Source organism: Oncorhynchus mykiss, chromosome 7 (assembly GCF_057628025.1).
Source record: "Oncorhynchus mykiss isolate SJ-2025 chromosome 7, ASM5762802v1, whole genome shotgun sequence".
In the NCBI taxonomy this organism is placed as follows: Eukaryota; Metazoa; Chordata; class Actinopteri; order Salmoniformes; family Salmonidae; genus Oncorhynchus; species Oncorhynchus mykiss.
The window spans coordinates 67,181,378-67,253,466 of NC_143028.1; the positions used below are offsets into that span (position 1 = coordinate 67,181,378).

General features: G+C 42.0%; 3 protein-coding genes and 2 pseudogenes across 12 annotated transcripts in view; 2 read left to right on the forward strand and 3 right to left on the reverse strand.

The window, feature by feature from the left end:
* Nucleotides 1-15,264: 15,264 nt before the first annotated feature.
* On the reverse strand, nt 15,265-45,331 carry LOC110528454 (ubiquitin-associated protein 1). Its single transcript, XM_021610527.3, has 7 exons — nt 45,148-45,331; nt 28,871-28,911; nt 28,621-28,745; nt 27,596-28,378; nt 27,279-27,425; nt 26,226-26,327; nt 15,265-18,186 (listed from the first exon to the last, which is right to left on the reverse strand). Exons 2-7 carry the CDS (start codon nt 28,902-28,904, stop codon nt 18,046-18,048), a joined length of 1,332 nt encoding a protein of 443 aa, XP_021466202.2. The 5' UTR covers nt 28,905-28,911; nt 45,148-45,331; the 3' UTR covers nt 15,265-18,045.
* Nucleotides 45,332-50,637: 5,306 nt separating this feature from the next.
* Nucleotides 50,638-64,099, forward strand: LOC110528455 (ubiquitin-conjugating enzyme E2 R2). 3 transcript variants are annotated; one of them, XM_021610531.3, is made up of 6 exons: nt 50,638-51,866; nt 51,955-52,144; nt 53,553-53,639; nt 53,740-53,837; nt 54,735-54,869; nt 60,807-64,099. In XM_021610531.3, the coding sequence occupies exons 2-6, from the start codon at nt 51,968-51,970 to the stop codon at nt 61,096-61,098; spliced, it is 789 nt and encodes a 262-aa protein (XP_021466206.1). In that variant the 5' UTR covers nt 50,638-51,866; nt 51,955-51,967; the 3' UTR covers nt 61,099-64,099. The 3 variants fall into 3 exon arrangements, with proteins under 3 accessions (XP_021466206.1, XP_021466204.1, XP_021466205.1); XM_021610529.3 differs by having other exon boundaries at nt 50,638-51,290; XM_021610530.3 differs by having other exon boundaries at nt 50,638-50,988.
* LOC118965400 (U2 spliceosomal RNA) lies at nt 61,564-61,689 on the forward strand (annotated as a pseudogene).
* Nucleotides 62,601-66,383, reverse strand: LOC149982646 (endonuclease domain-containing 1 protein-like; annotated as a pseudogene). Its single transcript, XR_016497502.1, has 2 exons — nt 66,371-66,383; nt 62,601-65,751 (listed from the first exon to the last, which is right to left on the reverse strand). The product of XR_016497502.1 is annotated as an endonuclease domain-containing 1 protein-like (transcript).
* A 4,155-nt stretch (nt 66,384-70,538) lies between these two features.
* The window catches only part of nudt2 (nudix (nucleoside diphosphate linked moiety X)-type motif 2), a 4,418-nt gene continuing 2,867 nt past the window's right edge, over nt 70,539-72,089 (reverse strand). For 4 of the 7 annotated variants that reach the window (XM_021610534.3, XM_021610532.3, XM_021610536.3 and 1 more), the window contains exons 2-3: nt 71,821-71,953; nt 70,539-71,310 (exon numbers count right to left, since the gene is read on the reverse strand). In XM_021610534.3, the coding sequence (XP_021466209.2) occupies nt 70,988-71,310; nt 71,821-71,953 (456 nt within the window). In that variant the 3' untranslated portion in view covers nt 70,539-70,987. The remainder of the gene's footprint in view (nt 71,311-71,820; nt 71,954-72,089) is intronic. The other 3 variants (XM_021610535.3, XM_021610533.3, XM_021610537.3) reach the window with 1 other exon arrangement.

Below are 72,089 nucleotides of genomic sequence, written 5' to 3' on the forward strand. Positions count from 1 at the left end.
AGCCCTGTGGTTAAAACCTCATTCTGATTGGCTGGACCTGGTTCCAAAGTGTGTGGGCTTATTCCCTTTGAGAATGGATAAGTTATTAATTACACATTTGGAAGGTGTATCAATACACCCAGTCACTACAAAGATACAGGTGTCCTTCCTAACTCAGTTGCTGGAAAGTAAGGAAACCGCTCTGGGATTTCACCATGAGGCCAACAACAACAGTGACTTTAAAACAGTTAGAGTTTAATGGCTGTGATAGGAGAAAACTAAGGATGGATGAAAACATTGTAGTTACTCCACAATCCTAACCTGATTGACAGAGTGAAAAGACGTAAGCCTGTACAGAGTGCAAATATTCCAAAACATGCATCCTGTTTGCAATAAGGCACTAACATTAACCTTCAAAGAATGTGGGATAGAAATTGACTTCATGTCCTGAATACAATGTGTTATGTTTGGGGCAAATCCAACACAACACATCACTGAGTCCCACTCTACATATTTTCAAGCATGGTGGTGGCTGCATCATGTTATGGTTATGCTTGTCATCAACAAAGACTAGGGAATCTTTCAGGATAAAATAATGGGAATAGCACTAAGCACAGGCTAAATCTTAAAAGGAAAACCTGGTTCTGTCTGCTTTCCAACAGACACTGGGAGACAAATTCACCTTTTCAGCAGGACTATAACTTAAAACACAAGGCTAAATATACACTGGAGTTGCGTACCAAAACAGAATGTTCCTGAGTGGCCTTGTTACAGTTTATTTAAATTGGCTTGAAAATCTATAGCAAGACTTGGAAATGGCTGACAAGCAGTGATCAACAACGAACTTGACAGAGCTTGAAGAATTTTTAAAATAATCATTTGCAGACCTACCCAGAAAGACAAAATGTGTTGATTCTAACATGTATTGATTGACTCAGAGAGTTCAATACTTATCTAATGAAGATACACTGAGTGTACAAAACATTAAGAACAACTTCCTAATATTGTGTTGAACCCCCTTTTGCCCTCAGAACAGCCTCAAATCATGGGGGCATGGACTCTACAAGGTGTCAAAAGCATTCCACAGGGATGCTGGCCCATGTTGACTCCCACAGTTGTGTCAAGTTGGCTGGATGTACTTTGGGTGGTGGACCATTCTTGATATACACAGGAAACCGTTAAGAGTAAAAAAAAACAAGCAGCATTGCAGTTCTTGACACAAACTGGTGCATCTGGCACTTCAACATACCCTGTTTAAAGGCACTGTTACGCACACCTCTATGAAGAGGGAACGCAACACCCTGCTACAACTAAACTCTGTGAAGTGAAAGAGGTATGGACCGTAGGTGTGAGTAAGGATAACAGACAGAATGTGGTACCGTTTACAAGGACTTTATTCCTTTACACGGTAATATGGGAAAAAGGGGCTGGACGGAACCAAAGCAAATAAAGTAAATCTCAAAGCCCCCCCCTCTCCTATCTTATCTGCCTACCCACTACTTACCTAATTTAGCACCACCTGGTGCCCTAACCAAAATACAGGGGGTGGTCCGCCCAGGTCTTACCTAGTGTGCCTAGACAGTGAATATACTACGGGTATATGTATGCCCGCGGGCCTCTTGCCTAAACACTCCCAAGGTGCCTTCCCCTTCTCCCCTGGGAACAAATGAAACATGGGAATAACAATTTCACAAACAAACTAAAAAACAAAGGACATCAAATAAGCTCTACCTGAGCAACAAACTCACAGAACATACCAACTTCCCAGCAAATCAACCTCTAGCAAAAATCTCTCTATCACAATCAATCACTCTGCAATGACCTCAGCAAAATCTCTCTCAGCAAGCCCTACCTCCAAAATCTCTCTAGCAAAATCTCTCTCAGCAATCCCTACCTCCAAATCTCTCTCAGCAAGCCCTACCTCCAAATCTCTCTCAGCAAGCCCTACCTCCAAATCTCTCTCAGCAATCCCTACCTCCAAAAATATCTCTCTCCTGAACAGAACACTAGCTTTTATATAGCTTCAGAAGGAATGGGTAATTGGAGACAGCTGCGTCTTGACGAGGGGGCGGGGTCAGCTCTTCAATTAGCCCTGGAGTCGACCAATCAGCTGCTTGAGGGTTTTCAGGAAGCCGTTTCCTGAAATAAACACATGCACAAACACAAACTACAACACAAACTGGGGAACGTAACAGGCACTTACATTTTTTGTCTTGCCCATACCTCCTTTGAATGGCACACACACAATCCATGTCTCAATTGTCTCAAGGCTTAAAAATACATCTTTAGCCTGTCTCCTCCCCTTCATCTACACTGATTGAAGTTGATTTAAAAAGTAACATCAATAAGGGATCGTAGCTTTCACCTGGATTCACTTGTTCAGTATGTCATGGAAAGAGCAGGTGTTCATAATGTTTTGTAAACTTGTTTTTTTAAAGAATTTCTTACAAATGTTAGAATTTTTTTCCATTTTGACAAAGCATTGTGTAGATCGTTGACAAAAAAAATACAAATAAATCTATTTTAACCCCACCTTGTAACACAACATGTGAAAAAAAGTCAAGGGGTGTGAATACTTTCTGAAGGCACTGTTTATGTGCAGCAATGCTTGATTGTGAGTTTGATGTTAACAGGCAGGTCTATTTTCTGGGTGACGTGAACATTGACTGATTAGCTACTATCTGTCCTCTCAAGAGGAAGCTTCTAACTGTGACTAATGCCTGTAATATGATCCAGGTCGCACAACCAACAAGAGTGCATACCAATAGTGTTAGATGTGAAATCCAGTTGTATTGATCATAACTTCACTAATCCTGCTGAGCTTTGCTCCAAAGAAATATCAGTTCCCACTGGCTGTAATGACCATAACATTGTGGCAATAACAAGGGAAAGCCAAAATGCCAAAGGTTGGGCCTAAAGTAATACAGTGGGGAGAACAAGTATTTCATACACTGCCGATTTTGCAGGTTTTCCTACTTACAAAGCATGTAGAGGTCTGTAATTTTTATCATAGGTACACTTCAACTGTGAGAGACAGAATCTAAAACAAAAATCCAGAAAATCACATTGTATGATTTTTAAGTAATTAATTTGCATTTTATTGCATGACATAAGTATTTGATCACCTACCAACCAGTAAGAATTCCGGCTCTAACAGACCTGTTAGTTTTTCTTTAAGAAGCCCTCCTGTTCTCCACTCATTACCTGTATTAACTGCACCTGAACTCGTTACCTGTATAAAAGACACCTGTCCACACACTCAATCAAACAGACTCCAACCTCTCCACAATGGCCAAGAGCAGAGAGCTGTGTAAGGACATCAGGGATAAAATTGTAGACCTGCACAAGGCTGGGATGGGCTATAGGACAATAGGCAAGCAGCTTGGTGAGAAGGCAACAACTGTTGGTGCAATTATTAGAAAATGGAAGAAGCTCAAGATGACGGTCAATCCCCCTCGGTCTGGGGCTCCATGAAAGATCTCACCTCGTGGGGCATCAATGCTCATGAGGAAGGTGAGGGATCAGCCCAGAACTACACGGCAGGACCTGGTCAATGACCTGAAGAGAGCTGGGACCACAGTCTCAAAGAAAACCATTAGTAACACACTACGCCATCATGGATCAAAATCCTGCAGCGCACGCAAGGTCCCCCTGCTCAAGCCAGCGCATGTCCAGGGCCGTCTGAAGTTTGCAAATGACCATCTGGATGATCCAGAGGAGGAATGGGAGAAGGTCATGTGGTCTGATGAGACCAAAATAGAGCTTTTTGGTCTAAACTCCACTCGCCGTGTTTGGAGGAGGAAGAAGGATGAGTATAACCCCAATAACACCATCCCAACCGTGAAGCAATGAGGTGGAAACATCATTCTTTGGGGATGCTTTTCTGCAAAGGGGACAGGACTACTTCATCGTATTTTTCTATATATTTTTTTGAATTTTTACCCCTTTTTCTCCCTAATTTCGTGGCATCCAATTGTTTAGTAGCTACTATCTTGTCTCATCGCTACAACTCCCGTACAGGCTCGGGAGAGATGAAGGTTGAAAGTCATGCATCCTCCGAAACACAACCCAACCAAGCCGCACTGCTTCTTAACACAGCGCGCCTCCAACCCGGAAGCCAGCCGCACCAATGTGTCGGAGGAAACACTGTGCACCTGTTAGCGCGCACTGCGCCCGGCCCGCCACAGGAGTCTCTGGTGCGCGAGGAGACAAGGATATCCCTACCGGCCAAACCCTCCCTAACCCAGACGGCGCTAGGCCAATTGTGCGTTGCCCCACGTACCTCCCGGTCGTGGCCGGTTATGACAGAGCCTGGGCGCAAACCCAGAGTCTCTGGTGGCACAGCTGGCGCTGCAGTATAGCGCCCCTAACCACCGGGAGGCCCGACTTCACCGTATTGAGGGGAGGATGGATGGGGCCATGTATCGTGAGATCTTGGCCAACAACCTCCTTCCCTCAGTAAAAGCATTGAAGATGGGTCGTGGCTGGGTCTTCCAGCATGACAACGACCCGAAACACACAGCCAGGGCAACTAAGGAGTGGCTCCGTAAGAAGCATCTCAAGGTTCTGGAGCGGCCTAGCCAGTATCCCAACCTGAACCTAATAAAAAATCTTTGGAGGGAGCTGAAAGTCCGTATTGCCCAGCGACAGCCCCGAAACCTGAAGGATCTGGAGAAGGTCTGTATATGGAGGAGTGGGCCAAAATCACGGCTGCAGTGTGTGCAAACCTGGTCAAGAACTACAGGAAACGTATGATCTCTGTAATTGCAAACAAAGGTTTCTGTACCAATTATTAAGTTATGCTTTTCTGATGTATCAAATACTTATGTCATGCAATAAAACGCAAAATTAATTACTTAAAAATCATACAATGCGATTTTCTGGATTTTTGTTTTAGATTCCGTCTCTCACAGTTGAAGTGTACCTATGATAAAAATGACAGACCTCTACATGCTTTGTAAGTAGGAAAACCTGCTAAATTGGCAGTGTATCAAATAATTGTTCTCCCCACAGTATATAAGAGATCATACAAAATGTTTTGATGATGTAAAACATGTATGTTGGTCTGATGTGTACGAGGAAGTGATTCCAGATGCAACACTTAAAGTATTTCTAAAATTATTCATGCCAGTTGTTGACAAAGCATGCACCTGTTAAGAAATTAACTGTGGGGCCTCCCGAGTGGCCCAGCGGTCTAAGCCACTGCATTGCAGTGCTTGAGGACATCACAATTGCCATAAAAGTTTGCTTATCGACCTGTCCCCAAATTAATATAGTTGGTTCAGAGTTCGTTTTGATATTTCAACCTGCTTGTCCTGATCACATCTGGTGCGCGAGCGGTCTGGTCAGCATGTTAGGCAGAATATGAGTCATTCTGTCAGTGAAAGGGATATTTGGTCAATAAAATAAACAATCATGGCATCAAAAGCCTGCAGTTTCACATTACCACAGGTATCAACTGATGGAGTGCTCAAAGCGTTCATGTGCTTACCTGAGGAAAAGTCACCTGGGCTCGATCTCATTGACAAAAAACGACTGACTAGCAGCACCCTATATTGCAGCGCTAATTAAGCTTATTTTTAACCTCCCATTACTCAAGGGAAAGTTTCCTAGATGAATGGAAGCATGCAAAATTGTGTCCAATTCCAAAAGACAAAAAAATTACATTTTAGTGTATCAAAAAGTAGCCTACTGCCGTCATTTAGTAAGATTTTGGAAGTAAATGTCAGTAACCATGTATGGGAGTATATAGAACAAATGAAAATGCTCAAAGCCTACCAGCATGCATACCGTACGGATCACTCGACTGCAACAGCTCTGGTTGATTTAACAGATCAATAACTTAGGGCCTGGTTGCATAAAACATCTTCAGTGTATCCCTTAAGGATTTACCTCAAGGAATAATTTCCCCTTACCTAGGGGAATTGTTTAAGGCGGTTGCATAGGGCCGCGCAAACGTTTTCCTTAGGTAATGGCATACTTAAGGGGTTTTACAGTAGTTTGAAGGCATGTATGGCAGAAATTCTCTGGTTACCACGATTCACTGTATGAAGGTGATCTTGTCAAATAAAATCACATTTATTTTAGGAGATCACAAAATAGAACTTCTACATTCAAGACAGGATGTTTCTTGGAGTTACTTTTTTCTCAACTAGTTTCTATTACTTTCTAGCATGTCAGGTGAGCTTACATAGTAGGTAGTTTGCGAGCTAGCCAGGTAGCTATGGATTGTGCACATTCCATTGTTTAGCTAAGTAGCTAGCTAGCTATACACCTAGCTTTCTGGTAGATATTTTCCATTTGCAAACAGGGCAGAGGAAAGCAACATTCAACTCCAAAAATGATATTTAAATTGACACCCATACTGAATGAAGCACTTAAGGGACTTAAGGGACCTCATGGGCACCCTTAACATTTTCCACTTAATTTAAGAGGGAAATTAGCTGTAAAATGTTGTACTTTCTGTATACAAATGTTTTCCCTCTGGTGCTATCCAAATATATGGCAACCATGTTTACTGATGATACCACTGTATGTAACAGGCAATTCTGTAGGGCTGTTGAAAGAGGCTCTTGAAGCTGACATAAGTATTTCAAATTGGATAACCCAGAACAAATGAGTGCTAAATATAAAGGAAACCAAGGCAATGCTAATATGTACGAAGAGGAGAAGGAAGACGCTACCCTCCTTACAGTTGACAGTTGGAGGACACTCATAGAAGAGGATTTAGAGACACGGCTGTTTGTTGTTTAGCAGCACACGGTCTCTCTTGTTCATCACACATTTCACAGCTCTGCAACAAAATCAGAACCTCGTGTATTCACAGCATTGTGAAATATATGCCAGAGCAAATTTTAAAACAAACCTCAAGCTCTCATCCATAGTCAAATTAACTACTGTACTGCTCTATCATCTGGAGTAATGCAAGTGTTGGTGACCTAAACAGACTGCAGATAGCGCAAAATAAGGCAGCCAGAATGGTTCTATAATGTGGTTACAAGAGGTCTTCCAAAGAGTTACATAATGCACTCAAATGGCCGACAGTCAAGGAACTGACAGAAAATACACAAATCCTTTTTCATAAAATTAACCACTGAAAGACCTACCGGTATATAGTACAAATTGAATATGGTGAAAGACAAACGCTGTCGTAACACAGAGCAGAACCTTGGCCTCCTTTAGACCACCAAACCCCAAATTAGAGCTGGGCAAGATAGCTTTTAGTTTCAGGGCAGTAAAGACCTGGAACGTCTTGCCAGAATGTTCCAAAAACTTGCCAAGTAGTTGTTTTAAGAGATTAATTCACAAATGTCTTGAACAACTGAAGTTGGTCTTAGAGGATATTGTAATATGTTATGTTTAAATTCATATATGCACATGAGGTCCTGGGGGGTCGGGGGGGGGGGGGGTGTATTATGTATAACTCGTATTATGTATAGGTAATGGCAATGTGAGATCCTAATAAAATTTTAAAAAACTGTTAGAGCCCTCTGGATTGATGATGAATTGAAAAACTGCATGGTTCAAAGAAATTATGCCTAAAAGGTGGCAAAGAAGTCAGGCTGCTCAGCTGATTGGTTGACATAACTTAAATTGAGAAATGTTGACTAAACTTAACAAAAAAATATATATATATTACAAAACCAAGATAAATGACATAAAACACAATGGAAAAAGACTTGAGTACCTGATATCATGGGCAGAAAGCCAAATTAATCTCCATCGTTCATTGAAGTTGATGGGTCATTTCTAACAAAATCTTTCAATATTACCAATCACCCAAGTGGTGCAGCAGTCTAAGTCACTGCAGTCCCTGGTTCGAATCCAGGCTGCATCACATCCGGCTCTAATTGTCCCAGCGTTGGCCGGGGTAGGCTGTCATTGTAAATAAGAATGTGTTCTTAACTGACTTGCCTAGTTAAATAAAAAAACATTGAAACATTGAAATATAAATATATATATATATATATATTTCAATTACTATTTCACTAGGAAAGTGAAATGACAACATTTTATTTTTGTATAAAATATCTAATAATGAAAGAATTTGGTCAAGTTAATGTGGGAGGTGGAAAAACAATTGTTATCCATAAACTGCCAGGTATAGACAACATTGATGGGATACTATTGAAAATGGTAGCAGACTGAATTTCCAACCATATTTGCTATATCTTTGGCTAAAGCTTAAATGTGTGTGTGTCCACAGGCGTGGAAGGAAGCTAAAGTAATTCCACTGCCTAAAAATAGTAAAGCACAATTTGCTGGCTCTAACAGCTGCCTGCTCTTAGTAAACTGATGGAGAGAATTGTGTTTGCTATTTTTCAGAGAACAAATTAACTGACTTTCAGTATGCATATAGAGAAGGGCACTCAACTTGTACTGTTCTGACTCAGATGACAGATGATTGGTTAAAATACATGGATAATAAGATGATGGTTGGAGCTGTATTGTTAGATTTAAGTGCAGCTTTTGATGTTAATGATCATAAATTGTTATTGAAGAAACTCACTTGCTATGGCTTTACATCACCTACCATCAAATGGTTGGAGAATGATTTATGCAATAGAACCCAGTGTTCTTCAATGGAAGCTTCTCTAACAGCAGATATGTACAGTGCGGTGCCCATTAAGAGTAACAGCCCAAGGCAAATGTCCTATCTATTTTTACAATTGATTTGCCACTGGTCTTACACAAAGCTAGAATGACTATGTATGTGAATGATTCCATTACATTTCATCACTAAAAGTCAGTGAGCTCATTGCCATTCTAAATAAGGAATTATAGCCAGTCACAGAATGGGTGATAATAATAAACGGGTCACAAATACAACTAAAAGCATTGTATTTGGTTTAAAACATTCTAAGACCTACACCTCAACCATTGAGCAAGTTGAGGAAGCTAAACTCCTAGGTATAACATTGGAAGCTATATTAACATGGTCAAGTCATATTGACAAAGTGGTTCTGAAGTTGTTTAAAAAATATATATATATATATATATATGTTCTGTTTTTTGGCACAACAATAACTTGTACTAGCTGTTCAGGCTTTGGTCTTGTCCCATCTTAATTACTGTCCGTTAATATGGTAAAGTGCAGCAAAAGAAAGACCTCGAAAAGCTACTGCTGACTCCTAACAGAGCAGCACACCTTGCCGTTAACTGCACATACAGAACTAACATCAACAACATGCATGCCAGTCTTTCCTGGTTGAGGGTTAATCAGAGATTAAGTGCTTCTCTACTAGTTTTTATGAGATGTAGTAATGTAATGAATATTCCAGATTGTCTGCATAATGAAATAAAATTCAGCTCAGACACCCATACATTCTCCACAAGATATTGACATTCAAGTCATTTAGCAGACACTCTTGTCCAGAAGGATTTACAGCATTCATCTTAAAATAGCTGGGTGAGACAACCACATATCACAGTCATAGTAAGTACACAATGAAGTAGCTATCAGCAAAGTCAGATATAGTAAGGGGGAAAGATTCAAGTGCGTGTTAGTTCACAAAAGGCTTTTGGAAATATAACACTCAACAAAAATATAAAAACGCAACAACTTCAAAGATTTTACTAAGTTACAGTTCATATAAGGAAATCAGTCCATTGAAACAAATTCATTAGGCCCTAATCAATGGATGGGAATACAGATATGCATATAAAAAAGAAAGGAGGACCAAGGCACTCTTCATATAATTGATTAAAATGCCTTTATTAGTATGGCATGTTCAATAGAAACAAAGTTAATTTTTTTAAACCGACACGTTTCGGCTGCATGGCCTTCGTCAGGGAGTACAAAAAAAGGAATACAAAGCTTTTCAATTAGCCCTAATTGGAAGAGGGAGTGGTTACACAATTGATTGGACACACTTAGTAAGCAATACTATACACATTAAAAAGGTGAAATACTGTAGCTATGTTATTATAAAAATACAACTCCAAGCTAGAAGTATCAGAACACTAAAAGATAGTTCTAACCTTAAATATGACTGGGAGAAGTGTCAAGAATAAGAAAGCTATATGTTCCATAGTACACAGCAAAACATGAACAAGAGTCGAACCATAGCTGAGGGCAATTGAGCAAAATGTCCACTAGATGACAGCCAATGGACCTATCACGACCCTACAGGAAGGGTGAGAAATCCATATCTTCATTTAAACCAGGATATTTAGTGGCCTGTAGTTTGTAAATCCCAAAACTTTCCCTTTGGTTTAACTGTTTAAGACGGTCCCCTTTTCTAATAGAGGCCGGAATATGATCAATACCCATAGCTTGTAGGGAGGCAGGGTTTCCATGGTGTAGGGACTTGTAGTGCCTTGCCATGGGCTAGTCTTCATTACCTACCCGTATGGCATACTTGTGTTCTGCTAAGCGGTCTTGAAGGTGTCTCTTTGTCCGTCCAATGTAGAACACCTTGCACTGTGGACATTCCAATCTATAGATGACATGAGTGGTTTTGCAGTTAATGAAATGCTTGACGTAATACTCCATTTTAGAAGCTGTGTGAACAAAATACTTCTTCTGTGCAATATTACTGCAATGGTTACATTTAAAAGAGCCCTTGGGTTTGTGGTCAAGACAAGTTTTTTGAGTCACCCGGAAGATAACTGTGGACTAATTTGTCATTTAGGGTAGGACATCTCTTAAAGCTTATGACTGGTGGCTCAGGAAAGACTTGGTGTAGTAGCGTATCACTTTGGATGATTCCCCAATTATTTTAATGATTATTTTAATGCTCTCTGCTTCAGTGCTGTATTTTGTAACAAAATACACTCTCTCCGATGTATCACAAGGCTCTCCCCTTCACAACAAGTTCTCTCTGTCATGTAATCCAGCCCTTATACCTGCATCTTTCAGGACCTGAACGCTGTAGCACTGATTCAAGAAGCGATTCTCCAATTCAGCAGATTTGACACTGTAGTCTGTTTCCTGATTGCAAATTCTGTGGACTCTTTGGAATTGGCCATATGGAATGTTTTCTTTTAGCCTTTTGGGGTGAAAACTGTCTGCCCTCAGAATGGTATTCCCATCTGTAGGCTTCCTAAAGACTGATGTGTGCAAATAACCTGTCATTTTTACTAATGTCGAGGTCCAAAAAATGAATGTTATCCTTGCTGTACTCCATAGTTAGTTTGATGTTAGGGTTAATGCTGTTAAGGTATTGGTGGAAGGAAATAAGTTCTTCTTCTGAGCCGGACCAAAACAGGCAAACATCATCAATCTGGAGTCCCCACCATATGATCCGGTCAAATAAATGGTTATTAGAAGGATCCAAAATGAAGTCATTTTCCCATTTACAAGCCAGCGTAGGAAGGGCTGTAGCTCCCATGGCACACCCTTTGACCTGTTTAAAGATACGGTCCTGAAAGATGAAGATGTTATGATTAAGAGTCCATTCAGTCAGTGAGACAATGAATTCTGATCTCAGTCTCAGGTCGGGTACTCAAGAAATGGTGCATAGCTGCCAAACCTTGTTCATGCTTAATGGTGGTGTATAGAGACTCCATATCCATGGTGACTAAAAAGGAAGCTGTACCTATATTGTTCAATTCCTTCATTTTGTTCAACACATCTGTGGTATCTTGAAGATAGGCTGGTTTGAAAATTGAAAAGCTGTTAAAAAGAGGACCTTGTATTCCTTTTTTTTTTTTGTACTCCCTGATGAAGGCCATGCAGCCGAAACGCATCGGTTTAAAAAAAAAAATGTTTCTATTGAACGTGCCATACTAATAAAGGCATTTTAATCAATTATATGAAGAGTGCCTTGGTCCTCCTTTCTTTTTGATTACCAATTTACCCCTTTTACCAAAGAGCACCTTCTATCTACCAAAATGTACTATTGTGTACCTTAGTAGCGCTTCCCTCCCTCTTTCTACAGATATGCATATGTTGGTCACAGATACCTTAATAAAAAAGGGGCTTCACAAAGGGCCTCAGGATCACATCACAGTATTTCTGTGTTCGTTGTCCGTAGCTTATGCCTTCCCATACCATAACTCCACCGCTACCTTAGGGAACGCTGCACAACATCAGCAAGCTGCTTGCCCATACGACACCATCTGCCTGGTACAGTTGAAACCGGGATTCATCCGTGAAGAGCACACTTCTCCAGCATGCCAGTGGCCTTCGAAGGTGAGCCTTTGACCATTGAAGTCGGTTACGACACCGAACTGCAGTTAGGTCAAGACCCTGGTGGAGGACAACGAGCATGCAAAGGAGCTTCCCTGAGACGGTTTCTGACAGCTTGTGCAGAAATTCTGGTTGCTGGTCTCAAACGAACCCGCAGGTGAAGAAGCCGGGTGTGGAGGTTGTGGTCTGCAGTTGTGATGCCGGTTGGACATACTGCCAAATTCTCTAAAACCGCATTGGAGGCAGTTTATGGTCTAGCAATGAACAGTAAGTTCTCTGGCAACAGCTCTGGTGGACATTCCTGCAGTCAGCATGTCAATTGCACACTCCCTCAAAATATCTGTGGCAATGTGTTTTGTGTGACAAAACTGCACATTTTAGAGTGGCCTTCCATTGTCCCCAGCACAAGGTGCACCTGTCTAATGATCATGCAGTTTAATCAGCTTCTTGATATGCCACCCCTGTCAGGTGCATGGATTATCTTCGCAAAGGAGAATTGTTCACTGACAGAGAGAAATAAGCTTTTTGTGCGTATGGAACATTTCTGGGATCTTACATTTCAGCTCATGAAACCAACCTGTTGCATTTATATATTTGTTCAGAATACATGTTTTTTGGGGGAGGTTCTGTGGGATTATTTAAGATACTCTTTGAAGAGATAGACAGGGACTCTTCTGTCCTAGCTTCAGGGGGAAGCTGGTTCCACCATTGGGGAAAGAGGACAAAGAGGAGTTTGAACTGGGTTGAGTGGGAGCTGCCCTCCCAAAGGGGTGAGGGGGTCAAGAGATCAGAGGTGGCAGAACAGAGTATTTGGGTAGGTTTTGAGCAGAGCCTGAAGGTAGGGAGGGGCAGTTCCTCTTGCTGCTCCATAAGCAAGTTCCAATGGTCTTCTAGTGTATGCAAATTTTGACTGGAATCCAGCTGAATGTGCAGAGGAGCGGGGTGACATGGGAGAATTTGGGTAAGTTGAACCCCAGGCAGGCTGCAACATTCTAAATAAATTGCAGGGGTTTGATGGCACAAGCAGGGTGCAGTAGTCCAGATGGGAGATAAGTGTCTGGATTAGGACTTGCGCCGCTTCCTGTGTGAGGTAGGGTCGTACTCTGCGGATGTTGTAAAGCATGAACGAGTCACTGCTTTGATTTGGGTAGAGAACGGCAGGGTGTTGTCCAAGGTCACGCCTTGATTCTTTGTACTCTGGGATGGGGACACTGGAGTTGTCCCCATGAGACTCTTTACAGTCCCCAAGTCCAAAACAAATTCACGGCAATGCACAGTATTATACAGAGCCATGATGATCGCATCGAACTCCATTCCATCTCCAATTTCGAACAACAAAATTACCTTAACTGCAGGAACTGTGATTGGACATGTTTTATTGTATTGTTTGTATTATATTTGTTGTATTGTTTAAATATCATTGTATTCTACATTTGTGTGAATGTCCATGTCTACAAGTTTTGTTACTTGTCATGTTGTGTTTTGTGCACCCCAGGAAGAGCAGCTGCTGCAAAAGAGAATGGGGTTCCAAATCAACTACTGGTGCTTGTCTGTTCATGTCACTGTAACGTTACACAAGCCCTTGATCAGGACTCTCAGAACCTTTACATTACACAAAACATTGGACGAAGGCATCTTCTGTATGGGGGAGTTGTGTTAAGAGCCCCGACATTCTGTCTCAATGTTAACACGCGGTACGGTTTTGGAAGCATAAACACCTTATCTTTCATATTAGCGAGAAATAATTTTCAAAAAAATAAAAAGACCTACACACTTTTATAAGGTTATGGCTAGTGTTCCCATACAGCCATATTTCCATGTTCCAGCGCTTGTTTACCGAAAACAGACTGAAGAGTGCACAAGGACCTGTGAACACCACTGTGCTAATTAGCCATCTCCGGACAGCTGTGTGTAAGCGTTAGGATGCCACAAACGTGTTTTCACTGAAAAATACTGTCAGCTGCAACTGTGTTGAACGTGGTTAAAAACAGTCTGCAGTAGTTGTGCATTTTGCAAATATATTTTTGATGTGATATGAAAGAGGGATTTATGTTAATAGAAGAGTACCACAATTGAGAATCGATTCATGTTTAGAGGGAGTATTTGGATGCTTTGGCTTCCAGAGCCATTTCGTCTTTAAACAGAACATGTAAGGTCCTTGGACTATAAGGAGTCATGTTATGCTCCTTTAGTCCAACATTAGGCTACGTTACACAAGAGAATAGTGACTAGACCATACAGGGGTCAGGGTTGGGAAAGGTGATCAGTCTGAGGCAACCTCTGCTGCCTTGGAACAGTTGAGCAACTGGTCACGACCTGCAAATAAAATACATAATCTAGTCTGATCACAAGTCTATATTCCCAACAGTGTCAAGATCAGGAATAGTAAAATAAACATGGTATATTAAGGAAGCACACAGGAAATACAAATATAGGTCATGGCCTACATTGTCATGCCATGGCTTTTAGCCCACGTTCAGCTTAGTTCCATTTAAGTCTAGTTCTCTTTGGTGTTTCCTGAGTCCCAGTCTGTCGGTGCTGTCAAACAAACTCATTGTCACTCATTATCATGCCTAATGTTTGGCTTGACAATGACAGCATTGGAGTTGGCAATATAACAAAAACAGATCTGAGACCAGGCTACAGTACTTGTGGTGTTCACAGGTCCTAGAAGACTGGTTACTTAGTTGTAAGCAGTATGGTTATTACTCGACTCAGCTGCTCAATAGGCAAAGTCTAGCTGTAACCATAGTGCTTTCACCTATACAGCTTGATCTCTGTGAACACAAAAAGTAATTTTACACTCTGGCATTTTCAAAATGGAACCAGGCATGGAACAAAACCGTTCTATGCTCTGTGATGTCACAGTAATGGTATATGAACAGAACAGCTCATCTGCTTTGACAGACAGCAGAAATATGGCTCCATTGTTTTTTTCTGCTGACCACACCACTGAAAGTTTTTTTGCCATTACTCATAATGCTCAGGGAACAATCATCTCTTTGCATTGTTGTCGCTTCACCATTGTGCTGCTGTACACACTAAGTGAGAAACACCCCAATCTATGAAATATTGATAATTTCTAATCTGCTTGAGTACTAACAAATTCATTGTTTTCCAATAACCATGGACAAAACAACCCATACACCTAATAAATAGTAACAGCCACATCATTGAAAAGATGTGTACATTTAATCACATTGAAGAATTGCCAAATGATTCAGGAGTAAACTGACATTTTTTAAATCACATTTCAGGGGCTACCAGGAACACAACTCCTTATTTTTATAATTTAAGACATCAAAATCCAGATGTCATATCAGACCCACACTTCAAGTCTCTCACTGACTCCGAGGCTTACTACAAAACCAAGATCTCAAGTTAAGATTAGACCCAATAATGTCCACAATACAGAAAGCAGGCCAGCAATATTTTTTTCCCCTCAACCATCACCATGTTCCATGTGGCTTGGCATCTTGTGTGCCCCCCCCCCCCAAAAGAAGCCAGTCATGTTGAAAGGAAATTGACCAGTTATCAGGAGGAAAATTGTTTACTTTAGTTCAGAGCAAGATCTGGAGGTGGTCTTGCGTTTAGACACTACACTATATAAGTCTAATAATTCTGAATGGAATCTGGGGTGTTTTAATCTCTTAGACGTTAAGACAGCTATGTAGGGGAAGTTCTAGACCGGTTCACATTTGTGTACAAAGCGCTCTGAACACGTTTCTTATAATACCAGAAAGCCCCTTTGGTCTGCTCTCCTCTACCACTCTCAGATGCAGACGCACACACACGTATTGCCAACATATTATCAATACAAAGACCAAACTCCACAGACCGTATGCTCTCAATAACAGATCCTTCTTACAATAGTAGGCCTATGTGATAATGTAAATCTGCAACAATTGATTTGTACATGTCTTCTGGTAAAACTAGGTACAACCTCAGAGGTAAGTGCCAATTTTCAGTCACATTCCCATGTAGTGTATTCAACTTCTCAGCTCTGAATCTTAAAATTAAATGTTAATGTTGTAATTTGTCACGAGATCCTCTTGATTACCAGAGAGATCAAGACTGTTGTATTCTAAAGACATTGGTCATTACACTAGGAAATTAATCATGAAACTTGAATCGACTGGCTGCTTGGTTGGGAGAGGAAAGCAGCTTTCTGCACACAAGATTCACACATGAAATGGAGAGCATCATGGCACTTCAAAAACTACCTGTAGACTCATACACACAGGTCAATAAAAAAAGAGTTGATGCAAGGTGAAAACATAGCTATATGAAATACAATTATAAAATCAAATAAATCACCCTAATGAATTTGGTTAATCATTTAACTGACAAGCTGTTTGATCTTCTGACCCGTTCTTGGAATATTTGCCAGTCCGATTCCTATGCATGACACCAGGCAAAGAAGCAAAAACACTTTCAGATCAGCATGAATGTGTGTTACAAAGATCACAATCGTAGTTGATAGCAGAGCCTGATCTTCAGTAATGAGGGGAGTAAATGACAGCAGACAATTAAATCAAATGTTTTTTTTTACAGATTTCCTCCTCCAGTGAGTGTGTCTCCAGCAAAGGCAATCTGTCATTTTGGGAGTTACTCACTGCTTAGACCCAAGGTTTACTGGGTCCCAAAAATATGCCAGTCAGTCACACATCATAAAACATATTGCACAAAAGTTTAGGTTGCAAAAACAATTATTTTTTCCCAGCTCTCTGTCCAGTCTGAATCAAAACCAAAAGGGACCATTTCAAAGCACCACTTGCATCCTAGTGCTTGCTTCTCATACAAGGTTCTCATTTTAGATCATATTTCATCTCTTTATTACTAAATGTCAGTGTCATTTTAAATAAGTCAATATATATATATGTTGGCAAGGTGTGTGTGTGTCTGTACAGTTTGTCACACTTCTCTGTGCCAGTGAGTGTTTGTACATGTTTCCTGCAAAATAATTTGACCACCTCTTCTCCACTGGTCTTGAGGTCCGTTCCAGTGCAGGACGAGCCAACGGGCAGTAGTATCAGTTATGTTATTATTACTTTTAAGGTTTGTTAATGCAGTTCCTAAAACAGAAAGCAAAGAAAGAATCTCTATACAAGGACTCGGGAAACAATAACAATGTGTGTCCTTTTGAACAAATGGACAAATTAACAAGCAAAACGACAGCAGAGAAAAGATGAGGAAGATCGGTGAACGCCAGTCGCGGGAACAGAGGGGGCACTTGAACTCAGTTCTCTGTTCTGCGACGATGCCAGTTGTGTTTTTAGGTTCTGGCGTCAGTCGGTCAGTTAGTCACACATGGGCCACTTGGCGTCCCCTCCACTCTACCATTTTGTAGGCCTATGTTGGGCAGCGGAAGATGGCAGCTTAGTTAGCTGGGAGTGTTAACTGTGCATCTGTAGAAAGTAGAGCCTGGCTAGTGGTTCCTCCTAGTTCGGGGCCCATTGTCCCCATCCACAGAGTCAGACACACTCACCAAAGTGCTGTGCAGCATTGGGTCTCCTCCTCTATGCTCCTTTGGGAAGTTCATGCCTCCTTTCCAACCATCACGGTGCACACACGTCGATTGACATGCTAGGAAATGTAAAAGAAAAAAAAAAAGGCAAGTTTCCCTGGTGTGGTCAGCACAAACCAACCACCTCAACTCGCAGGTGCTCCTCATATTCTTCCATTTACCCCCCCACACTCTAAGAACAGAATAATAGACTATGGAAGTGTACGTGTTTGCTCGCTTAGAGTCACTGTGTGAGAGTGGAACAGAGTGGGATCATGAGCGGAAGTCATGAGCTGCGTTGGGTCGGAGTTCACCCCTCTGTGCTGCAACACTGTTGAAACATGGGGGTTGTGCGTGTGTGTGTATGTGTGTGTGGGGTGGGAGGAAGCCAGCAAGGAGCATGTGGGTGGATGGTTGAAGGGGGGGCTCAGCTGGCTGCGGCACGGGACATGAGGTCCTCCAGAGCCTTTTCCTGGTCGTTGTTGTGCACCAGTAGCACCTCCTTGATGGTGTCCCTTTCAAAGCCCATCTCGCCGAACCGCGTCATCAGCGACAGGAACTCTAAGGCCTGAAGAAATCACGAAAAACATACATTGTAATTAGGAATTCTTCTTACGTATTGTTTGTAAAAATGTAACTAGATTTTTATTTTTTACAAACATTTGCAAGGCGATCTATGAGAACCTGAACAGATCAATGATATTAGGCTGGTTTAGACAATAACTAGCTATCTGGTTAGTAACGTAGTAGTATAAAGTCGTTATTTACAATCAACAATGTAGTTATGAATACAAGTGGGTTGGATTTTCATTTGGTCTTCAAGTGGCCTTACGCAGGAGCTAACGTTCATGAGTTTCACACCTTCTAATGTTGCTTGATCGGTTGGTAGGCCTATCAGCGGGCCAAAATGACATGAAAAGTGCTACAAATATATTAACAGTATTGCAGCAATTTCTGCAGTTCAAAAATAAAATAGGTAGCAATGCAACCGATGCCCTATCCTAAACTGGTTGGAAGCGAGAGGATGGATCAACAACATTGTAGTTACTCTACAATACTAACCGAAATGACAGAGTGAAAAGGAAGCCTGTACAGAATAAAATAATATTCCAAAACATGCATTCTGTTTGCAATTAAGTAATACTGCAAAAACATGTTGTACTGAATACAAAATCCTATGTCAAATATAACATTACTGAGTTCCACTCTCCATATTTTCAAGCATAGTGGTAGCTGCATCATGTTATGGGTATGCTTTGGACTGGGGAGTTTAAGATATATATATATATTTTAATAAACAGAATGGAGCTAAGATACAGGCAAAATCCTAGATGAAAACCTGGTTCAGTCTACTTTCCACCAGGCACAGGGAGAATAATTCACCTTTCAGCAGGACAATAAACTAAAATACAAGGCCAAATCTATACAAGTTGCTTACCAAGACAGTAAACGTTCCCGAGTGGCCGAGTTAGAAATGGGCAAATATTGTACAATCCAGGTGTGCAATGCTCTTAGAGAGAAAGGGGATTCTACCATGTATTGACTCATGGGTGTGAATACTTACGTAAATTAGAAATTTGTGATTTAATAAATTTGTTAACATTTCTAAAAACATGTTTACACTTCGTCATCAGATGGGTGTGCAAAGCAGGGACCGAAATAAATACAGCTTCTATCTCAAGGCCATCAGACTTAAATAGCCATTACTAACATTGCGTGGCTGCTGCCAACATACTGACTCATCTCTAGCCACTTTAACAATGAAAAAATGTATGTAATAAAGGTATCACTAGCCACTTTAAACAATGCCACTTTATATAATGTTTACATACATTACTCATCTCATATGTATATACTGTACTCTATAGCATCTACTGCATCTTGTATACGCCGTTCGGCCATCGCACATATTTTTTTTTTATGTACAGTGCCTTGCGAAAGTATTCGTCCCCCTTGAACTTTGCGACCTTTTGCCACATTTCAGGCTTCAAACAAAGATATAAAACTGTATTTTTTTGTGAAGAATCAACAACAAGTGGGACACAATCATGAAGTGGAACGACATTTATTGGATATTTCAAACTTTTTTAACAAATCAAAAACTGAAAAATTGGGCGTGCAAAATTATTCAGCCCCCTTAAGTTAATACTTTGTAGCGCCACCTTTTGCTGCGATTACAGCTGTAAGTCGCTTGGGGTATGTCTCTATCAGTTTTGCACATCGAGAGACCGACATTTTTTCCCATTCCTCCTGGCAAAACAGCTCGAGCTCAGTGAGGTTGGATGGAGAGCATTTGTGAACAGCAGTTTTCAGTTCTTTCCACAGATTCTCGATTGGATTCAGGTCTGGACTTTGACTTGGCCATTCTAACACCTGGATATGTTTATTTTTGAACCATTCCATTGTAGATTTTGCTTTATGTTTTGGATCATTGTCTTGTTGGAAGACAAATCTCCGTCCCAGTCTCAGGTCTTTTGCAGACTCCATCAGGTTTTCTTCCAGAATGGTCCTGTATTTGGCTCCATCCATCTTCCCATCAATTTTAACCATCTTCCCTGTCCCTGCTGAAGAAAAGCAGGCCCAAACCATGATGCTGCCACCACCATGTTTGACAGTGGGGATGGTGTGTTCAGCTGTGTTACTTTTACGCCAAACATAACGTTTTGCATTGTTGCCAAAAAGTTCAATTTTGGTTTCATCTGACCAGAGCACCTTCTTCCACATGTTTGGTGTGTCTCCCAGGTGGCTTGTGGCAAACTTTAAAACAACACTTTTTATGGATATCTTTAAGAAATGGCTTTCTTGCCACTCTTCCATAAAGGCCAGATTTGTGCAATATACGACTGATTGTTGTCCTATGGACAGAGTCTCCCACCTCAGCTGTAGATCTCTGCAGTTCATCCAGAGTGATCATGGGCCTCTTGGCTGCATCTCTGATCAGTCTTCTCCTTGTATGAGCTGAAAGTTTAGAGGGACGGCCAGGTCTTGGTAGATTTGCAGTGGTCTGATACTCCTTCCATTTCAATATTATCGCTTGCACAGTGCTCCTTGGGATGTTTAAAGCTTGGGAAATCTTTTTGTATCCAAATCCGGCTTTAAACTTCTTCACAACAGTATCTCGGACCTGCCTGTTGTGTTCCTTGTTCTTCATGATGCTCTCTGCGCTTTTAACGGACCTCTGAGACTATCACAGTGCAGGTGCATTTATACGGAGACTTGATTACACACAGGTGGATTGTATTTATCATCATTAGTCATTTAGGTCAACATTGGATCATTCAGAGATCCTCACTGAACTTCTGGAGAGAGTTTGCTGCACTGAAAGTAAAGGGGCTGAATAATTTTGCACGCCCAATTTTTCAGTTTTTGATCTGTTAAAAAAGTTTGAAATATCCAATAAATGTCGTTCCACTTCACGATTGTGTCCCACTTGTTGATTCTTCACAAAAAAATACAGTTTTATATCTTTATGTTTGAAGTCTGAAATGTGGCAAAAGGTCGCAAAGTTCAAGGGGGCCGAATACTTTCCCAAGGCACTGTACATATTCTTATTAATTCCTTTACACTTGTGTAAATAAAACGCAGCATGTAACAATTTCAACAATTTTACTGAGTTAGTTAAGGAATTTATGGATTTCACATGACTGGGCAAGAGGGCAGCCATGGGTGGGCATAGGCCCACCCACTGGAAGGAGCCATGCCCATCCAATCAAAATGAGTCTTTCCACCACAAAAGGGCTTTATTACAGGCAGAAATACTCCTCAGTTTCATCAGCTGTCCAAGTGACTGGTCTCAATCGATCCCGCACGTGAAGAAGCTGGATGTGCAGTGGTGTAATGTACTTAAGTAAATATACTTGAAAGTATTACTTAAGTTGTTTTTTTGGGGTATCTGTACATTACTATTTATATTTTTGACAACTTAATGTACTTTTATTTTTTTATTAAATAATGTACGTTTTACTCCATATGTTTTCCCTGACACCCAAAAGTACTTATTACATTTTGAATGTAAAAGGGTCCAATTCCAATCCAACTCTGATCTTGCAGACTCACTAAACACATGCTTTGTTTGTAAGTTATGTCTGAATGTTGGAGGGGGCCACTGGCTATTGGTGAGATATATATATATATATATATATATATATATATATATATATATATATATATATATATATATTATATATATATACACACACAGTGGGGAGAACAAGTATTTGATAACCTGCAAAATCGGCAGCGTTTCCTACTTACAAAGCATGTAGAGGTCTGTAATTTATCATAGGTACACCAACTGTGAGAGACGGAATCTAAAACAATAATCCAGAAAATCACATTGTATGATTTTTAAGTAATTAATTAGCATTTTATTGCATGACATAAGTATTTGATCACCTACCAACCAGTAAGAATTCCGGCTCTCACAGACCTGTTAGTTTTTCTTTAAGAAGCCCTCCTGTTCTCCACTCATTACCTGTATTAACTGCACCTGTTTGAACTCGTTACCTGTATAAAAAGACACCTGTCCACACACTCAAACAGACTCCAACCTCTCCACAATGGCCAAGAGCAGAGAGCTGTGTAAGGACATCAGGGATAAAATTGTAGACCTGCACAAGGCTGGGATGGGCTACAGGACAATAGGCAAGCAGCTTGGTGAGAAGGCAACAACTGTTGGTGCAATTATTAGAAAATGGAAGAAGCTCAAGATGACGGTCAATCCCCCTCGGTCTGGGGCTCCATGCAAGATCTCACCTCGTGGGGCATCAATGCTCATGAGGAAGGTGAGGGATCAGCCCAGAACTACACGGCAGGACCTGGTCAATGACCTGAAGAGAGCTGGGACCACAGTCTCAAAGAAAACCATTAGTAACACACTACGCCATCATGGATCAAAATCCTGCAGCGCACGCAAGGTCCCCCTGCTCAAGCCAGCGCATGTCCAGGCCCGTCTGAAGTTTGCCAATGACCATTTGGATGATCCAGAGGAGGAACGGGAAAAGGTCATGTGGTCTGATGAGACAAAAATAGAGCTTTTTGGTCTAAACTCCACTCGCCGTGTTTGGAGGAAGAAGTATGAGTACAACCCCAAGAACACCATCCCAACCGTGATGCACGGAGGTGGAAACACCATTCTTTGGGGATGCTTTTCTGCAAAGGGGACAGGACGACTGCACCGTTTTGAGTGGAGGATGGATGTTGGCCATGTATTGCAAGATCTTGGCCAACAACCTCCTTCCCTCAGTAAGAGCATTGAAGATGGGTTGTGGCTGGGTCTTCCAGCATGACAATGACCCGAAACACACAGCCAGGGCAACTAAGGAGTGGCTTCGTAAGAAGCATCTCAAGGTCCTGGAGTGGCCTAGCCAGTCTCCAGACCTGAACCCAATAGAAAATCTTTGGAGAGAGCTGAAAGTCCGTATTGCCCAGCGACAGCCCCGAAACCAGGATATTTTACTTCAGCTCATAAAAAAACAAACCAACACTTGAAATGTTGTGTCTATATTTTTGATCAGAATAAATAGTGACAATAAATATTTTGAAACAATCAATCAGTGTTGGTGTTCTTTTCTCAAGTGTTAATGGAATTTTAAAAAAATAACAGTATTTTAGAATGTTGTAATTCTTTTCTTTTGTCCTCATGGTCAGAAATATCTGGATTTGGGACAGTTTGCAATTTTCAGAAATAGTCAATATCCCGATGTGAAGGATTTCCCTAGGCCACCACACATTTGAGAAGAAAGGTGGAGGGAGGAGAACGGAACATGCTTGGTGTATCTAAGTTCAGGGAAAACTGGAAGTGAACCTTAACTTAGACCACTCAACATTTCACTAATATCACTAATACCTTTGACCTTACACAGCTAGTTAAAGGGCCAACCAGGGTGACTTGTTGCTCTAAAACACAGATTGATTTGGTGTTCAGTAATAAACCAGAGAGAGTGACTAAATCATTCAATATGGTTACTGGGCTATCTGATCATAATCTGACACTTATAGCCAGAAAGCTGTCTAAGAGCAGGTTTAACCTCTCTACTGTTAGAAAGCCGGATCAACTCAGAATACCTAAGAGTGAATTAAACTATTTTGAAAAAGCAATTAAGGGAATAAACTGGAATGATCTCTTGTCCTATACAGACGTGGAAGCTGATAGTCAGGTTTTTCTATCCACAATCCAGACTACAATAAATGGCTTCCTAAAGAAAATCAAATCCAAACCTGGCCAAAAGAGCACTCTTCCTTGGCTAAATGGAGAAATCTGGAAATTGATGAAAGAACGAGATTATGCTCTAAAAATAGCCCTAAAATCTAAATTAGAGCATGACAGACGTAGGTTTACCATGTTGAGAAATAAGGTGATGAAAGAAATCAGACAGGCCAAGGCAAACTTTTTTATTAACATAATTGGTGAAGCAAAGGGAAATTCTAAATTGATATGGGAGAATCTAAAAAAGTTAACAGGGAAAGACCATAGTAACACTGCAAAAAGACTAGAAATCATGGTGAATAACAATCTAACACAGGATGCAGTTGAAATAGCAATAGCCTTCAATTCCTACTTTATTGACTGTCAGGGTACTGACACAGAACCCCTCCACTTGTTTCTTGGGCTCAGTGCTAGTGAATGACACTCAACCTGTCTTCATCATAAGGGAGGTTTCTGAGTCAAAGGTGAACAAGGTGATTAGCTCACTAAAGAACTCTAAAGCCAAAGATGTGTTTGGGATGGACTCTACCTTTCTTAAAAACTACAAAGAGTCACTCATTGGCCCCATTACTAAGGTCACCAACACATCTATTGGTCTCGGTGTGTTTCCAAGGGTATGGAAGTCGGCCATAATAACGGCCATCTTTAAATCAGGCGACCCTGCTGACGTGAGTAACTACAGGCCCATTAGTATACTACCTGTGGTGTCAAAGGTTGTTGAAAAGTGTGTAGCAGAACAACTGATTGCCCACCTCAACAACAGCCCCTTCACATTACACTCCATGCAGTTTGGCTTCAGAGCGAAACACTCCACAGAAACGGCCAACTGCTTTCTTCTGGAAAATGTGAAGTCCAAGATGGACAAAGGGGGTGCTGTTGGGGCTGTGTTTCTGGACCTAAGGAAGGCTTTTGATACTGTTAACCATGAGATTCTCATCACAAAATTGTCCAAGTTCAACTTTTCCCCTGATGCCTTGAGATGGATGAAATCATACCTTGAAGGCAGAACTCAGTGTGTCAGAGTGAGCAATGAGCTGTCGCCCACTCGTAGCTATGATGTGGGCGTGCCCGAAGGGTCAATACTGGGGCCCCTCCTGTTCAGCCTGTACATTAATGATCTGCCTTCTGTCTGTACTGGGTCTGAAGTTCAAATGTATGCAGATGATACAGTGATATATGTGCATGCAAAGAGCAAACAACAAGCTGCACAAGAACTCACTACTGTAATGGTCCAGGTTACAAAGTGGCTCAGTGACTCGTGTTTGCATCTCAATGTGAAAAAAACTGTTTGCATGTTCTTCACAAAGAGGGCAACAGATGCTACTGAGCCAGATGTCTATGTGTCAGGGGAGAAGCTCCAGGTGGTATCCGATTTTAAGTACCTTGGCATCATACTTGATTCCAACCTCTCTTTTAAAAAGCATGTGAAAAAGGTAATTCAAATAACTAAATTCAACCTAGCTAATTTCCGATTTATACGAAATTGTTTGACTACAGAGGTAGAAAAACTGTACTTCAAATCTATGATACTCCCCCACTTAACATACTGCTTGACTAGTTGGGCCCAAGCTTGCTGTACAACATTAAAACCTATTCAGTCTGTCTACAAACAGGCTCTCAAAGTGCTTGATAGGAAGCCCAATAGCCATCATCACTGTTACATCCTCAGAAAGCATGAGCTCTTGAGTTGGGAAAATCTTGTGCAATACACCGACGCATGTCTTGTATTCAAGATCCTTAATGGCCTGGCCCCCCCTCCACTCAATATTTTTGTTAAACAGAAAACCTAGACATATGGCAGCAGATCCACAAGGTCTGCCATGAGAGGTGACTGTATAGTTCCCCTAAGGAAAAGCACCTTTAGTAAATCTGCATTCTCTGTGAGAGCTTCCCATGTCTGGAATACACTGCCATCAGACACACATAACTGCACCACATATCACACTTTCACAAAATGCTTGAAGACATGGCTAAAGGTCAATCAGATTTGTGAACATGGTTCCTAGCTGTGTGTTGCCGCTTTCCATGTTGTCTGTTGCTTGTGAGGTGTGGAAACACTTTGCTGCTTTTATGAATTTTGTCTTGCTGCTTTTTGTTTTATGTTGCTCTGTCTGTATGCTATGTCTTGCTTGTCCTATGTTGCTATGTCTTGCTTGTTCTATGCTGCTATTGTCTATATTGTAATTGTTTTTAATAACCTGCCCAGGGACTGCGGTTGAAAATTAGCCGGCTGGCTAAAACCGGCACTTTTACTGAAACGTTGATTAATGTGCACTGTCCCTGTAAAAATAAAAAATAAACTTAAACTTATTTGTGTGTTGAAACCGAGATAATGGAGTTGGCTGGCTAGTCATCCTAAATGTCTTTGGGTCTTTGGTAGAGACTGTGGGTGGACTCACCTTCTCTTCAGAGCACTGGTACATCTCTAAGCCCTCCTCTACGGCACTGGACTCAAATCCCCGCTCACAAAGACGCGTATGAGTAAACAGGTACTCCAGCACCTGGGTCACAGGATGACAGACATTGTTGATCTTTTGGTGATGGCTTCATGTGCAAGTCCAGACTGTCTATTTGCTAGGTGGTTTTACAAGCTGAGAGCAAGATAATTATGACTGCAAATACAATGGTGACCAAATTCTTGGAGGTGAATTTATGAAATAGCTAATGTTGACATTTAATAGAAATACATGAATATTCATTGTTGATTAGAGGGATAGCTAAATTCACATGATAAAATATTGTACTTGCGTGATGCTTGAGGACACTTTCATTTTGGAAGTTAGCTGTCAAACGTATCAACTACCACTGTGTCATTCCATTGTTAGCTAATGTTTATTCAAATGTTTTTTTGTAACCTTTATTTAACTAGGCAAGTCAGTTAAGAACAAATTCTTATTTACAATGATGGCCTGCCCCAGCCAAACCCGGATGACGATGGGCCAATTGTGCGATGCCCTATGGGACACCCAATCACAGCCAGATGTGATACAGCCTGGATTCATGTCTTGCACTGAGATGCAGTGCCTTAGACCACTGCGCCACTCAGGAGTTAACTAGCCCCTAACGAGTGTCTCCTACAGTACTACTGTAATCAATCACTGCAATGCCATCATAGTGTTGAGGCATCAAACAAAGGTAATGGATGGTGTGTTTTGAGACAAAAGAAAACACTGTAAGCGCAATTCATCTATTCACAAAAACCATCCTCAACTTGTTGCCTGGTGGACTTTTTTGTGAAGACAGACAATCACATAACGTATCACATAACGTATCACAATCACATAACACCTGATGACTTCACAGTCAACCATGACACAGAAAATTATCTGGGCGCAATGGGCAGTGAGTGAATGACAGCACAGAATCAAATAGAAAATTTCTTTGTAACAGATCTGTGTAGAGAAAAATGGGCCTAGGGTGCTGTGATCGGGAGGGAGAGCGGAGGGGCGTACCTGCTCCACATTCTGGCCTCGCCTCTGCATGGCCCGCAGGACCCCCTCGTAGGAGTACCCCATGGACACGATGGTCTCCACACATTGCCGCCCACTGGAAGACAGGTTGAGCAGTGCCGCGCCGCACGGGAGAGGACCTGCATTTATCTTTGCAGAGAGAGTTTTTATAGCATCACATCTGTATAAGAGTCCAAAAAAAGCATCTTCCTCTGGTCCACAAAGCCTCTAAGCTTTTCAGAAGTTTGAAATAATTAAGCAATACATTTAGTAATTGAAACGAAGCAACGACCCACTTCACCTTCTTTGTGTAAGCTTACCTGCTTTGGTGCCCCATTTTGGGTGTGCCTGGGTGGCTCCTCTGTCTTCTGCTGGTGTGCCGGTGGGCTACCGGTGGATAGGCTAGGTGGTACAGGGGCTGGAGAGTAGGAGTCAAATAACAAGTCCCCTTGGTCCGACAGCTTGGGGAAGGTCAGCGAGCGGATGTTGCAGGGCCGGTCTGGGTCCATTGTCCGTCCCTGGGCCAGACTCCCAGCTCTGTCCATGTCCAGTTGCGCCACCAGCCCGTTGAGGGAAAAGGCAGTTTTTGCCGGAAGGCTGGTGGCGAGGAGTTGGGGTGGAGGCGTGCTGCCTCGCGATGCCAGCTCGGGCTGGGGTTCCCCAGGTGGGGATACAGACTGCTGCTGGGGCTGTGGCTGGCTCTGGAGGATGTTGCGCAGCTCCTCCCTATCGTCCAGCGTTTTCAGCTCCAGCTTGTCGAAGGGGTCCTCCTCGCGCTCAAAGTCAGCCAGGTTAAGGTACTGGGGCTCCGGGATGCTGGGAGCGGTCTGCCTGGCGGGCGCGGGCAGCGGGGTGAGGATGGCGTTGTGGCGCAGTGCGGCCATCAGCGGATTCAATGCAGGCGGGAGAGCATCCTGCTCCTCGGCGGGGCGAGGCCTCTTGCCCCCGCCGGCCAATCCCCCGTCAGGGTCTTGTGCGGGGGGTGAGTGCTCCCTGCTCTCCAACTCCACCCTGGCCACCTCTGCAGCTCGGGCCTCCGCCGCCCTGGCCTCGGCCAGCTCCGCCCCCCAGCGCACACTCCGCCTCTCCAGGGAGAAGTCATACTGCAGTGCCCAAAGAGAGACAACCAGCATGACTAGTTAGAGCGGAGCAGCAGACAAAGGACTAAAGGAATGGAGACTAATCAACCCGGGTGAATCTGGTTGAGTCATGAGATCTTATTTTCAACATTTACAGAGGTGCCCCCCTAATACAGACTAATATTACAGGGAAGCGATAAAAATTACCAAGCATCCCCATCATTGAAACGCTTGATGCAACAGTGACATAAATCAGAAGGCTTTACCTGCAGGTCTGCAAGCACAGAGAGACAGTCGGGCAGGCAGAAGCCAACAGGAAGACCCACTTTGGCAGGGCAGCGGAACTTATCGTTGATTTTAAATGGAACGTCATCAAGGTAGCTGATGGGTCCTGAAAAAACAGGATGAATGAATGGCCTAAATGAAAAATGACACCATGACGCAAATGCAGGAATATTTTTAAAACAAAATGAGCAGATGGAGAACAGAGGAAGAGGCCGAAAGAGAGACACTCACCATTGTTGTGGGTATCAGACTTCCTCGCAGCCATTTAGAGTCTGTAAAACACAAAGGGCTCTTGAATGAACGAGAGATGCCTTAGAGGAAGCAGTGAGGGTGTTTTCACACAGTCCTATTTAAAAGTGCACTCTGGGGTAAAAACAAAGAGCAAAAGAAGTCAGTTCTCTTTGTATTCACACTGCCCTTGCCTTTGACTGAGGACTCAACTCTTTTGCCAGTTCACTTCAACTATTTTGTGGTCCTCTTTGCATTCACATTGCTATGTTAAGAAAGGAACCAATATCTCTTTCCAACATGCATTCTGGGTTTTTACAATGTGTAGGACAAGCCATTCAATCAGAAAGCGTTATTGGACAGCTAGTTATACATTTTGTACGCTAATACATTGACAGCATTTAGTTAAAATATGAGACAGACTTGCAATCAGAAGATGCTATTAATATTTGCATTTGATTGGTAACAGAATAACTACCACTATTATTATAATACCCTGCTGGTCATCTATGAACATCTTGGCCATTTTCTGTTATAATCTCCATACAGCACAGCCAGAAGAGGACTGGCCACCCCTCATAACCTGGTTTCTTCCTAGGTTCCTGCATTTCCAGGTAGTTTTTCCTAGCCACCATGCTTCTACATCTGCATTGCTTGTTTTTTTGGCGTTTTAGGCTGGGTTTCTGTATTGTGACATCTGCTGATGTAAAAAGGGCTTTAAATACATTTGATTATTTATTCCGCAATTATTCAATCAACGCTGTAATTGAAAAAAACATTTGTACAAGGTAGGCTACTACCCAGTTAAGAGCTAAAATATAGTACAAATTCTGTTTCTCACCAAACATGTCGTCTTCTCACACTATTCAAACCCCAATCAATGAACAGCTTATGAAGCTCTCAGCCTATTGATCACATAATGCAAACAATCTGAACAAAGACATTTTGGAGTAGTAGTAGTTGTAGTAGTCTAGTGTGGGGTACGGGAATAATGACATGCAAACCTGGGGAGCTTTGCGTTAAAATTGTCTTCAAAAAAGGAGAACCAGACCGCTGAATTCAAGAGAACCAAACTCAGACCACCTCACGAGATGGTTACAGTTCGGGGGATCTTTTGAAGGGTCTGAGTTCATTTGGAGAGTTCACACTGCACAAAAAAACTACGAGAACTGCACTGAGTACACAAAAATTGGTTGAACGGGACCAAGTGTGAAAACACCCTGAAACAACACAAAACATCAACACCATATCCACCATTATACAGAGCATTTGGAAGTACAGACCCCTTGACTTTATTTATCATTTTTTAGACATTGTTACATTTCAGCTTTATTCTAAAATGTTTCATTATTTTTTTAATCCCCTCAATCTACACACAATACCCCATAATGACAAAGCAAAAACAGATTATACACTACCGTTCAAAAGTTTATGGTTACTTAGAAATGTCCTTGTTTTTGAAAGAAAAGCATGTTTGTCTATTAAAATATCAAATTGATCCAAAATACAGTGTAGACATTGTTAATGTTGTAAATGACTATTGTAGCTGGAAACGGCCGACTTTGGAATGGAATATCTACATAGGTGTAGAGGCCAATTAACAGCAACCATCCCTCCTGTGTTCCAATGGCACGTTGTGTTAGCTAATCCAAGTTTATCATTTTAAAAAAAAGGCTAATTGAGCATGAGAAAACCCTTTTGCAATTATGTTAGCACAGCTGAAAACTGCTTTTCTGATTAAAGAAGCAATAAAACTGGCCTTCTTTAGACTAGTTGAGTATCTAGAGCATCAGTATTTGTGGGTTTGATTACAGGCTCAAAATGGACAGAAACAAATAAGTTTCAGAAGAAATGTGTTAGTCTATTTCATGCGAGATCTCGTACAACACTGTGTACTACACCCTTCACAGAACAGAATAGACTCTAACCAGAATAGAAAGAGTGGGAGGCCCCAGTGCACAACTGAACAAGAGGACAAGTACATTAGCGTGTCTAGTTTGAGAAAGAGACGCCTCACAAGTCCTCAACTGGCATCTTCATTAAATAGTGCCCGCAAGACACCAGTCTCAACGTCAACAGTGAAGAGGCGACTCCAGGAGGCTGGCCTTCTAGGCAGAGTTGCAAAGAAAAGGCCATGTCTCAGACTGGCCGATAAAAATGTAATATTAAGCTGGGCAAAAGAACAGACACTGGACAGAGGAACTCTACCTTGAAGGCCAGCATCCTGGAGTCACCTCTTCACTGTTGACATTGAGACTGGTGTTGTGGGTACTATTTAATGAAGCTGCCAGTTGAGGACTTGAGGCATCTGCTAATATAATTGCAAAAGGGTTGTCTAATGATCAATTAGCCTTTTAAAATTATAAATTTGGATTACATAACAAAAAATGCCATTGGAACACAGTGATGGTTGATGATAATGGGCTTCTGTACGCCTAAAAAAATCTTCAGTTTCCAGCTACAAAAAAAGCATAGCACAATTACAGCAGCCATGAAGGTTTTAAATGTGATTAAATGTTTTTTGTAGCCCTTGACAAACTTTTTTTTTTTTTTTGTCTCACTTTTTATTGATCTTTAAGGCTTTTGATACAATTGATCATGCTATACTAAGGCAGAGATTGTCGAGTGTAGGTCTTTCGGAGCATGCAGTTGCATGGTTTGCTAACTATCTGTCTGATAGAACTCAGTGCACTCAATTTGATGGACTCATGTCTGTTAAACTGTATGTCTGTAATGGTGTGCCCCAAGGCTGTCCTTGGTCCTCTCTTATTCACTACTTATATAAATAATTTAGACAAAAATGTCCAAAACGCGCAACTTCATTTTTATGCTGATGATACTGTTATTTACTGCGTCTCGTACATAAGCTTTCCAGAACTTGCAAACTGCTTTTTATACTGTATCCTGTGTCAATTGAAGCTTATCCTCAACTGACAAAACTAAACTAAATGGTGTTTTCTAAAGCAAGAAATAGACCTCTGAACTTTTCACCTATTATTACCTGTCAGAGCATTGAATTTGAGACTGTGACCTCATAAATATCATAAACTTACAAGAAGCTGAAATTGGGATTTTATTTTAGACATAAGGCCTGTTTTTCTTTTGAAGCCAGAAGACTAGTATCAGCTACATTTATGCCTTTACTAGTACTACTACTATTTTTACTGTTCAGAAATGTGATGGGTACTCTGTTCGTTTGCTGGACCTGCTAACTGTTCCAAATGTCCGAACTGAATTTGGTAAAAGGGCTTTTATGTCCTCTGCGCCATCGTCTTGGTGATGCCCATCTTGGCCAGGACGCTCTTAAAAAAGAGATTGAATCTCAGTGAGCCCTTCCTGGTTAAATAAAGGTTTAATAATAATAATACTATTTCCGATTGTTATTTTAATTTACAAAAAAGCTAAATATTTCTAAGTGACACCAAACTTTTGAATGGTAGTATACATTGATGCAAAGAAATGTTTAATCCAGAAAAATCACATTTACATAAGTATTGAGACCCTTTACTCAGTACTTTGTTGAAGCACGTTTGGCAGTAATTACAGCTTCGAGTCTCCTTGAGTGAAGACTAGGATAAAGCTTGGCACACCTGTATTTGGGGTGGTATTCTTCTCTGCAGATCCTCAAGCTGTCAGCTGTGCAGCGACGCTCCCCATCCAACCTATTTTCAGGTCTCTTCAGAGATGTTAGGTCGGGTTTGGGTTCTGTCTGGGCGACGCGAGGACATTGAGACTTGTCCTGAAGCCAGTCCTGTGTTGTCTTGGGTGTGTGCTTAGGGTCATAGTCCTACTGGAAGTTGAACCTTCGCTCCAGTCTGAGGTCCTGAGCACTCTGGAGCAGGTTTTCATCAAGGATATTTCTGTACTTTACTCCGTTCATCTTTCCCTCGATCCTGACTAGCATCTCAGTCCCTGCCATTGAAAAAGATTACCACTGCTGATGCTTCCCCCACCATGATTCACTGCGGTAATAGTGCCAGGTTTCAGACGTGACGCTTGGCATTCAGGCCAAATAGTTACATCTGTGTTTCATCTGACCAGAGAATCTTGTTTCTCATGGTCAAAGACTTTGGGTGTCTTTTGGTAAACTCCAAGCGGGCTGTCGTGTGCCTTTTACTGAGGAGTGGCTTCTATCTGGCCACTCAACCATAAAGGCCTGATTGGTGGAGTGCTGCAGAGATGGTTGTCCTTCTGGAAGGTTCTCCAATCTCCACAGGAGAACTCGAGCTCTGTCAGAGTGACCATCAGGTTCTTGGTCACCTCCCCGACCAAGGCCATTCCCCCAATTGCTCAGTTTGGTCAGACTGCCTGCTCTTGGAAGAGCATTGCTGGTTCCAAACTTCTTCCATTTAAGAAGGATGTTCTTGGGGACTTCCAATGCTACATAATTATGTTGGTACCCTTCCCCAGATCTGTGCCTCGACACAATCCTGTCTCAGAGCTCTACGGACAATTCCTTCGACCTCATGGCTTGGTTTTTGCTCTGACATGCACTGTCAACTGTAGGACCTTATATAGACAGGTGTGAGCGCCTTTCCAAATCTAGTCCAATCAATTGAATGTACCAGAGGTGAAACTCCAAGTTGTAGGAACATTTCAAGGATTATGATCAACGGAAACAGGACGCGCCTGAGCAATTTCAAGTTTCATAGCAAAGGGTCTGAATACCTATGGTGGTTAGGCCAGTAACAGGAAGGTTGCTGGATTGAATCCCCGAGGCTGATAAGGTAAAAAAAAATATATTAAAAAAAAATGTGGTCGTTCTGCCCCCGAGCAAGGCAGTTAACCCACTGTTCCCCCAGGCGTCGAAGATGTGGATGTCGATTAACGCACCTCTGATTCAGAGTTGGGGTAAATGTAGAAAACACATTTCAGATGGACAAATGACTAGGTATCCCCCTTTCCTTACATAAATAAGTTGGGTTTTTTGTAAAGAATTTGCAAAAATCTGTTTTCACTTTGTCATTACAAGGAAGTGTTTGTAGTGGGATTAAAATTGTTAAAATCCTCATCAATTACAAAATGTGGATAAAGTCAAGGTGTCTGAATACTTCCCGAATGCACTGTAAACTATATCCCAGCCTGTACATACGTGACCAGAGCAGCATTATGATAATTTGTGCTGCTGGGGATCTAGCCTGACAACTCACACTAAATTCTTCAGCTGCTCTATCATTCACTACATACTTTAGTCTGACATCATAGTCGTCATTTGTGGTGACGAGTGGAGTCATACAGAACAAAGGCATCAACGATTGGATAGCCTAACCAATCTGAGTAGCATAGTCAATGATGAATTTTCAAACTGCCGCTTTACCCACGTGTGTTCTAGCTCTGGCCCAACCCATCGTTTCTTTGACCAATCAGATGGCCACCGAATGTGTTCGCATTCTGTAAAGCGTTTGGGGAGGTACTCAGATCCAGACTCATTGCAGGGAAGAACTCAACGTCCGTAGGTGTGGCATAGTGTTTGGCCGGAGCAAGGAGTCTGAATAGCCAGGCAACTGGGGAGCCCCCTCTCCCAAAAAGCTACCATACAGGCCCCCTTTGTAGAAACACAGTGGTATATCCGTGATTGCCTTCAGAAAGTATTTATACCGCTGGACTTATTTTCTCACCCAGCTACACACAATACCCCATAATGACAAAGTAAAAACAAGTTTGACATTTGAGCAAGTGTATTGAAAATGAAATACAGAAATGTCTCATTTACATAAGTATTCACACCCCTGAATCAATACTCTGTTGAAGCACCTTTAGCAGCGATTACAGCTGTGAGACTTTCTGGATGAGTCGAAGAGCTTCCCACACCTGTATTGTGCAACATTAGCCCATTATTCTTTGTAATATTCTTCAAGATCTGTCAAATGGTTCAATGCTAGACAACCACTTTCAGTTCTTGACAGAGTTGACTTACATCTACTTGAAAATATCAGCCACTCAGGAACATTCACGGTCTTCTTGGTAAGCAACTTGTGTAGATTTGCCTTGTGTTTTATGTTATTGTCCTGATGAAAGGTGAATGTATCTCCCTGTGCCTGGTGGAAAGCAGACAAACAGGTTTTCATCTAACATTTTGCATGTGCTTAGCTCCATTCAGTTGATTTTTTAATCCTGAAAAACTCCCATTCTTAATGATTACAAGCATACCCATAGCATGATGCAAACAACACTATGCTTGAAAATATGGAGAGTGATCATCTAATGCATTGCGTTGAATTTGCCCCAAACATACATTTGCATTCAGGACAAAATGCTAATTGCTTTGCACATTTGTTGCAGTATTACTTGCTGCAAACAGGATGCATGTTTTGGAATATTTTAATTCTTTACAGTCTTCCTTCTTTTCACTCTGTCATGTAGGTTAGTATGGTGGAGTAACTACAATGTTGTTGATTTATCCTCCGTTCTCATATCACAGCCATTAAACTCAATCTGTTTTAGTCACCATTGGTCTTATGATTAAATCCTCTCCGTCAACTGAGTTAGGAAGGACACATGCATCTTCGTAGTGACTGGGTGTATTGAGAAAACATCCAAAGTGTAATTAATAACTTCACCATGCGCAAAGGCATACTCAATGTCTGCTTTATTGTTTTTTTTACCCATCTACCAATAGGTGCCCTCACAGATAATTGTATGTGTGGGGTACACAGATAAGGTAGACATTCAAAAATCATGTTAAACACTTATTGCACACAGAGTACAAGCAACTTCTGAATTGTTAAGCACATTTTTAAGGCATGCCATAACAAAGGGGTTGAATACTTATTGATTGAAATAACGTAACTGACATTAAAATGGGAAATTGTGTGTTGGCCAGTTAAATGCAATTCCGTCAATTTTAAATTCAGGCTGTAACAACAAAATGTGGAAAAAGTAAAGGGGTGTGATTACTTTCTGAAGGCACTGCAGGTAGGGCCGTAATGGTAAAGTGATGAGGCAATAGGATAGATAGGCAGAAGCATATGTGATGAGTGTGTGACTAGTGTGCATTGTGTATGTCGCCCATTATGTGTGCAGAGTCAAAAAGGAGTCGATGCAGACAGTAGAATGTAGCTACCTGGACTATCTATACACACAAAACTATGTGGACACGCATTCAAATGAGTGGATTCTGATATTTCAACTGTGGCTGACAAGTGTATAAAAATGTAGCACACAGCAATGCAATCTCCATAGACAAACATGGGCAGTAGTGAAGAGCCTTACTGGGCCTTACTGAAGAGCTCAGTGACTTTCAATGTGGTGCAGTCTTAGGATGCCACCTTTCCAACAAGTCTGACAAATTTCTGCCCTGCTAAAGCTGCCCCTGTCAACTGTAAGTGCTGTTATTGTGAAGTGGAAACAAGCTCACAGAACAGGAGCAACAACACCTCAGCGTGATGTGGTAGGCCACACAAGCTCACAGAACGGGATAGCCAAGTGCTGTAGCATGCAAAAATCATCAGTCCTCGGTTGCAACACTCACTACAGAGTTCCAAACTGCCTCTGGAAGCAATGTCAGCACAAGAACGGTTCATCGGGAGCTTCAAAAAATGGGTGTCTATGGCTGAGCAGCCACACACAAGCCTAAGAGCACCATGAACAATGCCAAGCATCGGCTGGAGTGGTGTAAAGCTCGCCACCATTAGATTCTGGAGCAGAGAAAACACGTTCTCGGGAGTGACGAATCACGCTTCACCATCCGACAGACAAATCTAGGTTTGGCTGATGCCAGGAGAATGCTACCAGTCCCAATGCCGTGCCAACTGTAAAGTTTGGTGGACGAGGAATAATGGTCTGGTGCTGTTTTTCATGGTTTGGGCTAGACCCCTTAGTACCAGTGAAGGGAAATCTTAATGCTACAGCATACAATGACATTCTAGACAATTCTGTGCTTCCAAATTTGTGGCAACAGTTTGGGGAAGGCCCTTTCCTGTTTCAGAATGACAATGCCCCTGTGCACAAAGTGAGTTCCACACAGAAATTGCCGAGATCGGTGTGGAAGAACTTGATTAGCCAGCACAAAGCCCTGACCTCAACCCTATTAAACACCTTTGGGATGAATTGGAACGCAGACTGCGAGCCAGACCTAATTGCCCAACATCAGTTACCGACCTCACTAATGCTCGTGGCTGAATGGAAGCAAGTCCCCGTAGCAATGTTCCAACATCTAGGAGGACCAACTCCACGTTAATGCCCATGATTTTGGAATGAGATGTCCACATACATTTGGTCATGTAACATATTTGGTTAACTATTTAGCAGTTTTATGACTTGGGGGTAGAAGCTGTTCAGGAGCCTTTTGGTCCTGTACTTAGCGCTCCAGTACCGTTTGCCGTGCGGTAGCAGAGAGAACAGTCTATCATATTATGGGTATGCATGTAATCGTTATGGACTGGGGAATTGTTCATGATAAAAATTAAAAAACGGAATGAAGCTAAGCACAGGCAAAATCCTAGTGGAAACCGGGATCAGTCTGCTTTCCACTAGACACTGATATGAATTCACCTTTCAGCAGGACCCCCTAAAACACAAGGCCAAATCTACATGAGTTGCTTTCCAAGACAGTGAATGTTCGAGTGGCCTAGTCACCTGGGGTGGCAGGTAGCCTAGTGGTTAGAGCGTTGGGCCAGCTCGAATCCCCGAGCTGACAAGGTAAAGAAATCTGTTGTTCTGCCCCTGAACAAAGCAGTTAACCCGGGTTTTAACAAGGCAGTTTTTATTTATTTATTTTACCTTTATTTAACCAGGTAGGCAAGTTGAGAACAAGTTCTCATTTACAATTGCGACCTGGCCAAGATAAAGCAAAGCAGTTCGACAGATACAACGACACAGAGTTACACATGGAGTAAAACAAACATACAGTCAATAATACAGTATAAACAAGTCTATATACAATGTGAGCAAATGAGGTGAGAAGGGAGGTAAAGGCAAAAAAGGCCATGGTGGCAAGGTAAATACAATATAGCAAGTAAAACACTGGAATGGTAGTTTTGCAATGGAAGAATGTGCAAAGTAGAAATAAAAATAATGGGGTGCAAAGGAGCAAAATAAATAAATAAATTAAATACAGTAGGGAAAGAGGTAGTTGTTTGGGCTAAATTATAGGTGGGCTATGTACAGGTGCAGTAAGCTGTGAGCTGCTCTGACAGTTGGTGCTTAAAGCTAGTGAGGGAGATAAGTGTTTCCAGTTTCAGAGATTTTTGTAGTTTGTTCCAGTCATTGGCAGCAGAGAACTGGAAAGAGGCGGCCAAAGAAATAATTGGTTTTGGGGGTGACTAGAGAGATATACCTGCTGGAGCGTGTGCTACAGGTGGGAGATGCTATGGTGACCAGCGAGCTGAGATAAGGGGGGACTTTACCTAGCAGGGTCTTGTAGATGACATGGAGCCAGTGGGTTTGGCGACGAGTATGAAGCGAGGGCCAGCCAACGAGAGCGTACAGGTCGCAATGGTGGGTAGTATATGGGGCTTTGGTGACAAAACAGATTGCACTGTGATAGACTGCATCCAATTTGTTGAGTAGGGTATTGGAGGCTATTTTGTAAATGACATCGCCAAAGTCGAGGATTGGTAGGATGGTCAGTTTTACAAGGGTATGTTTGGCAGCATGAGTGAAGGATGCTTTGTTGCGAAATAGGAAGCCAATTCTAGATTTAACTTTGGATTGGAGATGTTTGATATGGGTCTGGAAGGAGAGTTTACAGTCTAACCAGACACCTAAATATTTGTAGTTGTCCACGTATTCTAAGTCAGAGCTGTCCAGAGTAGTGATGTTGGACAGGCGGGTAGGTGCAGGTAGCGATCGGTTGAAGAGCATGCATTTAGTTTTACTTGTATTTAAGAGCAATTGGAGGCCACGGAAGGAGAGTTGTATGGCATTGAAGCTTGCCTGGAGGTTAGTTAACAGTGTCCAAAGAAGGGCCGGAAGTATACAGAATGGTGTCGTCTGCGTAGAGGTGGATCAGAGACTCACCAGCAGCAAGAGCGACCTCATTGATGTATACAGAGATGAGTTGGTCCAAGAATTGAACCCTGTGGCACCCCCATAGAGACTGCCAGAGGTCCGGACAACAGACCCTCCGATTTGACACACTGAACTCTATCAGAGAAGTAGTTGGTGAACCAGGCGAGGCAATCATTTGAGAAACCAAGGCTGTCGAGTCTGCCGATGAGGATGTGGTGATTGACAGAGTCGAAAGCCTTGGCCAGATCAATGAATACGGCTGCACAGTAATGTTTCTTATCGATGGCGGTTAAGATATCATTTAGGACCTTGAGCGTGGCTGAGGTGCACCCATGACCAGCTCTGAAACCAGATTGCATAGCAGAGAAGGTATGGTGAGATTCGAAATGGTCGGTAATCTGTTTGTTGACTTGACTTTCGAAGACCTTAGAAAGGCATGGTAGGATAGATATAGGTCTGTAGCAGTTTGGGTCAAGAGTGTCCCCCCCTTTGAAGAGGGGGATGACCGCAGCTGCTTTCCAATCTTTGGGAATCTCAGAAGACACGAAAGAGAGGTTGAACAGGCTAGTAATAGGGGTGGCAACAATTTCGGCAGATAATTTTAGAAAGAAAGGGTCCAGATTGTCTAGCCCGGCTGATTTGTAGGGGTCCAGATTTTGCAGCTCTTTCAGAACATCAGCTGAATGGATTTGGGAGAAGGAGAAATGGGGAAGGCTTGGGCGAGTTGCTGTTGGGGGTGCAGTGCTGTTGACCGGGGTAGGAGTAGCCAGGTGGAAAGCATGGCCAGCCGTAGAAAAATGCTTATTGAAATTCTCAATTATGGTGGATTTATCAGTGGTGACAGTGTTTCCTATCTTCAGTGCAGTGGGCAGCTGGGAGGAGGTGTTCTTATTCTCCATGGACTTTACAGTGTCCCAGAACTTTTTTGAGTTAGTGTTGCAGGAAGCAAATTTCTGCTTGAAAAAGCTAGCCTTGGCTTTTCTAACTGCCTGTGTATAATGGTTTCTAGCTTCCCTGAACAGCTGCATATCACGGGGGCTGTTCGATGCTAATGCAGAACGCCATAGGATGTTTTTGTGTTGGTTAAGTGCAGTCAGGTCTGGGGAGAACCAAGGGCTATATCTGTTCCTGGTTCTAAATTTCTTGAATGGGGCATGTTTGTTTAAGATGGTTAGGAAGGCATTTAAAAAAAAATATCCAGGCATCCTCTACTGACGGGATGAGATCAATATCCTTCCAGGATACCCCGGCCAGGTCGATTAGAAAGGCCTGCTCGCTGAAGTGTTTCAGGGAGCGTTTTACAGTGATGAGTGGAGGTCGTTTGACCGCTGACCCATTACGGATGCAGGCAATGAGGCAGTGATCGCTGAGATCTTGGTTGAAGACAGCAGAGGTGTATTTAGAGGGGAAGTTTGTTAGGATGATATCTATGAGGGTGCCCGTGTTTAAGGCTTTGGGGAGGTACCTGGTAGGTTCATTGATAATTTGTGTGAGATTGAGGGCATCAAGTTTAGATTGTAGGATGGCTGGGGTGTTAAGCATGTTCCAGTTTAGGTCGCCTAGCAGCACGAGCTCTGAAGATAGATGGGGGGCAATCAGTTCACATATGGTGTCCAGAGCACAGCTGGGGGCAGAGGGTGGTCTATAGCAGGCGGCCACGGCGAGAGACTTGTTTTTAGAGAGGTGGATTTTTAAAAGTAGAAGTTCAAATTGTTTGGGTACAGACCTGGATAGTAGGACAGAACACAGCAGGCTATCTTTGCAGTAGATTGCAACACCGCCCCCTTTGGCAGTTCTATCTTGTCTGAAAATGTTGTAGTTTGGAATTAAAATGTCTGAATTTTTGGTGGTCTTCCTAAGCCAGGATTCAGACACAGCTAGAACATCCGGGTTGGCAGAGTGTGCTAAAGCAGTGAATAGAACAAACTTAGGGAGGAGGCTTCTAATGTTAACATGCATGAAACCAAGGCTATTACGGTTACAGAAGTCGTCAAAAGAGAGCGTCTGGGGAATAGGAGTGGAGCTAGGCACTGCAGGGCCTGGATTCACCTCTACATCGCCAGATGAACAGAGTAGTAGTAGAATAAGGGTGCGGCTAAAAGCAATAAGAATTGGTCGTTTAGAACGTCTGGAACAGAGAGTAAAAGGAGGTTTCTGGGGGCGATAAAATAGCATCAAGGTATAATGTACAGACAAAGATATGGTAGGATGTGAAAACAGTGGAGGTAAACCTAGGTATTGAGTGATGAGAGAGATATTGTCTCTAGAATCATCATTGAAACCAGGAGATGTCATTGCATGTGTGGGTGGTGGAACTAATAGGTTGGATAAGGTATAGTGAGCAGGACTAGAGGCTCTACAGTGAAATAAGCCAATAAACACTAACCAGAACAGCAATGGACAAGACATATTGACATTAAGGAGAGGCATGCTTAGTCGAGTGATCAAAAGGGTCCAGTGAGTGGAGAGGTTGGTTGGGGGTCACGGCGATTTAGACAGCTAGCCAGGCCATCGATAGCAAGCTAGCATAGGATGGAGGTCTGTTGTTAGCCACCTCTTGTGTTCGGTCAGTAGATTAGTGGGGTTCCGTGTGGTAGAGGGGATTAATCCAAATCACACAACAACAACAAAAATAAGAACAATAGATAGTTATAGAGGCCCAAGAAGAAAACATAATAATAATAATAAATAAATTGTCCGATTGTCTATTCAGATAGTTAAACCACTGTTCCCTGGTAGGACATCATTGTAAATAATAATTTGTTCTTGGTTAAATTAATTTATTTTTAAAAGTTAGCTCATATTAATCTGCTTGAAAATCTGAAAATGATTGTCTAGCAATGATCAACATCAAATTTGTCAGACCTTGAAGAATTTTGAAAATAATCTAAATAAAATTGGCAAATGTTGCACAATCCAGATGCGGGAAGCTCTTAGCGATTTACCCAGAAAGACCCACAGCTGTAATCACTGTGAAAGGTAATTCTAACACTCACAGGTTTGGACACTTACCTAATACCATTTTTCTTTTCAATAGATGTTATACAAATATTAATATTTCTTCCACTGACAGAGAAGTGTGTACATCGATGAAAAAGAATAACAATTAAATACATGAATACCAATTTGTAACAAAGAAATGTGGAAAAAGTCAAGGTGTGTGAATACTTTCTGAAGGCACTGTAAATGTAAATATTTACCCTAATTTCCTCATACCCCAGGAAAAATCCACTCTGTACTAGTACCCCATATATGTATTTTTTTTATTTAACTAGGCAAGTCAATTAAGAACAAATTCTAATTTACAATGACGGAATACCCCGGCCAAACCCTCCCCTAACCCAGACAATGCTTGCCCAATTGTGCGCCGCTCTATGGGACTCCCGATTGCGGCCAGTGGTAATACAGCCCGGGATTGAACCCAGGTGTGTAGTGACGCCTCTAGCACTGTGGTGCCTTAGACCACTGCACCACTCAGTGCCCTAAAATGACTAAATTAAACGTTTAAGTCACCCAGTAAAATTCTACTTGAGTAAAAGTCTAAAAGCAGCTTGTAAAAGGTACACAAATTCCTTATATTAAGAAAACCAGACTGCACACATTTTTAAAACACTGTTTACTGTTATGTAAGACGGCCCCCCAGAAGCAGATCACACTTCGGGATCACAACACTTTTTAGGCAAGTCGTCTGAGATCCCTAAAGATTGGAAAGCTGCCGCGGTCATCCCCCTCTTCAATGGGGGTGACACTCTAGACCCAAACTGTTATAAACCTATATCCATCCTGCCCTAACTTTCTAAAGTCTTCGAAAGCCAAGTTAATGAACAGATCACTGCCCATTTTGAATACCACCGCACCTTCTCTGCTTTGCAATCCGGTTTTCGAGCGGGTGCACCTCAGACACGCTCAAGGTACTAAACTATATCAGAATCGCCATCGATAAAAGACAGTACTGTGCAGCTGTCTTCATCAACCTGGCCAAGGCTTTCAACTCTGTTAATCACCGTATTCGTATCGGCAGACTCAACAGCCTTGGTTTCTCTAATGACTGCCTCGCCTGGTTCACCAACTACTTCTCAGAGTTCAGTGTGTCAAATCGGAGGGCCTGTTGTCCGGACCTCTGGCAGTCTCTATGGGGAGGTACCACAGGGTTCAATTTTTGGGCCGACTCGTTTCTCTGTATATATCAAAGATGTCGCTCTTTCTGCGGGTGATTCCCTGATCCACCTCGACGCAGACGACAATCTTCTGTATACTTGTGGACCTTCCCTGGACACTGTGCTAACTAACCTCCAAACGAGCTTCAATGCCACACAACTCTCCTTCCATGGCCTCCAACTGCTCTTAAACGCTAGTAAAACCAAATGCATGCTTTCAACCGATTGCTGCCTGCATCCGCCCGCCCGACAAGCATCACTACTCTGGACGGTTCTGACTGAATATGTGGACAACTACAAATACCTAGGTGTCTGGCTAGACTGTAAACTATCCTTTCAGACTCATATTAAACATCTCCAATCCAAAATCAAATCGGCTTTCTATTTCGCAACAAAGCCTCCTTCACTCAAGTCACCAAACATACCCTCGTAAAACTGACTATCCTACCGATCCTCGACTTCAGCGATGTCATTTACAAAATAGCTTCCAATACTCTACTCAGCAAACTGGATGCAGTCTATCACAGGGCCATCCATTTTGTCACCAAAGGGCCATCCATTTTGTCACCAAAGCCCCATATACCACCCACCACTGTGACCTGTATATGCTCTCGTCGGCTGGCCCTCGCTACATACTCGTCGCCAGACCCACTGGCTCCAGGTCATAGATAAGTCTATGCTAGGTAAAGCGCCGCCTTAGCTCACTGGTCACGATAATACCCACTCGTAGCATGAGCTCCAGCATGTATCTCTCACTGGTCATCCCCAAAACCAACACCTCATTTGGCCACCTTTCCTTCCAGTTCTCTGCTGCCAATGACAGGAACGAATTGCAAAAAATAAAAGTACAAAAAATAAAATAAAATCGCTTAAGCTGGAGACTTATATTTCCCTCACTAACTTTAAACATCAGCTATCTGAGCAGCTAACCGATCGCTGCAGCTGTACATAGCCCATCTGTAAATAGTCCACCCAATCTACCTACCTCATCCCCATATTGTTTTTATTTACTTTTTTGCACACCAGTATTTATACTTGCACATCACCATCTGCTCATCTATCACTCGTGTTCATTTGCTAAATTGTAATTACTTCGCTACTATGGCCTATTCATTGCCTTACCTCCTCACGCCATTTGCACACACTGTATATATACTTTTTTCCCCCCGATTGTGATATTGACTATAAACTTGTTAATTCCATGTGTAACTCTGTTGTTGTTTGTGTCGCAATGCTTTACTTTATCTTGACCAGGTCGCACTTGTAAATGTAAATAAAGGTGAAATAAAAAATAAATGTAAAAAGTAATGGGTGGACTTATTAGCGTACCATGGAGCAAAATATAGCTCGATCAGTCGGGATGTCGATGCAGTGACAGTCGATGCAATGGCCACCCGTCCTTAGCAACATATTTTAGTGCACTTACTCAAACCATAATCAACAAAAACACGTGACATTTTCAAGCAGCTATAGCTAGCCAACTGTAATCTCATCTTGGAAACATTGAACAAGTCATACTTGCATGACTCATCCACAGACGTAGCAAGAGTAGCGACAACTTTTTATGAAGTAACATTCCAGTAAATAGCATAGTAATTCATTAAATGAAATACATGTGATGTGTAAAGAACGTACTAAAAATCGTAACTAACTATGACAGTCATTAGGGTGTACTTTTCTAGCTGTCAGAGTGGCTATAAAAGTACCCCTTGCTGACTGTAGACTGCTAGCTCGGTTGTCTCAGCTTGTGACTATCTATATAGTTAGCTGGTATTTTGAGTGATTTATCCTTGGAAAACAATTGGCGAGTAACTGTTAGATTAAGATAATTCAAGAGGAGAAAGATAGCAGGCTAACATAGCATAGGACGGTAATTTAGTCAGTTTAACGTTAATACGTTAGCTACAAATGAGCTAACTAACTTTTTCATGACCAGCTAACGTTAGCTTGATAGCTGACACAAAATAACCCACAAGTTAACGTAAACCTTAACTGAAAATCTGGAAGGAAGACAATCAGAAATAAAGAATATCCGATGTGGACATTTTAGATAACGTTAGCTAGCTAATGTTAGTTTGGTGGCCTGCACTAGATAGTGCTGGCTAGTTCACTCCCTCTCCGCCACCGCCCCTGAAAGAAAACTGAGATAACATCTTCCATTAACCCCCTTACCCGTATTATCTGCTCCGTCTTGCTTCTCCAAAAACGTACGTACACCTAAAAGCAAAGACACCTTCTTCAAACTTTGTTAAAATAAATGTTATTGGAATCGAAATCTCTTTCATGCTTCATAGTGGAACGCCATCTTGATTTATTCGCCTTCCTTCCTATGGTTCCTGTTTGAAGTCACGTTTTCACTTGATGACGACACAAGTGTAGATAAATAAACATACAGGGTACAATGTAATTTTATTCACAGCATTCTCTCATCACATTGAATTGCACATAATAGTTTGTTGTGTACGTTTTTGTAATATTTGTTTACATAAAAAAATTGAAAATTATACACTTTTGGACACAACCATAACAGAAATTGGACAACGAATGTAATTTATCTCAGAAAACACAAAATGTAATTAAAAAAAACATAAAACAATTAAATAAAACAATGGCACATGCCAGTGCAATGTATAGTATTTTTTTGTCTATCATCCTTTGGCAACACTGAAGAGATGTTCCCAGACATTTTCTTTATAAGATTTTGGTCACCCTACTCTGGATTCATTCATTATTTAATCCCCTCCAATATTGTCTGAACTGAATAGGGATCAGGAGATCATGATGGCTAGTCAGTCAAGTGTTTACATGGAAACATGGTTAGTGTTCCCTTGAGAACCATAACCATGCCAATGTCGTTGAGTTTATTGATAATTTTCATAAAACAGTGACAAGCTTGGTGTCCAATGTTGGTATGATATTGCCCAAAAGCTTACCACCATGAGATACTTCAGCATTATGCATAAAGACCTTTCAGAACAAAATAGCACTAAAGCTTCATCTGATCACGGCTACAAATCTCTTTAAAGCCACAATCCTAAGGTTTGGTTTGGTATAAAGTTAAGGGATGGTGCTGGGGAAATGTAACCACTCTCAAATCCAAACGCAGGTCCATGTGACTGTTATGCATTACACAAATAGGTCCAGGTAAGGTGTTGTACCAAGGTCACTACTCAACACCCTTCATTCTAAAAACATGTCCCTACACCAACATAACGAATTCAGGGGGTAGCCCAACTCAATCCTGAGTCTCTTGACGAGATGGCTGGGTGTTAGTCTAAGTTCCCTACAATATGATATGCTAATTGAAATGACAATTGAACAGCAGGTAATATCCCAGATTGTGCCTTGAATGAAACTAAGATCAGCCACACACTTATATTCCTTCCAATGCATTGATCAAGGATAACATCAGAACTGACATTATCAAATCAATAGTGATGTCATCGTCATCAACAGTCAAATGCAAGTGTACTGTACCACAGTAGCCTTTATGATGCAAAGATCCAGTTTAGGAAAATGCCTCAATACCTAATGATTGTGAAATCTAGATTATCATAATTTTGGATCATCTATCTTTCCCAATAATTTGTGTAGCATGCTTTAGAGCCATACACAGTGCATTCTTGAAGTATTCAGAACCCTTGACTTTTTCCATATTGTTATGTTACAGCCTTATTCTAAAATGTATTACATCGTTTTTTCCCCTCACCAATCTACACACAATACCATATAAAGACAAAGCAAAAACAGTTTTTGAGAAATGTTTGCAAAATTATATATAAAAAAAAATGCAAATTTCACATTCACATAGGTATTCAGGACCTTTACTCAGTACTTTGTTGAAGCACGTTTGGCAGTGATTACAGCCTCGAGTCTTCTTGGGTATGACGCTACATGCTTCTCACACCTGTATTTGGGGAGTTTCTCCCATTCTTCTCTGCAGATCCTCTCAAGCTCTTTCAGGTTGGATGGAGAGCTTTGCTGCATAGCTATTTTCAGGTCTCTTCAGAGATGTTTGATCAGGTTCAAGTCCGGACTCTGGCTGGGCCACTCAAGGACATTCAGAGACTTGATCCGAATACACTCCTACGTTGTCTTGGCTGGAGCAGGTTTTCATCAAGGATCTCTCTGTACTTTGCTCCGTGCATCTTTCCCTCGATCGTGACTATTCTCCCTGCTGCTGAAAAACATCCCCACTGCATGATGCTGCCACCACCATGATTCACTGTAGTGATCATGCCACTGAGGAGTGGCTTCCAACTGGCCATTCTACCATAAAGGTCTGATTGGTGGAGTGCTGCAGAGATGGTTGTCCTTCTGGAAGGTTCTCCTATCTCTACAGTGGAATATCTGGTGCTCTGTCAGAGTGACCATCGGGTTCTTGGTCACCTCCCTGACCAAGCCCCTTCTCCCCCAATTGCTCAGATTGGCGGGGTAGCCAGCTCTAGGAAGAGTCTAGCTGGTTCCAAACTTCTTCCATTTAAGAATGATGGAGGCAATTGTGTTCTTGGGGACCTTCAATGCTGCAGATATTTTTTGGCACCCTTTCCCAGATCTGTGCCTCGACACAATCCTGTCTCGGAGCTCTACGGACAATCCCTTCGACAACATGGTTTGGTTTTTGCTTTGACATGCACTGTCAACTGTGGGATCTTATATAAACAGGTGTGTGCCTTTCCAAATCATGTCCAATCAATTGAATTTACGACAGGTGGACCCCAATTACATTGTAGAAACATTTCAAGGATGATCAATGGAAAAAAGGATGCACCTGAGCTCAATTTAGAGTCTCATAGCGAAGGATCTAAATACTTATGTAAAACTTTTTTAAAAATGTTTTCACTTTGTTATTATGTGGTATTGTTTGTAGATTGATGAGGGAAAAAATTATTTTATACATTTTAGAAAAAGGCTGTAAAATAACAAAATGTGGAAATAGAGAAGGGGTCTGAATAATTTACGAATGTACTTCAGAAAGTGTTCACACCTCTTTACTTTTTTCACATTTTGTTGTGTTACAGCCTGAATTTGAAATAGATTAAATGTTTTTTATTTATTTATTCAATGGCCTGCACACCCCATTGTATCAAAGTTGATTTATGTTTTTTAATTAATTAATTAAACATGAAAAGCTGACATGTCTTGAGTCAATAAGTATTCAACCCCTTTGTTATGGTGAGCCTAAATATGATCAGGAGTAAAAAGGTGATTAACAAGTCACATAATAAGTTGCATGGACTCACTCCGTGTGCATTTATGGTGATTAACATGATTTTTAAATGATGCCCCCATTCTCATCGATGTGTCTGTGGTTGCATCACTACCATCACTGCCTGGTATGGCAACTGCTTGGCCTCCGACTGTAAGGCACTACGGAGGGTAGTGCGTCCGACCCAGTACATCACTGGGGCCAAGCTTCCTGCCATCCAGGACCTGTATACCAGGTGGTGTCAGAGGAAGGCCCTAAAAATCATCAAAGACTACAGCCACCCAAGTCATAGACTGTTCTCTCTGCTACCGCACGGCAAGCGGTACCGGAGCGCCAATACTCTCTGTTTATTATCTATGCATAGTCACTTTAACTCTACATATTAATCACCTCAACTAACCTGTGCCACCACACATTGACCATGTACCGGTACCCCCTGTACTGTTATTTTACTGCTGCTCTTTAAATAAATCTTTATTTTTAAAAAACAACATTTTACTCATACATTTTTTATTCAATATGTATTTTTTTTGCATTGTTGGTTAATGGCTTGTTAGTAAGCATTTCACTGTAAGGTCTACTACACCTGTTGTATTTGGCGCATGTGACAAATACATTTTTATTTGATTTAGAAAAAAACACTATTATCTGTAAGGTCCCTCAGTCGAGCTGTGAATTTCAAACACAAACTCAACCACAAACACCAGTAAGGTTTTCCAATTGGTAGATGGGTAAAAAAAAGAACAATAAAGCAGACATTGAATATCCCTTTGAGCATGGTGAAGTTATTAATTACACTTTGGATGGTGTACCAATACACACAGTCACTACAAAGATAAATGTGTCCTTCCTAACTCAGTTGACGGCGAGGATTTCATCATAAGACCAATGGTGACTAAAACTGATACAGACTTTAATGGTTGTGATAGGGGAAAACTGAGGATGGATCAACAACATTGTAGTTACTCCACAATACTAACCTAATTGACAGAGTGAAAAGAAGGAAGCTTGTACATAATACGAATATTTCAAAACATGCATCCTGTTTGAAACAAGGCACTGAAGTAATACTGCAAAAATTGTCACAAAGCAATTAACTTTTTGTCCTGAATACAAAGTGTTATGTTTGGGGCAAATCCAATCCAACACATTACTGAGTACCACTCTCCATATTTTCAAGCATAGTGGTGGCTGCATCATGTTATGGGTATGCTTGTAATCGTTAAGGACTGAGGAATTGTTCAGGATAAAAAATAAACGGAAGGGAGCTAAGCACAGGCAAAATCCTGGAGGAAAACCTGGTTCAGTCTGCTTTCCACCAGACACTGGGAGATAAAAACTTTTCAGCAGGACAATAACCTAAAGCACAAGGCCAAATCTTCACTGGAGTTGCCTACCAAAAAGACAGTGAATGTTCCTGAGTGGCCGAGATTTGACTTAAATCTACTTGAAAATCTATGGGAAGACCTGAAAATGCTTGTCTACCAATGATCAACAACCAATTTGACTTGAGCTTGAAGAATGTTGAAAATAACAAAGGAAATGTTGAACAATCCAGGTGTGGAAAGCTCTTACAGACTCATAAAGACTCACGGATGTAATTGCTGCCTAAAGGTGCTTCTACAAAGTATTGACTCAGGGACGTGAATACTTATGTAAATTCAATATTTCTGTATTTAATTTTCAACAAATTTGCAAACATTTCTAAAAACATGTTTTCACGTTATTATGGGTTATTGTGTGTAGATGGGTGAGGGGAAAAAACAATTTAATCAATTTTGAATTCAGGGTGTAACAATAAAATGTGTAATGAGTCAAGGGGTATGAATACTTTCTGAAGGGTCTAGCATGCACCATCTCTTGGATTCGATAACGCTCTCTCTGGCACACCAAAAATAATCACACACGCACCTCTCGTTGGTGACAAGACTAGCGTAAGCATTCTAACATGTTCTAGAGTGACTAACTTGTTTTTGCTTTAATGGTATTAGTTTGACAATGAGTAGGCTTACACAGACCAATTATCATTGAGGGTTATATACCCTAGATCAGGGTTTCCCAAACTTGGTCCTGGGGCCCCCTGGGTGCAAGTTTGGGTGTTGGCCCAGGCACTACACAGCTGATTTAAATAATCAAAGCTTGATGATGAGTTGGTTATTTGAATCAGCTGTGTAGTGCTAGGGCAAAAAACAAAACGTACACCCAGTGGAGGCCCCAGGACCAAGTGTGGGTAACCATGCCCTAGATTAGAATCTGTGCATGGGTTCCAATTCACCATATTTTGATGTCACTATTGACAGTCCATAGTCTCAACTCTATCTGTAAATTATACATGAGGAAAAATTATAGGCCTAAACTACGTTAAATTATGTAAACTGTCATTGCATTACAAAACCTATCAGACAACAAAAAAATTGCACATCTGAGAGGACCGCGCATGTCGGACGTGAGTCTATCTACGCAAGTACGTAGTGGAGAGACAGACACGCGCAATGATAGCCGGAAGCATCGATAGGGTGAAAATAGAAATCGATCAAATTCAGTGTAGTTCGTAAGTGCAAAGCTTCGACGGACTGCCTTTTCCACGAAAGTTAGCTCGATAAATTACAGACCTCTTGACGTGGCGGTGGAGGAAATGTTGTGGAGAGAGAAGGCCGTTTCTTTTTTCAAGTTACTTGGTGGGGGTTGAGCTGACGTGTGGAGAAGTTCGAGCTGCCAGAAAAGAGCAGATAAACAAACAAGCAGGGAGTCAGCTGAGCGCCTGCCTGTCCAAACGGGGGCTAACGTTAACCAGGCGAGACTGGGTAAATGTCAGCGAGATCAAATCGTCGCTCGAGTTTTTGACCCAATAATGGCTAAAATAGTGTTCTAACGTTGGTGTTTACCCACACGCCAAGTTCAAAGAGTGGCACAAAGAAGAAAAATACCACGCGAGGACAACATTATTTCACTGTGTTCCTGTCGCCTAGCATGATAGAACACTGTCAACAACTTGATATGTGCCATTGATTTGACTGTGTTTGCTTCAGCAGTTAGCAACATAAGAAACGTATTGCTGTATCCCATTGAAACGGTACAATATAGTATAAACGCTGAGTGGATAGAGGTAATTCGTGTGTCATTAACTTGAATCCGTATGAGTTGTCAAAGGCCTAATCGTTGCAGTCAACGCCAGGCTTTGCTACACGAATACAGACAGAGCTTGTCCTGCTTTGAGTTCGTAACTAATGATTACATATGATGTTGCCGTTTGCTAGTCTCGTCATTGCCCCCTCTGTACTCAAACGGCATGCAACTTTTCCTTAATAGCCTAACTCATAAATCTTTTCGAAGTTAAACTATTGTTTGTTTATATTGCTCATTAGGTCCCGGGAGTTTCCAGCTTAACCCCCTCCCGTATATGCATGTATAATATTGTTACAGGCCTATGTATTTATTGTAGCCAGTAAGCCAACAAGGCCCAGTTATTGTGCCGCGTTGATTTGCTTGTCTGAACTAGGAACATTTCTGACTTGCTAACTGGTTGAACGCAGCACGTGTATAACTAGAACCACTTAGCAAGTCTGACATTTCCGAGTTTCCTAGTTTCGACTAACACATGAACTTTGCGTTGTTTGATTTGGTTGTGGCATTATTAAAACGTAATTCAATTAGCCAACCCACAAGGAGGAAATTCAGAAATGTGAGTGTTGTACACTTAGTTACCTGAACATCCCTTTCGCCTCTCTCCTTTCCCCTAATTTACCACTCTCCCTCTCTTTATGTGTCAGAAGTGGGATAGCCATGGCCCACCATTCGACGCCCAGCTCCCAGAAGGCCCTGATGATGGAACTCAAGTCCCTGCAGGATCAGCCGGTGGAGGGCTTCCGCATCGGCCTGGTGGAGGAGTCAGACCTTTACAACTGGGAGGTGGCCATCTTTGGCCCCCCTAACACACTGTATGAGGGAGGCTACTTTAAGGTGAGGCAACTGTGGAGGGATGGGGAAGGGAGGGGTCATTCATTGGATGCACAACACATAGTTGTGTAGCATGTTTGTGCGTGTGTATGACGTGTTCAGGTGTTTCTCCCTCCTTTCTCACTCCCTGTCACTATTTCAGTCTTCCATTCTCCCACTCTCTCCTTTCCTACCCAGCCTCTCACCCCCTTCCTACCCGGCCTCTCACCCCCTTCCTCCCCGGGCTCATCCTCACCCCTGACCACCCGGCATCTTTCCCCCTTGCAGTGTGATCGTTATGCTCCAGACTCCTATTTTTAGCTGTGGACGGATATAAATGGCATCTCAGCATAGAGGTAGAGAGAGAAGGGCATGATGAGGCTCTTCTCCTTTTTCCCTGTATAACTTATTCAGTGTGGCTAGTCCTCCACATTAGCATATCAGTTTGGTGAGAGTTCACATCCAGCCCAGGGCATGCAAACTCTTCCAAGAAGGCAAAACTGATTGCATTGACAGAGATGTAATGATAATTATAACACATTATGTGAGTGATTTCATGGTCAGGTTGTATACTGGTTGTGTAAATGTTTTTTTGGCAACCACATGTTTTCGTCTGGCTATCGGACCAGATAAACTGTCTTACAGATAACAAAAATATGCGTTTATATGATGCCTTCTCCACCATAAATCCAGTTAGAATCATTAAATGTCATTATCACATTCCAACTTTTTCTGGATTTGTAGACTAGGTTTTCAGCTAGTGGTTGCCTATAACAAGTAAGCTACTGTTTGCACCTGTTATAGGTTTAGAATTTTAAAATATAGGTGCCGTAGAGGAAACTGATCCAAAAGGGGAGTTTAGTGAAGAGTGTCAAAGTTGAAGTTCACACTGACCTCAACATGTCTACACAGGGCATGTTTTGAAATGGTGCTAATGCTATCTGGAAGCAGAGCGTGCTCCCCAAAGGGTTGGGGCTGCTGGACAGAATGTTCTCACTTCTTTTTGGTTTCATTTTGATAGTGGATTCATTTATATAGTGGATTACACACAGTGGAGAGAGGCAGTATATTTGTGTCAAATTGAATGGCTATGGTAGCGTGTTGATGGCACAGGCCTGGAATGTTGCACATATAACAAGCACTGTGTGTGATTGGATTTTGCTGAATTGGCACAATTCTAATCGACAGGTGGGGGGTAGCGATAGAGAAGTAAATTTAGTCACACACGCGCATGCACATACTAATGTACGTGTACACATGCAGGCACACGCACACACACACACACGTGGCACCCAGTAACTCATACACACTAAAATGACCTACAAACCAGGATCATTCTCATGCCGAATTGTATCTAACTGTAATTGTCAGGGTTATTTGGCTGTCAATTAAATGTTTGAAGCTGATGGCAATTTATGTGTCTCTCTATCAGTCTCACATCAAGTTCCCCATTGACTACCCCTACTCCCCTCCGACCTTCCGTTTTTTAACAAAGATGTGGCATCCCAACATCTATGAGGTAAGAGTTAAGCCCAGTTAATGTATTCCCAATGTATATGAATTCAAACATATTTGAAGAGTTTTCTCCATCCAGAAGTTGACAGGTCGTGTTCCAACAGAACGGCGACGTGTGTATCTCCATCCTTCACCCTCCCGTCGACGACCCCCAGAGCGGGGAGCTCCCCTCAGAGAGGTGGAACCCCACTCAGAATGTCAGGTACCTCACCTAGCTCCAAACATGGTTCAACATGTATAAATACTTGATGTTTGCTTAATTTAGCTCAAAGGAACAACAGAACAAATGGAATAGTCTTAAAAGTAAAAAGTCCCCCCACCTTGCATGCGGGTCAAACTATAAAACCAAAGTGTGTTTATCTATTTGAAATTATTTATTAGATGTATTTGATGTAGGTTGGTCACTTCATTGGTGCTCCCTGTGTATAGCTCCATTCTTGTGTTTTTGTGTTACTATTTTATTTTTAAACTCTGCATCATTGGGAAGGACTCGTAAGCAAGCATTTCACACTAAAGTCTACACCAGTTGTATTCGGCGCATGTGACAAATAACATTTGATTTGACTTTTACCAATTTTTAGCAGTTTTCCACAAAAAGACAATCAACATTTACAATATAAGTTGATACAAGTGACACTGGATTACATCGGCAGAAAGAGCCATTGACTTCACAACTTACCGGATACTTGGGGGACACAAAAAAATGCAATATGGTGTGTCATCATAACTGCTCAAATATGTGTCAAATGTTTAAAATGCAGAGCTTAGGAATAGACACAGTCCCTAACAGCAGTAAAAGTGTCAGACACATTACCCTTCGTGGGACAATTCCTCAACCCCCGGGGCAGGTTGAAAGTTCTGAGTGTGTGTTTAACCAACCACCCAGACGAAGTAGCATCGAATGGAGCAACACTGGGGGATGGTGAGGTAACACTGCTCTCACAGAGGAAGTCAGGTCAGATAACTCACCCACTCAAGGAAAATGAAGGCCACATTACTTAGAAGGTAAGCTAAGGTAAACTGTGTACTTTAAGGTAATGTTCAGGTAATGGGTATGTTTTAGAGGACATAAAGTCATATTAGTGACGTGTGTGTACAGGACCATCTTGCTGAGTGTGATCTCTCTGCTGAATGAGCCCAACACCTTCTCCCCGGCCAACGTGGATGCCTCAGTTATGTTCCGCAAGTGGAGAGACAGCAAGGGCAAGGACAAGGAGTACGCAGAGATTATCAGGTAGGAAGAACATATGCACACTAACCCAACCATTGAGTACCCTTTTCACAACAAACAAGTTGACTTACCCACACACTAGGGCTGACCTCATTTAGTCTACTGGTTGATTGTTTGGTCGATAGGCTGTTGGTCGACCAATATTTAATTTTCTTTCATGGTGCACAAGACACCTGTCTCAGTGGATTAACCCATTGTGGAGGCTGTGGGGATGGCACAGTCCATCACTCTAAGATGTGATATGGAAATTGTATATGGCTATATTATGTAAAAATGTTGGTGCAACACTAGTAAATTGAATATTATTTTATAACCAATGCCCTTTCTCCCGCGTTGGATACGGTTGCTGTCTGCTGTTCTGAAACATAATCTTCAGTTCCCTGTAGAATTGGAGCCTTTCCCTATGTTGCTACGTGCATAATAACAAAGTTAACCATCATATTGGGATTGAGAACAATGCAGCAGAGACAAGGAAACAGCCTTTTCCTCATCCTAATTGCCTAAGAAAATTGAGGAGAGAAGAAGAAACCCCAACTTAATTAGGTCTATAATCAATAGCCTGGCTTTATAAATCATCCATATGTATGTCTACATAAGTAAGACAGATCCTGCTTCTGTTGCCTGTTTGAGTGTTATTTATTTCATACATTTAAAAAAAAACTTTTATTGAACTAGGCAAGTCAGTTAAGTTCAGTTAAGAACAAATTCTTAATTACAATGATGGGCACAGTGGGTTAACTGCCTTGTTCAGGGGCAGAACCACAGATTTTCACCTTGTCAGCTCGGGGATTGGAGCTTGCAACCTTTTGGTTACTAGTCCAACGCTCGAACCACTAGGCCCCGTTTGGTAGCCTACTTATTCCGTGAGCACCAAGCCTCATGCAAAATATCACATAAAGCAATTTCACAGATTCTGCTGTTTTTAATCCTTGCTATGCTGTAATAAAGGCTTTACAATTTGATTTTGTTAGAACAGACAGGTATTACTTATTTATTTACTGTTTACACTGTTCCAAACAGGCAGAACAATAATATTGTAATTTAACAGCACCTATTTGTCACACATAATAATAATATTGTAATTTAACAGCACCTATTTGTCACACATAATATGCACCCAGGTCTCGCTCCTATACTCTCCTTTTTCTTGATCTCCTTATTGTTATTATTACAATTATTATGATCATCATTCTAATAATAAGTAATGTCATTATCATTAGTAGGCTTAGTATAGCAGCCTTGTATAACCACCATCGAGCCTTAGGCCTAAGAACCCATTCTGTTTAGTCTTAATACTGTAATTTACTTAGGCCTATAATTGAAAATATAGGCTACTGTATCGGTGAATCAATTATTAATTTGTTCATGTCATCACACAGCATACGAGACGTTCCATGTTTTGAAATGCAATCAATTATTTTAGTTTTGAAATCAAATAAAGGGAGCTTTGAATAATTAGTATGCTGTAATAAAGGCTATATACACTGCTCAAAAAAATAAAGGGAACACTTAAACACAATGTAACTCCAAGTCAATCACACTTCTGTGAAATCACACTGTCCACTTAGGAAGCAACACTGATTGACAATACATTTCACATGCTGTTGTGCAAATGGAATAGGCAACAGGTGGAAATAATAGGCAATTAGCAAGACACACCCAATAAAGGAGTGGTTCTGCAGGTGGGGACCACAGACCACTTCTCAGTTCCTATGCTTCCTGGCTGATGTTTTGGTCACTTTTGAATGCTGGCGGTGCTTTCACTCTAGTGGTAGCATGAGACGGAGTCTACAACCCACACAAGTGGTTCAGGTAGTGCAGCTCATCCAGGATGGTACATCAACGCGAGCTGTGGCAAGAAGGTTTTCTGTGTCTGTCAGCGTAGTGTCTAGAGCATGGAGGCGCCACCAGGAGACAGGCCAGTACATCAGGAGATGTGGAGGAGGCTGTAGGAGGGCAACAACCCAGCAGCAGGACCGCTACCTCCGCCTTTGTGCAAGGAGGAGCACTGCCAGAGCCCTGCAAAATGACCCTCCAGCAGGCCACAAATGTGCATGTGTCTGCTCAAACGGTCAGAAACAGACTCCATGAGAGTGGTATGAGGGCCCGACGTCCACAGGTGGGGGTTGTGCTTACAGCCCAACACCGTGCAGGACGTTTGGCATTTGCCAGAGAACACCAAGATTGGCAAATTCGCCACTGGCGCCCTGTGCTCTTCACAGATGAAAGCAGGTTCACACTGAGCACATATGACAGACGTGAGAGTCTGGAGACGCCGTGGAGAACATTCTGCTGCCTGCAACATCCTCCAGCATGACCGGTTTGGTGGTGGGTCAGTCATGGTGTGGGGTGGCATTTCTTTGGGGGGCCGCACAGCCCTCCATGTGCTCGCCAGAGGTAGCCTGACTGCCATTAGGTACCGAGATGAGATCTTCAGACCCTTTGTGAGACCATATGCTGGTGCGGTTGGTCCTGGGTTCCTCCTAATGCAAGACAATGCTAGACCTCATGTGGCTGGAGTGTGTCAGCAGTTCCTGCAAGAGGAAGGCATTGATGCTATGGACTGGCCCGCCCGTTCCCCAGACCTGAATCCAATTGAGCACATCTGGGACATCATGTCTCGCTCCATCCACCAACGCCACGTTGCACCACAGACTGTCCAGGAGTTGGTGGATGCTTTAGTCCAGGTCTGGGAGGAGATCTCTCAGGAGACCATCTGCCACCTCATCAGGAGCATGCCTAGGCGTTGTAGGGAGGTCATACAGGCACGTGGAGGCCACACACTACTGAGCCTCATTTTGACTTCTTTTAAGGACATTACATCAAAGTTGGATCAGCCTGTAGTGTGGTTTTCCACTTTAATTTTGAGTGTGACTCCAAATCCAGACCTCCATTGGTTGATACATTTGATTTCCATTGATCATTTTTGTGTGATTTTGTTGTCAGCACATTCAACTATGTAAAGAAAAAAGTATTTAATAAGAATATTTCATTCAGATCTAGGATGTTATTTTAGTGTTCCCTTTATTTTTTTGAGCTATATATATATATATATATATATATATATATATAATATTGTAATGAAAACTTTATATATACACACACACACACACACACACGCATGAATGAGGTTGGCCGAATAATTAGGGCCGATTTCAAGTTTTCATTACAATCGCATATCGGTATTTTTGGACACCGATTTGGCAGAATTTTTTTTTTTTTACACCTTTATTTAACTAGGCAAGTCAGTTAAGAACACATTCTTATTTTCAATGACAGCCTAGGAACGGTGGGTTTAACTGCCTTGTTCAGGGGCAGAACGACAGATTTTTACCTTGTCAGCTCGGGGATTCAATCTTGCAACCTTAGTTAATTAACTAGTCCAACGCTCTAACCTGCCTCTCATTGCACTCCACGAGGAGACTGACTGTTACGCGAATGCAGTAAGAAGCCAAGGGAAGTTGCTAGCTAGCGTTAAACTTATCTTATAAAAAACAATCAATCATAATCACTAGTTAACTACACATGGTTGATGATATTACTAGTTTTTCTAGCGTGTCCTGCGTTGCATATAATCGATGCGGTGCGCATTCGCGAAAAAAGACTGTCATTGCTCCAAGGTGTACCTAACCATAAACATCAATGCCTTCCTTAAAATCAATACACAAGTATATATTTTTAAACCTGCATATTTAGTTAATATTGCCTGCTAACATGAATTTCTTTTAACTAGGTAAATTGTGTAACTTCTCTTGTCAGAGTCAGGGTATATGCAGCAGTTTGGTCCGCCTGGCTCGTTGCGAACTGTGTGAAGACTATTTCATCCTAACAAAGACAGCCAACTTCACCAAACGGGGGATGATTTAACAAAAGTGCATTTGCGAAAAAAGCACAATCTTTGCACGACTGTACCTAACCATAAACACCAATGCCTTTCTTAAAATCAATACACAAGTATATATATTTAAACCTGCATATTTAGCTAAAAGAAATCCAGGTTAGCAGGCAATATTAACCAGGTGAAATTGTCACTTCTCTTGCGTTCATTGCACACAGTCAGGGTATATGCAACAGTTTGGGTCGCCTGGCTCGTTGCGAACTAATATGACAGAATTTTACGTAATTATGACATAACACTGAAGGTTGTACAATGTAACAGCAATATTTAGACTTAGGGATGGCACCCGTTAGATAAAATACAGAACGGTTCCGTATTTCACTGAAATTTTAAACGTTTTGTTTTCGAAATGATAGTTTCCGGATTCGACCATATTAATGACCAAAGGCTCATATTTCTGTTTGTTATTATGTTATAATTAAGTCTATGATTTGATAGAGCAATCTGACAGAGCGATGGTAGGCAGCAGCAAGCTCGTAAACATTCATTCAAACAGAACTTTTGTGCGTTTTGCCAGCAGCTCTTTGCTGTGCTTCAAGAATTGAGCTGTTTATGACTTCAAGCCTATCAACTCCCGAGATTAGGTTGGTGTAACCGATGTGAAATGGCTAGCTAGTTAGCGGGGTGCGCACTAATAGCGTTTCAAACGTCACTCGCTCTGAGACTTGGAGGAGTTGTTCCCCTTGCTCTGCATGGGTAACCCTGCTTCGAGGGTGGCGGCTGTCGACGTGTTCCTGGTTCGAGCCCAGGTAGGGGCGAGGAGTGGTACGGAAGCTATACTGTTACACTGGCAATACTAAAGTGCTTATAAGAACATCCAATAGTCAAAGGTATATGAAATACAAATGGTATAGAGAGAAATAGTCCTATAAATACTATATTAACTACAACCTAAAACCTCTTACCTTGGAATATTGAAGTCTCATGTTAAAAGATACCACCAGCTTTCATATGTTCCCATGTTCTGAGCAAGGAACTTAAACGTTAGCTTTTTTACATTGCACATATGGCACTTTTACTTTCTTCTCCAACACTTTGTTTTTGCATTATTTAAACCATATTGAAGATGTTTCATTATTTGAGGCTAAATGGATTTTTATTGCTGTATTATATTAAGTTAAAATAAGTGTTCATTCAGTATTGTTGAACATGTTCAATTTGGTTTAAATATGTAATCGGCTTTTTTTGGTCCACCAATAATTGGTTATCGGTGTTGGAAAATCATAATCATAATCGGTCGCCCTCCATATATATAAATTTATATATATATAAATTTATTTACATGTTGAACTTATTTGTAAATGACAATTACAACAATACTGAATATTTTCCTCCGATCTGATTTCTCTTTTTCCTCCTGAGCAACCAGTAAACATTTGCCTGTTTCGGCGTTCTTTTTCACATCCTCTGCATCCATTTTGCTTTCACGTGTTACTGTTCTGAGTTTTTTTCATAAACCCTTTATTAATGTGATCATGATATAGGGTCAGGCCCTATTGGTCACATGCATGCATTGCTTACATGTTGCATGTAAAGAGAGCAAGCGTTTAGGGAATGTTGTTTATAAACAAATTAGGGATTTCGGTAATACATTTTTTCAGTTAAAGTAATCAACTAAATGGCTGTAATGATGTTGCAGTTTCAGCACGGACAGCGCACTGCACACTTGCTGTGCTGTGGTGCCTTTTTGCTGCATTAGGGAGGAGAGCGCGACAACTTGTGTCAGTCACACAGGCTCTCACTGTAAAACATTTTTTTAACACAGTGTGACCATTGGACTCTTTCTTGAGCCATTTGTGTCTTAATTATTTAATCAAACAGTGTGCTTAAAGCATCAGACAAGCTCAGTGCGTATGTAGTTGGTTTTATTGAAACACAGGGTGTCTGTCAATAAGTTTAAATGTTTTGACCAAACGATTGGTCGAAAGAACAGGATGACTCTCGGTTGACCAATATTTTTTTTTGCCGGGGACAGCCCTACCACACACACACACACACACACAGTGAGTGAGACCTTTATGACTTCTCTTCCCCTCCCACAGGAAGCAGGTGGTGTCCACAGTGGCGGAGGCGGAGCGCGACGGTGTCAAGGTACCCACCACGCTGGCAGAGTACTGCGTCCAGACCCGGGTTCCCTCCCAGGACAGCAGCTCAGACCTACTCTACGACGACCTCTACGACGATGACATGGAGGAGGAGGAAGAAGAGGATGAAGAGGAGGAAGATAATGACATGGAGTCAGGAGGAGAGGCAGGTGGGACAAGTGAAGGAGGAGGCGTCTCTACTCGCTGCTATGACGACGACCAGGAGGATTCTGGGAACGAGGACTCTTGATGATGATGATGATGATGATGGACGCCCTAAATTGACGCCTTACACCCTGCTACGTCCAATCCTAGCCTCCCTTCTGATCCTGTTAAGCTTAGAACATCCCCTAAGAATAACACATGTACTTCGTCTGGTACATTGATAGTCAAGTAATAACTGGACAAATAGGACACCTCAATTTGAGTGGATTCCAATTAAAGGCGCGTACAACATTGGAAAATATTGAATATCTCAGCGAAATATAATTTGTGTAGTTAAAATTATATTTTTAGCACAGATGGAGTCAGAAATGTTTTAATTTCTCCTTTTGAAATGTGACTTTAACGCATGCTTTTGGTTTCCTTACTCAAAGGTCATATAGTCAAAGCCTGCCTCCCTGGTCTGATAGCTTGATAGAAAGAAGATAGTTGTTGAACATAAACACAAACAAACATCCAAACCACAGGTGAGATAGTTTGTTGCAAAATGTGCAGATAATCTCTGTCTTTAGGCTAAGATCAAGTGTAGTATCTGTTATTGTCCGTTTAAAATCTGAACAACATTTTAGAACGGGAAAATGGAAAATGGGCTTAATCTGTCTGCTCTACGGAACCACCCGCTATTGCAGTGCCTCTGGTAACGGAGCACACACAAGATGCTGCTAAATGAAATGTGGTGTTTGTGTTGCTTTACAGCATTGGGTGCGGTTGCTTTTGTTTATGTCCAACAACTATGCTTTTTATCATGTCAATAGATGTATTTGCTAGAAGAATTTTCTGGGCTTAAATCTTAATTTTTTTTGGTCCACTCTTGGCTCCTTCATACCATGTTAATCTTTCATTTTTGTGTTGTACGTCTGGCTGTCTGGCGCTTTCTCTCAGTCTGTCTCACTGTCTGGATGGCTGAATCTCGGTTTTGTGTGGCATGCTGTCTTGCTCTGTCAATGTTTCCCTCTTTCTGTCTCATCACCCTCACTGCTTTGTCAGCCAGCCAGCCTCAGTCGTTCTGTCCGTTTGTGTGTTTGTTCACTCAACTTTAACCTACAGACACAACACAAACTCTGCCCTGACCGACCCCACCTTCACCCCACACCTCCTGTTTCACCTCTGAACTCTGATCCCTGTAGAACTGGGGGGTCTTCATTAGGTTCCAAAATGGACAGAAACAGGGATGGACTACCATCTTCAATTGTCCAGTAAGAAATGCTAATTTTTGTTTTCTGTAGCAAAACGTAATGACTGAGCCTTTATGGGGTACTGAGAGGATATGCCGTCTCGGGCACAGAACCACAGGAGAGTTACATCCTCCTTCACTCTTTCCATCCATCCTTTCCCTGCCGCAGGGCCTCCATAGACTCTCACTGGGAGAGAACCAGGGATGTAGTGGAGAATAAACGCACCTTAACGCCATCTACGCACCTCTATATGTTGTGAAAAGTGTTGTTGGCACTCATTCAGCGTTTACCCACCTTATGTCTTTACTACTACATCCCTGGAGAGGGCTTACTCAAACTGCTCCTCAGGTTGAGCTTGGTATTGTTTAGATAATTTTTTTTCTTTTTTGTGGTTGTGCGTTTACAGAGGCAACTTCAAATCTCCAACAGCACTATCGATCCCCATGTCTCCTACATTTTTCCCCTCCAACCTCCATTCAGGGTTTCCTTCTCTTTGTTATTTCTGTGTTGCCCTGTTCCGTTGGCCATGCTTCACAAAACTAAACCAGACCAGGTTCTTTGTCGTGTTCTTGATATGCTTTCTTGGAATTGCCGCAAACTCCTGGAATTCTATGCGAGCCAGTCAGGTGGTCAAAATGGAAAGTGAAATTGAATAAGTGGTATTCTGTATTTTAATCAACTATTTACACATGCCAAAAGGCATTAGCCATTGTTTATGTTAGTTAGCACATATATAGCTGAAAGAGCACATTTAGTCATCAACAACATGTATCAGCCAGGAAAATAGATTTTGCTAATTCGTGACTGAGCACATGCTGCATTGGTGATTCAGAGTTACACATGGAGCACAATTGCATTTTTTGGGTGGAAAAAAAAATGATGCTTCTTGGAACTCTGCTGCAAATACTTGGGTTGTGTAAGTGAGGTGACATCACAGACAAGTCAACCTATCATCTGTGCTCATTAGGCCTGCAGTTTTCACGTTTCCGTGCGTGTGTGTTTTACCATGACCCCATTCAATGGAACACAGAACCTGTTACACCTCGCATTCACAAGGAGGTGCTGGCCTGGATTCTATGCCAAGGAAATGTTTCATGACCACTTCCAGTAACGCCACAACCATCAGTCAGTTATGGATATGTGTGAAATATGTCCTGTTTTTAACAACTATAAGGGAGAGACTTGACAAATCAGTCTGAGGAAGACTAACAGAATCAAAATAAACTTTTCTCCTCCCTTGCTCTGTTGAACTTATGCCCTCGCTGGGGCTGGCTTCATGTCAAAAAAATAGTTGACTGATGGATCACATAGATTGTTCTTCTCCTCAGCCACTGGACTTTCAGGGATATGATGTCAACGACCGGGGCGAACCATGTCTCAATACTCTTTAAATGGCTTCCTCTCTTCGCCCCCTTTTTCTTCATGATCACTGATAGGTGAAAGGAATGGATACATTTCCACTAGGAAGGAAGCCATTTAGTATTGAGACCCAGCGTTCTTATTCTCACTGACCTTTGCCTTCTGTGTTGACGTGGAGCAGGCAGTTGGAACAGCGTTTACCTGGTCCTGAATCCTAGATCAAAATGACACTCGTTTAGAAGGACCACATGCTAGGCTGTCAGAATCTCACTATTGCGAAGTGTGTGTACCAGTGTTTGAGGAGCTTTTCCCTCTGTGGCTGAAAACGGTCACGTTTGGACAAACTACTTCACTGTTTCCACAGCCAGTGATATGGATGATGCAGTCCTCCTTTGTTTTGTAGTTTTTCATTTAATTATCTCTTCTTATTGTGTTGTGAGGATGCAAATGTCACCTATTAAATTTATATTCTAAAAATGTTGAATTGACAGAATTGTCTGGAGTGTTGTCAATGGTACCAGTTGGTATTGAACTCATTTGTCTCTTAGAAAGCAGCTGCTGTACTTTGATATACTTTAAGAAATGGAAGAACAAATCATTTTGAAAAGCAGGAAGTTTAACTAGTTTTCAAGTGCATATTTCTTCCTTGAACTATAATATCTGATCCAACACAATTGTATAGGTGAAAGCAGGGGTTCCACTACATGGTAAACACTGATCTGAGATGAACAGGTTGGAAGTATCCAAATGCCCACGTTTCTCACTGGATTTACCATAAAACTGCACACTTAAATGTAGATTCATTACTTTAATATGATATTCATAATGTAGTGATACAATTTGTGGCGTTTAAAACATGTCATTGCAATGATAGATCAGGTGAGTCCAAGCATGTTAACTATTCAATCCCAAGAAAACATTTCACTGGTGTTGGTGTATCGGAATATACATTTAGACCCCCCCCCCCACACACACACACACAAAAAATATATATAAAACCAAATTCCTTTGCATAGACAAAGTTAGATGATTGTCTTCTTGGGTGTTAAATTAAATATTTAAATATTTTATAAATGAGGTTGATCAACTTAACTCAAGCACAGGTCACATGTGGTCCCCATGCTTACAATGCACACCACATCACCAGGACCCACAAAGGGCAGGCCCTTTGAACCCCAGATCTCCGCAAGAGTGAGCAGTAGTAACAATGCTGGTAGTGGTGGGAGGAGAGGGGGAGGTGGAGAGATACAATCTCCAAGGTTTTTAAGTCCCCTGTCCTCAGACGTAAAGTCTCTCGGACAGTGCTCTGGAAACAGCCGGACACCTGAGTAGAATGAGTTCATCATGTCATGCAGCTCTACCAGGGTTTTTGGGTGCAAGTCTTTTTTGGGGGGTTACTCCTTTTCGTTCAGACTCGTGCTTCGGCCATCCACTGTCCAGTCTGTCCCACCTTGCTGTTGAAACAACAGGCTGTCCACAGGAGAGATGGGATGTTCACTCTGTTCAGTGTAGTTCACAGTGCCATTACTGGGTACCGCTCCAGTCACCACAAAGCCTTTTGTTTTATTGTTATCATTGCAGTTATCCAAAAGCCTTTGACTTTGCACTCCATACGACACCAGCTCCCACTGCTGGAGGACTCTACCTGAGGAACACTGTTGGTCAGGGTGAAGGTGGAAATCTTGGTATCATTGCCAGACGCGTGCAAATTTGGGAACAGGTGACCTCTGTTCAGCCCTGTTGTGTTCAGTGAGTTCCTATAGTCCTTGTTCACAGCCTGATGTGTGTAATTTACACATTTTGACTCCAGACTCATTGTCTCGTTTCCCCCTTCAAGCTGAGGTTCTATCATCCATGTTAAATTTGGTCTGCCTTTTGTAGCACCAGTGAAGGTGTAGGCTGAGAACACAGGGATCTGTTTTTTTGTGTCGTAGAGGGTTGCATACCTGTAGTTGTTCTTGTACAAATGGGCATGAAGCGGTTCTGGTCCTGGACGTTGCCATCAACCAAAATACCTGAGATTTTTGAAGTCTCCTCCATGAAGAATCCTTGACACTCTGAAACGTCACTGAACCTCTCCACCACATGAGAGATCACAAGAGGGATTAGAGAGAAGAAGAGCAGAGAGATGCGTTGGCATAAACACCCTCATCATCATCACCTGCATGAAGACTATTCCACTGAGATAAAAGTTCAGATGCTGATACCAGTTTGTGGAGTAGACTAGAGCCGAGTCTTGACTGGCTGCTTTAAATAGGTTTTCAACAGGATCCTTGAGATCGCAAGGCTGGAGGAAGTTTTGATTCATTTGCATCAGGTGAATAAGGGAAAGCCCCACGCGATAAATATTATTCACCAACCTGGTCTCAAAGAAATGTATTTTCTGTACGTAAAGCAGAGACACTCCATTGAGTATATGTTATGCTTTGAATGGCGTGTATTAATTTGTGGATCTCCATCACACATTCCTTTTTATGTTACAAGTTTGCAAAACGTACAATATGTTACGAATTCTGGCTAGACGGCTAATGTTATCTAGGCTAAGGGTAGGTTTAGGGGAAGGGTTAGTTAACATGCTAAGTAGTCACAAAGTAGCTACTTAAGTTTTTGCCCCAACCATCTGTATTATGTAACCATACCAAACATAGCATATCATAGTAATTTGAGTTTCCCGGATTTACATTTACTTTGTTACATCTAATCTATGAGACAGGCTGTCTTCACTCCTACCTCATTGCAGTTCCTTGGGTGTGGATTTCTGCCAACCTGAGTTAAACATGAACTTTATATGAATAATATTGGTTAGAACAAAAGTCTGTGTAGTGGATGTGAACGTGGATTTGATTTGAACTCACCAGTAGCATGTTGGCTGGAGTAAATCAGTGACCTTCACCATGAGATCGAAAGTGACCGGATTATCTCTTGCTCTGTTGCCTAAAATGGTTGGCTTTGATTTACAAGTGGTGTTGTATAGGTTACTAGTTCGATCCCTGTTCAGGCAGCACAAAATGCACTCTTACATCTGCATTGTTCAGAGTATGTAGCCCTTTCTATGATTATGCATATTACTTAGTTCTTCACAGAGGGTTGAAGGGTATCCTGACCTGACGCTGCATGAACCCTGAAGTGGGATGGGTTGGCAAAAAGCGGATTCCTGAGTCAATATTTAACCCTCACATGGTAATCCGTCAAAGCATTTTTTTCTGTAACTAAAATCTTAATTTAAAGCTCAATCAGCAAAGTCAGTGGACAAGACATTTTTTCTACAGTAGTTATTTTTTGTTCGCTTGGACATCCTTTCTCCTTTCATTACCCCAAATCATATTCTCTCTCACCTGAGGATCAGATGTTTCTTTGTTTGCCTTGCACTGAAAAAAACTCTTATTTAAAAATGTGTTCAGGTTTCAATCTTTGGACTTGGAAAAGGGGGAAATTAAGAATTATTTTCATTCCTGGTTCAATAATTGTTAGGCAACATTAGTTATGGACACATAGCCAGTCCCGGTCTCAAGCTTTCTCTCTCTGTTTCCTTCTCCCTCCTTCCCTCTCACCATTTTAATGCACTTCCTAATGAAAGTTTAATGAGCTGTTAGGCTATGCGATTATGGAAAGAAGAGTGAAGGTTCTGGTGTAGGAAAAGATCAAATGCCACAATGAGTTTACTGCAACTTTAAAAGGACACACAGTTTAACAGAATTTACTTCAGGTGCATTTAACCATGTCCTTTTGCATTCACGGGAACTTGTTTAGGACGCCATTGGAACTGGTAGGTCTGAGGACTTGGATTGGGTGAATGCTCTGGGGCTTTTCCTGAATGGTTTCATGCATGTCAACATCAGAAGCCTCCTCCCATAGTTTGTTTTACTCACTGCTTTAGCACACTCTGCTAACCCTGATGTCCTTGCCGTGTCTGAATCCTGGCTCAGGAAGGCCACCAAAAATTCAGAGATTTCCATACCCAACTATAACATTTTCCGTCAAGATAGAACTGCCAAAGGGGGAGGAGTTGCAGTCTACTGCAGAGGTAGCCTGCAAAGTAATGTCATACTTTCCAGGTCCATACCCAAACAGTTCGAACTACTCATTTTAAAAATTACTCTCTCCAGAAATAAGTCTCTCACTGTTGCCGCCTAATACCGACCCCCCTCTGCTCCCAGCTGTGCCCTGGACACCATTTGTAAATTGATTGTCCCCCATCTAGCTTCAGAGTTTGTTCTGTTAGGTGACCTAAACTGGGATATGCTTAACACCCCGGCAGTCCTACAATCTAAGCTAGATGCCCTCAATCTCACACAAATCATCAAGGAACCCACCAGGTACAACCCTAAATCTGTAAACAAGGGTACCCTCATAGACGTCATCCTGTAAATAAATACAAATACACCTCCGCTGTCTTCAACCAGGATCTCAGCGATCACTGCCTCATTGCCTGCATCCGCTACGGATCCACAGTCAAACGACCACCCCTCATCACTGTCAAACGCTCCATAAAACACTTCTGTGAGCAGGCCTTTCTAATCGACCTGGCCCGGGTATTCTGGAAGGACATTGACCTCATCCCGTCAGTTGAGGATGCCTGGTCATTCTTTAAAAGTAACTTCCTCACCATTTTAGATAAGCATGCTCCGTTCAAAAAAATGCAGAACTAAGAACAGATATAGCCCTTGGTTAACTCCAGACCTGACTGCCCTCGACCAGCACAAAAACATCCTGTGGCGGACTGCAATAGCATCAAATAGTCCCCGCGATATGCAACTGTTCAGGGAAGTCAGGAACCAATACGCGCAGTCAGTCAGGAAAGCAAAGGCCAGCTTCTTCAGGCTGAAATTTGCATCCTGTAGCTCTAACTCCAAAAAGTTCTGGGACACTGAAGTCCATGGAGAACAAGAGCACCTCCTCCCAGCTGCCCACTGCACTGAGGCTCGGTAACACGGTCACCACCGATAAATCCATGATTATCGAAAACTTCAACAAGCATTTCTCAACGGCTGGCCATGCCTTCCTCCTGGCTACTCCAACCTCGGCCAACAGCTCCGCCCCCCCCCCCCCCCCCCGCAGCTACTCACCCAAGCCTCTCCAGGTTCTCCTTTACCCGAATCCAGATAGCAGATGTTCTGAAAGAGCTGCAAAACCTGGACCCGTACAAATCAGCTGGGCTTGACAATCTGGACCCTCTATTTCTGAAACTATCCGCCGCCATTGTCGCAACTCCTATTACCAGCCTGTTCAACCTCTCTTCCATATCGTCTGAGATCCCCAAGGATTGGAAAGCTGCCGCAGTCATCCCCCTCTTCAAAGGGGGAGACACCCTGGACCCAAACTGTTACAGACCTATATCCAACCTGCCCTGCCTATCTATCTATCAAGGTACTAAACGATATCATAACCGCCATCGATACAACACTCCTTCCGTGGCCTCCAACTGCTCTTAAACGCTAGTAAAACCAAATGCATGCTTTTCAACCGTTCGCTGCCTGCACCCGCACGCCCAACTAGCATCACCACCCTGGATGGTTCCGACCTAGAATATGTGGACATCTATAAGTACCTAGGTGTCTGGCTAGACTGTAAACACTCCTTCCAGACTCATATCAAACATCTCCAATCTAAAATCAAATCTAGAGTCGGCTTTCTATTCCGCAACAAAGCCTCCTTCACTCACGCCGCCAAACTTACCCTAGTAAAACTGACTATCCTACCGATCCTCGACTTCGGCGATGTCATCTACAAAATAGCTTCCAACATTCTACTCAGCAAACTGGATGCAGTTTATCACAGTGCCATCCGTTTTGTTACTAAAGCACCTTATACCACCCACCACTGCGACCTTTATGCTCTAGTCGGCTGGCCCTCGCTACATATTCGTCGCCAGACCCACTGGCTCCAGGTCATCTACAAGTCCATGCTAGGTAAAGCTCCACCTTATCTCAGTTCACTGGTCACGATGGCAACACCCACCCGTAGCACGCGCTCCAGCAGGTGTATCTCACTGATCATCCCTAAAGCCAACACCTCATTTGGCCGCCTTTCGTTCCAGTTCTCTGCTGCCTGTGACCGGAACGAATTGCAAAAATCGCTGAAGTTGGAGACTTTTATCTCCCTCACCAACTTCAAACATCTGCTATCTGAGCAGCTAACCGATCGCTGCAGCTGTACATAGTCTATCGGTAAATAGCCCACCCAATTTTTACCTACCTCTTCCCCATACTGTTTATATTTATTTACTTTTCTGCTCTTTTGCACACCAATATCTCTACCTGTACATGACCATCTGATCATTTATCACTCCAGTGTTAATCTGCAAAATTGTAATTATTCGCCTACCTCCTCATGCCTTTTGCACACAATGTATATAGACTCTCTTTTTTTTCTACTGTGTTATTGACTTGTTAATTGTTTACTCCATGTGTAACTCTGTGTTGTTGTCTGTTCACACTGCTGTGCTTTATCTTGGACAGGTCGCAGTTGCAAATGAGAACTTGTTCTCAACTAGCCTACTTGGTTAAATAAAGGTGAAATAAAAAATAAAATAAATAAATAAATGAGTTCCCATTGGATGTTGGGCTGCTCATTTGACCTGAAATATTGATCTAAATTCATTATTGTCAAAAGTACCTCCCATCTGGTTTCTCAAGCATGAAATGAGCCACTGGTTGAATTGTGCCCTGGCTGACCGGAGAATGAATTGGTGCACCTCCTGTGAAATTCAACTTGTTTTTGTCTCCCCCTGGTGGTGATGTGTTGCAGGATCGCAGTACATTATAGGTGAGTGTGCAATTCTCAGCAGTAGTTGACTTGTCCAATTAACTATCACATAGTTGTGTATAGATTTGCCCACTCATTGTGATCATAAATCATATTACTGTATATTTTCCATAAATATCTGTGAAAGATCGGTTAGTCAATGCTGAAGTTGCATATTGAAAGGTCCATATTTAAGGGATGGTTTTTAATCTTGTTTAAAGTGCAAGACAAAAACGTTATTAGTCATCACACATTGTTAACACATAAAACACTTATTGTGTCTATTGAATTATTTGGCCACTGATTCCCAAGCACAGGGGTAGTCAATAAAGTACAGAGGTTATCCTTTTCTGACCCTTAGTTTGGTGGCAGTTCCTTGGGGGTATAAGTATGTGACACAGGGGTTCAATGACTTGCTCAGACCAAATTACCACCATAGAATTAGGAATTATAACTCACTTTAGATTCACACTTTCTGTTCCATTAATTATCAAGGCTGTGCAGTCCCACAGACACTAGTCTCGCGCATATGTGCCCAATAGCCTGGGGACGAAGTTACAAACACGTTTTTTAAAGCTAGACTTGCTTTTGCAGCTTGCTCTTCACAATTCCTAGCACAACATTGTGTGTAGTAGTGTCTTAATGTTTCCCTTGCTCTGTGTCTAGGTGTTGCTGTGCTGCCCTCAGGGTGTCCTGTAGGTCTTTATGCTGGGCCAGGGAGCAGGCCTCCTCCAGCTTGGCCCAGCGGTAGTCCTGGTGCTCCTTCGACAACGTGACGGCCATCTTGGGGTCCCTCAGCTCCGCGAGCCAGTACAGAACCGTCTTGGGCCGCCCTCTCACCTCGTAGTGCAGCTCCTGGAGAAAGCCATCCACCACCTGCAGATGCTCCTCACGCAGCCCTGCTTCTTCATGCGTCTCCCTCAGAGCGGTGGTGAGATCATCCTCCCCAGGGTCCACGTGGCCTAGAGACCAGCACAGGGTTGTGTTCATTATGCACCAAACAAAAGAAAACAGACAAACAGGGAGGGACTTCCTGGCCTTGATCAATCAGAACCTTTTTGTTTTCTGTTGCAAAATGTTTTGCTACAGTGTGCCCTAATGACATAACAAAAGGTATTTGTGTGTTTCACGATTTGGTATAGGACCAAAGATAGTGCAAGCTAGAATAGAGCATGTATTCTACACATTAGAGAACATGTGTCACAAAACATGACATGGGTCAGATGCCATGAATGGCATGTTGATTTTTATACTCCAGGTTTGTTTTAACAGGCGTAATGTAATGTCATACTTATAAAACCCACAAGGGGACGATTGACAGTAGGCTACACCTCAAGTAAAGTGTTAGCTACTAAAATATGTAGCCTGCTGTCAATAGACCCTTATGACCCCCATAAGAGTGATTTTATGCCTGTTATTTATAACAGGCCGAAAGGGTATGAACACTAATATGCCACTGATATGCACCATACCTTTGGGTGGGGTCCAGTGGTGCTTGCCATATGAAGTCTGTAGGAGGAGGTACTCAATGTTGTCAGGGAGAGGTGAAGACTGTGCCAGCCGACGAAACACAATGAATCCACACGCACGCAAGGCCATCACCTGCTGAAGCACAGAAATAGTGAAGACCTTCACTTTTCCCACATTTTTACAGCCTTATTCTAAAATTGATTAAATTGTTTTCCCCCCCTCATTAATCTACACACAATACCCCTAATGACAAAGAAAAAACAGGTTTTTA

Excerpts from the sequence above, each read along its gene's own strand:
- LOC110528455 (XM_021610531.3), top strand. The coding sequence starts at position 51,968 with ATGGCCCACCATTCGACGCCCAGCTCCCAGAAGGCCCTGATGATGGAA. Across the intron at positions 53,838-54,734 it reads AACCCCACTCAGAATGTCAG|GACCATCTTGCTGAGTGTGA; the intron begins GTACCTCACCTA and ends GTGTGTGTACAG. Across the intron at positions 54,870-60,806 it reads GAGTACGCAGAGATTATCAG|GAAGCAGGTGGTGTCCACAG; the intron begins GTAGGAAGAACA and ends CCCCTCCCACAG.
- LOC110528454 (XM_021610527.3), bottom strand. The coding sequence starts at position 28,904 with ATGGCTGCGAGGAAGTCTGATACCCACAACAATG. Across the intron at positions 28,379-28,620 it reads CTGTGCTTGCAGACCTGCAG|TATGACTTCTCCCTGGAGAG; the intron begins GTAAAGCCTTCT and ends TGGGCACTGCAG. Across the intron at positions 26,328-27,278 it reads GAGGCCAGAATGTGGAGCAG|GTGCTGGAGTACCTGTTTAC; the intron begins GTACGCCCCTCC and ends CCTGTGACCCAG.